Genomic DNA, 72,089 nt, shown 5'->3' on the forward strand with positions numbered 1-72,089 from the left:
TCACAACACTCTAGGTGAACAGCTTCTGCTATCAGAGTTAGCACAGATCTCTCTCAGGACTGAGCAATAATAGTTAGCTGAACTAACTGAGAAACTTCTTTGCTCCTCTCTGGGCAAATTATTAATAAACCTAGAAGAAAAATTGAGGAAAACGTAAAGATACACACCTTTCCTACATATTTCGCCAGGCTTTCTGAAGCACTAAATCAATTTACAGCAGTGTGTAAATTTTCTGTACTAATCGATAATGCTTAAAAAAGTCAGCACTTTTTAGTGCTTAAGAAACCCAAAAGAATAGACTTGTCGTAGAAAGCTGAACTTCGCAATTATAGCCATCTCAAGGAAAAAATCACGTTTTGTTAGTTCCAAACAATTCTATTTACGAAATAATGTAATTAGGAGCAACTGAAAATTAGATATTGTATAGTACGCTATTATGTGTAATGACTAACCAAGGCATTCACTGCACTGGGCGTTTTAGATAGATGCATGGCAAGTTTACAATCAGTATGTCAGGAAGTCCATGCTGTTAAAGACACAGATTCATCATTTACTAGGGTTCCAAATATACACAAATGAGGCTTACATTACAATGTCCACCTGCAGAAGCCATATAAATTTTCCTCCATAATACTCAAATATAAATGCACACTAAGTCAATTCCTATGGCCTCTAAAATGCCAGAAGAATTGGCATGAACTTTCAGGGTTAAGCAGCAACCGTCAAGGGCTGCTTTTCTTCTTCAGTTTCGATGCTCACTTGGGTTTTGACCATGGCTCAAACACCGAACCATATAGTATCTATTTCAGCCTGCTTAGTTAACACTATTAATTGACCACTGTACTGTAGTTAACCACTATGGAGTGAATTCATCTTCCTTCTGCAAAAATATTACGGCAATTGATATCATCTCCCAGTCTAAAGCACCAAGTCTTGTGCATACAACTTGTCAGCTTCAAAATCATCTGAGCTAGATTTAGTTCTTGATCTTGTTAGTAAATACGCAGACTTGCTCTACCTTTCCCTTACAGGTTACAGGAAGACACGTCCTCATGTGCTTGAGATCTAATACGGAGCTCTAGATACAGCAATGGACGAATTTCTGCACTTACAATATGAATTGCCAAGTTTCAGTTTTAGGAAACATATTTTAGGAATGAAAACTTCAGAACAATAATCTCTCACTGAATAGCTCTTTCAATCTATAACAATAACAATTTTGTTTATGAACTTCAGTCTAAACCTCACCTCATGGGTGACATTATTTTCTATATACTTCCTTAGAAAGGACTTTTCCACATCACTTATTAGGTCACAAGGTAACATACACAATGTAAAAGTTCACATAAGAGATTTTAGTATTTATTCTTAAGGATAAAGTTAGGATGACTGAATTTTGCTGGGAAGGAACACAAGTTCATTCAAGTGAAACATTCAAATAAAAGCAGGTTCTGCAACCAAACAGAAGGAAAGGTAGAAAAGTCTGATGTAAGAATCGAAGGCAGTCCTGGTCTCTGCACACTCTCTTCTAGTTACCACCGAATATTATTCTGATATATGTAGAAGACTGATTATTTTAGTGAAGTAATTAATCAAGTAATGACTACACTTGTGTGTTCAATTATAGTCTTTACGGTTGATTAATCTTTATAACACATGTCATTACTGGTTCTATTTTTTTTCTACCCAGGGCAAAGAAGGCCAATGTAAAAAACGAGAAGATAGCTGTAACAAACTTGTACACGTAGAAGGTATGGTAATAGACAATGTTAAGGACACATTTTTCAGTGTCAGAAATATTGGTTTGTTTACTGAAGCTGAAAAATAAAATGAACAATTGCTAAACATACAACTCCTATGCACTAGCACCAACTTGCCTATCTATGATTTTTCATCATTAGAAAGTAGACTCTTTAAGAGTCATAATGCCCCTAAGCTTTCCAGAAACAGTAGGGAAGGAAAGAAAGAACAAAGCTTTACATTTACTATCTGATTTTGCATTATCCGTTTTCATTTCAATGGCTCTGATTAAGGTAAGTGAGGTAATCTTAAGTCACATCACCTCCAGCAGCAAGTGTTCTCGGTTTTCATTTATAAACAGTATTGGGCTAAATCCATACTTTCTGAATCCGTATATGTGCTGCCACAAAAAAATGCTGTTGAGCCAACTGGCAAATTTCATGACTCAATTGTTTGAACTGAACAAACATGCCGTTTCATGAGAAAGGCGCTATGAGAGTAATGTTTTTTCCAGAAGAAATGCAAAGTGTCCGTTGTCTGCTCTCCTGGGAGCAGTATTAGCGCAAATTCTACAGACATTTCAAAAGCAACAACCACTTTTCAAAGCGACTAACTCAGCTTCATGGTCACATAAAACCACCTGTGATTAGTCTCCCCCTTATAAAACCACTGTACGAAAAATGATGACCATATCAAATGACTGTACAAAATGCTCCAAGGGACTAAGAGCAGATCTATTGGGGTAACTTCTGATGGGCGTATGCAACCATCTCTCCATTGAAGTTAACAACTTCCATGGTCTGAGGGTGCAACCGACAACTTTAATTTTTGAAGGATTTATACTAGCCAAACTAGTCGTAAGTTATTTATTCTACAGCACATGTCAAATGCTATCCAAATTACCATTGTCTATCTCAAAACCTACAAATTTAATGGTCAAGAAAAATATGCTTAGTTTTCACTTCTATTATACATTGTTTAATTACTGTATACAAAAGGTAGCTAGACAGAGTCATACCTATACCCAAACAAATTTATAAGTCATTGGTCAAAAAACTCACACCAATGCTTTTAAGAAGAAAAGTATGAACTATGTTTGGGTTTTTTTGTGTGACAGTAATATGTCAAGACTGTTTAAGGCTTTTCTGCATTGCCATTTGATTTTCAGAATATATTTGCTTTTCATATAGTTCACTGATGACAACCTGAGAATGATGCAAGAACACACAGTTTACATTAAAGTAATTAATTAATCTGTTGGTTTCTGAATGTAAATCCCAGAAAATACCTTTGGAGATATGTACTGAAACTCACCTTCTGAGACAATTCAAACAACTGAGTGCTTAATGGTGGCAAAAATGAGCATTTTTACTTAGAATTCTAGCAAGGCTGGCTGGAGGACAATAAGGTCATCTAAGACACAGAAGTGCAGTAAAACTTGGATATTACAGCAACATGTTTTGCAGTGACTCTACTAACTAAGATAAGAATACATGTATAAGTTGGCTTTGACTCAAGCATCTTATTTACATAGACTTGATGGAGAATAAGTACTTTTAAGACTCAGAAGTTATCACAAGAATTGATTTGGGCTAATTCCATTAGGAGTACATTAGGTAAACAAGTTCAGATCCAAAGGACAGCAAACCAAATTAACACAATCAGAGAGTGAAACAACAGCATCAATATCTCCAGGGACAGGCTGCACACAAATCTGCACAAGGATTCATTGCTTTGGGAGCATGAAGTTTTACGTATGCTGGGATTGATTTCCTCAGTCCTGTAAGTATTTACATATGCATTCAGCATTACACACATACAGCATGTACAGTTCCATTCATTTTAAAAAGACCGAGGATGACTAGCCACATGCTTATGAAATATTTACAAATCAAATGCCAAATCAAAATGCACTACCAAGCACCAAAACAGTTTGGCATTTAATTTTGGTTCTAATAAGCCACAATGAAATCTCAGCTGAAATCTCCAAATCAGCTCAGGTGACTTTAGGTCAGTAGCATGCAATACGATGAAGCTTTACGTTGTGTCTGATGGCTACACAAATTGTGTGAACCTTGAGGTAGCTTGTAGTGAAAGATGCAGCAGCTTCAGCTATTTCACATATATCAGTCTTGGCTGAAGGAAACTCGCTCTAACTGGCTACTGCCCAAGTTTCTTGCCTTTAGGGGAAAAGCGCCAGTTAATAGTGCTGCAGGAGTTGGACTAAGTTCTGCACCTTTTCTTTATCAACCAGTGGATTTTTGGATAGAGAAGAAAAGTAGCATGCAAACACCACCATTTTCACAAGTATGAAGGAAAAGGAGAAGCAAAAGAGAAGATTCCACTACCAACACAACCAAGATGGAAAAAAGGAGGGTAAGCTCAAGAAACTGAGATGCTACAGTCTTCTGTCACTGTCTTCTCCTACCTGCAACTGAACAGGTAAGGAGCCAGCTGATACAAGCTTTGTACTACTTTGGCTACTCCTTCCTTCCACTTACATGTACCTCTCCCAGTCGATGTGCAGTCTGCTTTCAGTATGTTAACTTAAGTTCTAATTTGTCTTATTGCAAGCTGGAGTCCAATTCATATATCTAGATAACTCAACTTGGCTAACGGCCTAGGGAATATGGGCTGAAATCTGCCAAAGTACAACCTATCCAGTACCATCACCCATCCATATTGCAGCCACAAATTTCACTGCCTTCTCAATACTTGCCTTTCCTTCCCCTTAACCCCCCAGGTCAGTAATAGGTGTATATAAGCTCTGGCATCTATTTAAGAGGTGGCAGATAACTGAAGAGCTTCAGATTTCCCAGCAGCTATAAAGCAACAAGTAATTAGACTGTAAGGGAAAAATAGTTGCTGCTTTTTTTAAACCCCTATCAGCCATACAATTTAAATACTTACCAGGTGCCCTCCCTTCTCACTACCAATTAAGAAAGAAGAAGAAAAAAAAAGGAAAAAAAAAATCATAGAATCATAGAATCATACAGGTTGGAAAAGACCTCTAAGATCATCGTGTCCAACCGTCAACCCAACACACCATGTCCACTAAACCATGTCCCTAAGGGCCTCATCTACACGTCTTTTAAATACCTCCAGGGATGGTGACTCAACCACTTCCCTGGGCAGCCTGTTCCAAGGCCTGACCACTCTTTCAGTAAAGAAATTTCTCCTAATGTCCAATCTAAACCTCCCTTGGTGCAACTTGAGGCCATTTCCTCTCGTCCTATCGCTGGTTACTTGGCAGAAGAGACCAACACCCACCTCGCTACAACCTCCTTTCAGGTAGTTGTAGAGCGCGATGAGGTCTCCCCTCAGCCTCCTCTTCTCCAGGCTAAACAACCCCAGTACCCTCAGCCACTCCTCATAAGATTTGTGCTCCAGGCCCTTCACCAGCTTCGTTGCCCTCCTCTGGACACGCTCCAGCACCTCCATGTCCTTCTTGTAGTGAGGGGCCCAAAACACAGTATTTGAGGTGCGGCCTCACCAGTGCCGAGTACAGGGGCACGATCACCTCCCTACTCCAGCTGGCCACACTATTTCTGATACAGGCCAGGATGCCGTTGGCCTTCTTGGCCACCTGAGCACACTGCCGGCTCATGTTCAGCCGGCTATCAATCAGCACCCCCAGGTCCTTTTCCTCCGGGCAGCTTTCCAGCCACTCTTCCCCAAGCCTGTAGCGTTGCCTGGGGTTGTTGTGGCCAAAGTGCAGGACCTGGCACTTGGCCTTGTTGAACCTCATACAGTTGGCCTCGGCCCATCGATCCAGCCTGTCCAGGTCCCTCTGCAGAGCCTTCCTACCCTCGAGCAGATCAACACTCCCACCCAACTTGGTGTCGTCTGCAAACTTACTGAGGGAGCACTCAATCCCCTCGTCCAGATCGTTGATAAAGATATTGAACAAGACCGGCCCCAGTACTGAGCCCTGGGGAACACCGCTCGTGACTGGCCGCCAACTGGATTTAATTCCGTTGACCACAACTCTCTGGGCTCGGCCGTCCAGCCAGTTTTTTACCCAGCGAAGAGTGTACCTGTCTAGGCCGTGAGCCGCCAGCTTCTCTAGGAGAATGCTGTGGGAGACAGTGTCAAAGGCCTTACTGAAGTCCAAGTAGACCACATCCACTGCCTTTCCCTCATCCACGAGGCGGGTCACCTGGTCATAGAAGGAGATCAGGTTGGTCAAGCAGGACCTGCCTTCCATGAACCCGTGCTGGCTGGGCCTGATCCCCTGGTTGTCCCGGACATGACTCGTGAGCACCCTCAAAACCAACCGCTCCATGATCTTCCCCGGCACCGAGGTCAGGCTGACCGGCCTGTAGTTCCCCGGATCCTCCTTCCGGCCCTTCTTATAGATCGGCATCACATTGGCGAGCCTCCAGTCGTCCGGGACAACAATCAGTCACATAGGATTAAAATCACAATAAAGAATTAATATCTGCAAATATTCAAATAAAAACTAGGTAGTTTAGATTGTTATGACTCACCAGGTCACATTATTCATAGGAATTCAAAATTGTTTGGTGATTTCATGATGACAATTGTGATTCTTGAAAGTTTTACTAATAATGTTACAAAACAACCTTTGCCACTCTCCAGAGCACGCTTGTTAGACAGGAAGTAAATAAAATCGCTGTTATATTTCATGGCACTATGCAATGAGACACATTATTGGAGGGTATAGGTATAGTCAATCAGTTGGAATACCCAAATTTGTACCTAAAAATTTTGACCCAATATTAGCTATCTTAATATTCTATAACCCTTCAAGTTGTGATTTGGCTGATTTTAATAAGCAAAGCAATGAAAAAAGACTGTCTCCCCATACCAACATTTCAGAAAGCTGTGCTATTTTTACATTTAAGATGCATTAGTAATTGCTATATGTGAACATTCCCTAAAAGAGAAAAAATTTTAAAAATAAAACAAACATTTGTCAATGGATGAACATTAAGTAAAGAAAGTTGCTCTCTTTCAATTGGAATTATGCAATTTTATATGGACAAGTTTATTTATTGAACAATGAAATTTTGGGTTGACTGGACATTGCTGGAATTGCTGAAGACCTTCAGAGTCTTCAGGGAATCCAGCCACTTCTGTACATCTTTACAATGTGACCCTGGCAGTTGCAACCCTGCTAAAGACAAAGACTTAACTTCTTCCCACCTAACCTTCCACAACAGCATTCCTCAAGGCACAATTTTTGGCTGTCTAGGTGAGTACAGACACTCATATCTTCATTTCACTTTTGCTCAACATTGGGCAGAGATGAGTCAGCTCCCACATTGATATAGCCTTATCACATAGTTACATTTAACATGGAATTGTGCCCAAGTGAATTAGGCTCACAGAGAAGTCACACTTCCTTAGGATAGCTCAGAGAGAGGGCTGAATGAACTTATAACCTGTCTGTGCCTTTATTTGTAGACGTACACGTGGAGCCTGGTCCACGCTGTAATAATGAACACTGATGGATGAGCCAAGTACATTCTTCCACTAGCAAGGGTGAATGAGATGTCATGCCTCCTCCCCATCACATGAATTAATCGTCTGCAAATGCACAGAAGAGCTGACTGACATCTGCAAGGTCTTTTAGTCTAATGCTTCACTCAAACACAGGAGCACATCAAGTACAATATGCCCGAAGTACAAAGGCCCAAAGCTTCCCTGAAAGCTATGCTTTAGCATCTGTCAGCTTAGAGACCAGGGGATTCTGTCTTCCCCAAACTTGCATCTCCTGCAAAAACACACTGCTGGTCTGTCTGCCAAGTCAGTAGAGTGCTTGACAATGAACATTTCAAGCGACAATTATTTTCAGCTCAGGAAGCTGCTAGTAAGCCAAACAGTAAGTTTACAAGCTGAAAAGACATAATAAAAAATGAGCAGGCATTCACCAAAGCAGAATTATAGGCCCCAAAATTGAAGCATGTTCCTGTCATAACCTGTAAACACTAATGGCTGAATCCACCCTGAGATTTACAATGTATTGTATTTACTATCGGAAAAAAAAGATAACTTTAAAGTATTAGGTTAGAAAAGTTACTTCTTTAAAGTGACACCCTGGTGTTGATAAGTGTTCTCCACCTGTGACTGCAAAATTGTGTTTATTCAGCTTACCAGTCAAAATTAATATTGTTCTCAGACCTACAGGATCAGTGAAGCTTATGGAGAGGAAAACAAACAAACGAACAAACAAAAAAAACCCAGTACCCTTCTGCTTCATAAATTATAAACAACAACAGCCTGATAATGAAAAACAGTACGATCATGGACTTCTTCGTGTTTGCAATTTCAAAATGACAATAGATAGAGCCAAAAAGACAGTAGAGTTTGATTTTCATAAACTAGCCTGACCCTCCAGGGCTAAGAACAGCAGAAAACAAATGAAAAATAATTTGTAGTTTTGCTGGTAAACTAAGCATGACAAGGAAATAGTATAGGATGAATGTAACCTCAAAATGTTACCTCTATCTATACATCCATTTGAATGCATCATTTTCTTCTATAAAGAAGAAAGTCTTCGCCAGCCTCTGTCTGGCAAACTAGATATCAAATTGCTACAATTTTGAAGAATGCTTCCTTCATACTCAGCATTTTCTCTGCAATATAACTTTAGTTTTAATTACAGGTTATGCCATTGTACAAACAAATATTACTATTTGTCAATATTTAAATTGTTGAGATTTCCTTTCAGCAATAATGCAACATTCTTTTATACAATCAGGATTCATTAATATTTGTTAAAAATGTCCAAAAAAATCACAGTTGTTTGACTTGTCAGATAGTAATATACCATGAAAAAGAAAACAAGCAAAAACCAAACCAAGAAATTAACTACACAGAGCAATTTTACTATACTAACTAGAAATAAAATGGCATTCACTAAACAGAGGATGTTGATTTCTTTGCTAGCGAAGGTGCCTTAAAATATGAGCTCAATTACTTTTGCAGTGTGCAGATTAAGGTTTTATCTATATTGCTTCTTAGGGTTAACTTGGAGGTCATCCTCAACCAGCATTCTTTGCTTTCCCCCCCATCTGTACTGTACTTCAGAGCCTATATCTATATCTTTCATATGATACTCTCGTATTTCCCCAGTGTGACACACTGCAGTGTGCAGACTCCTTGCACGTTGCAAAACACAGCCCTTCCCAAAAAGCCTGTTTGGTCTTCCATGTTTGCCTATGCCTATGGATAACAAAGAGGAAAGAGGGTACAGAGGAACAGAAAACAAACTGAGGGTCTGGAGCAATGGTGGCAGACATCTTATGCTGAAGACTACACAATAAGAGCACATTTCAAACAAGGGGGCTGTGCAAGGAACTGGGGTTGATCTCATGCCCAGAATTTTACCCTAACTTCTACGCTCCAGGTAGACAGCATGCATGAGTTTGCTTACCTCTGGGAGATGAGCATATAGGTTTAAAACATAAAGACACTGATAGCTTCATTCTGGAGGATGAGTTCTTAGGCGCTTCTGAAGTCAACAACAAAACTGGCTTTGACTTCATTTGCATGAATAAGAGCACCAGAGACATTTGCCATAGGAGCAGTAATATGCATATAAGCATATGGATGCTCATATTCCTAACTTCTGAGATTTTTATAGCTGATAGTTTCTTAAGTAAACAGTAAAAGCATCTAGTTACTGTCTGAATTTGTTAATTTTTTTTTTCCTAATGTTTCTAGGTAAAGAAAACCCTAGAAGTGCTGGAATGTCTAAGTTTTTCAGCATACACTAAATATTCTAGCAAATAAGAAGCTGCCCAGTTTTACAAAATATACTGTTTGGCTCACCATCCCTCAGCCCCCAAGCTGTTTTTAAAACAAAGCCTAGTAAATTGATATGCTACTGATACGTACACCCAAGGAACTACACGGGTGTTTTACCTGTTGAGCACTACTGTTACGTGCACCTGGTGAGGTAAATACACATTGTTGAATTTGCAGACATTTGGTCTGCAGACATTCAGTACAGGATGAGTCCCCAAGCCTGTCCACTGTCATACCCTCCTAGAATCTTTTCCAGTTTCCTTACTCCTTCCTGTCTCATACTGCAAAACTTCAGCACCTCCTTTTACTTCTCTGCCATAGTGTCCTTGATGTCATGATACCAAGTTCTGGTACTGCAGCTAAAGCTACCATATTTTGAGTCCTGCCATTTATTTACCGAAGTGTGTTCACACAAGCATACACATATATCTTTTCTTCACACATATCTTTTCTTCCCACTGGCTCAATTAAATCTCTTCATTGCATTTTAGCAAATTTGTATTTCTTGCACCTTTTGAACATAGGAAAGAAGCTCCAAAGAACAACAAAAAACAACCTAAGGTATTAAAAGCTTCAGAAACATTCCTAAAAATTTACTCAGACTAGAATGGGCAGTCACAGCATACTGCAGTACACTTACGTAAACTGCTTGCTCCTTTAAATACCTGCCAATTCTATATGAGATATGAGCATCTCAGTGTCAGCAGTATTTCTTGATATTCCTTTATATTTACCGTTGGAAATACCATGAATAATGCAAATAACAAGGTCATCTCACTGAAAATGCCGAGTTATTTAAGGTCTACCACGGTAATCCTCTTCTTCCAGAAAGAAGATTTTGTCATTATTAGTGTCAACCATAGGTCACTTGAATATAAGACTTCATCAATGTCAATTAAACTCTATGACCTTCAGTAAAACAGTAGAATCAAAGTTACTTCAAATGCTAACAAATAAAATTCCTTTCATCATTTAAACACTAGTTTTATCTAAAATTATTTTTTTCAGATAATAAATGTAATGGTCAATCCCATCAGAAAATTTCCTGATGTATTAAAGTATTAGACTTAAAATAACTGTAAATTATTTGCTGTAATTTTCCAAATTAGCAAAGATTAACCACAGGTATCTGTCCAATTAACCTCTAAATGATTATTTGAATGCATTATAGTAAAATATTTGATAATATGTATTTTCAGAATTTAAAATCATTTATGGTTTTACGAGCCGTGTTACTTAAGTCATACCAAATTTCAGGCTTCTTTGTATAAGACCTCAGTATAACTTCATACATGAAACAGATTTATGAAAACTAACTAATGTTTTGAGTTTTCAAGACCTCAGCACTTCCAGAGAAATATAAAGATATAAACATAAGAATGCATTGGCTGTATTAATGGAAATACTTAGTTAAGGCACATTATCTTACATGTAACTATATGTTTTGGTTGGTGTGAGAAACTAGTTTATAGCTATAAATATGAAATAGTAAGAGTAGGAGCTTTCTTACATTTAGAAACTATTGATCATATATTGCAGTACAATATATACATATGGTTTGTGAATTATATGGGAATATATGGCAATTGTGTTCAATTACATGGGAATAAACATTTCTTGACATTTCAATAGACAAGTAACTTAATTTCTGTCATAATATTCTACTGTTCTTAATAACTGGTTTTGCTTTCCAATTTGCAGAATACCAACAATGTTGTAGAAACACCACTTTCAAACATAAGTGCCCAGAGGAGATGCTCAAACCCTACAAGCTTCTAGTATCCAAATAAGGTTTGACTGATCTTTAGGGGCCATGAGTCCTTATGCCTTATTCAAGTTTCCCTTTTGAACAAGTCTTCTTACATTCAGATACATACTACACAATTTCTCTCTCTGTTATACGTGCTACCAATTAATTATGAAAAGCTACTGCCTTCTGTTCACGTAAAATATCCTGTTTTAAAGGGACTATACACAGCTATTTGAGCCTACAGCTTCTCCTCCCATTGTTTTCCCATCATTTTTTTCTTCAAGTTCCTACAATTCCCCATGTGTTTGTATTGAAGAGTAGGGATTAATTGGCTTTAGGAAAAAGAATTCTACATTACTTGAAACTTGCTTCACTCTGTAAATCAGCAGTAGACAGAAACCAAAAGCAGGGGTCCAGAATGCCTTTAACCTGTATTCCCAGTAAGGTGGGATTACTGCAAGCCAGGAGGAAACACTTCCCACAGGCACAAAACACTGCTTGAGGAAAGCTCAGAAGGCAGCAAGACATCCTCACTTGTGGTAGAGCAAAGAACATGTCCATCAGCTGTAAAAGGCAGCAGCTGTCAGATTGCAACAGCCACTAATGAAGGCTGAGTTCAGCTGGGGTTACTTCCATCTGGGTATTGCTGGCACTGAGAAAGGAAAGTGATACAGAGAATCCTGTATCTTGTCTTTTGCAAGCAGGGTAAAAACTGGATTTAGGCAACCAGTGCTGAGCCTGGATCTCAGTAGGGGATGCAGCATCGCTCAGAGCAGACTAAAGCGCAGGAAGCAGAATCTTGCCTCGCTGTCTCCCAGTGACTTCCATTTTTTGCTGAGATGAGGACTCACTGGGAGCTTTCATCTATGAGCTGTGAGATGAAGATGAAAGATACAGACAACTAGCTGTTCAGCAGCACCTTGCTATTGCTAGAAACCCTGGCTCCTAACGCTCACAAGTACTTTCTGACAGCACTCTGTCCCATGCGAGCAATGGACCTTACTTAGAAAAGGGTGGCAGAGATCCAGAACCCTCTATGTTCCTCCACTTCAAGAGTGGAGGTAGGTGAGAACAAGTAAGAGCAAGCTTATTAGTGGTCCTCTCTTGAACTACAAGTTTTAGAGTCATGATGTTGAAATGATGGTATGGTTAGGTGTGCATTATACTTTGCCAGGTGTGCAAGAGTTACAGATTCCATAGATTTTCAAGTCATAAGGGCTTGTGACCACCTAGTCTGATCTGCCATATAACAAAACCCATAGAACTTAATTCAGTTACCTGGTAATGCAAGACTGAGAGCCCACACCTGACAATCATGTATCTTCTAGATGAGAATTTGGTCTTGAATTACAGGTTTTAGAGATGAGAATGTTTGTAAGTCTATATTTGGAAGCCAGTTCCTACAACCAGATACCTTCCCTGATAAAAGTCAATACTTCACCTCTAATTTTAATGTATCTGTAAAGGCTTTTTTAAAAATATCTAGAATTATTTTTGTTCTCTTTTCTGAACTGTCTTTACATTTTTCTCGGTCCCTTTAAATTGGTTTAGAAGCCTTATTCTTCCACCTGGTATGTAAGCTGCAACCAAGGTTTACCTGTTCTCAGAGGAACAGGAAGGTGATGATATTCTTGAAATGCCCAAGATAGGATGAAAGACATGATCTGAGAAAGAAGTTGTTTCCAGTTATACTGACTTCTAAAAAGTTATTTCCAACAAAAAAGAGAAGGAAAAAAAAACCCAGACTTTTTTTTTTTAAGTTCTCAGCACTTCTGTTCAAGATAAGATGTGGATGTTATTTCCAACACGAAAAAATTGTTCACTGTTATGCTTTCAGTGTGCTCCTTCCTCATACACTGACATTTTCTCTTCACATCTCTCTGTTTCTAAATAAAACTTTACATGACAGTTAAAGACATAACATAGATAACAGCTGCAGCTGCAACTTACACTATAACAACAAGGCAGCTGAAGTTACCACACAAAAGGCACAGGCTCTTTCGTGAAACAATCTGGAGTGCAAATCTAATGACCAAAAGCAGGAGAAAACATGTGCTATCTTTATTTCCAGAAAGGACAGAAGGAACCTTTGATAGAAAAAGGCACTGAATGGCTGAAGCAAGGAAGCTGTTTAAATGCACCCTGTTTATCAGCATGGGATCTGACAATAGCACAGGTCACTATTGTGTCCGTTTACAAACAAAGCCCTGTCATTAATTTAATGCACAACAGGTGATCATTTAATTTGACCAATTAGGATAAACATGTACACACATGAACTATGAAGCTCACATATAAGAAAGCTTTGCTTTGGGATTAAACTTTTCCCAGACCAGTAGGAAAGAATGTTATCCTCTATACAGCTATAATAGGTTGCTGAAGGCTTGGCCAGCCATGGGAAGGGTTGTTAAAATAAGGATTTATTGACGAATAATGCAGATGTCTACCTCTAAGCTGGTCACCCTGGGCTTCCTTTATACTCACTAGAAAGAAGAAGTACTCCTACAAAGTGATTCATCTGAATGTAGATGTCTAAGATAAAGCAGATGAATCATTCCCTAAAAAGGCCTATCTTATTCTTTGATCACAAAGGGACCCAAAGGTATCCAAGAGACAGGTTTCTACCTGTTTCTACCATTCTACATGTCTAAACCAGGTGAGATGAATCTCACCTTGTCTGCCTGACAAGGTGAAAACTGTCCTTTTGTCATGACTCAGGTATTAGCACCTACAAAAAGGGAATAAACAATTAATGACTAGGTTAATGAAAAGTTATATATAAGGAGGAGAGGGTTGAGTTTAGATGATACCGTGTTCCAAAGACTTATCTGGACTGTAAAGACAGCGTAAGACATGCTGAGTTTAGGATCTCCTCCCATGATCTAGCCAGAAAAGGTAAGGGTTGGATGAGAGCTGTGATCTTCAGCTAGGAATACTATGAAGCACTTGCCAGCTTGTTGGCCTAATCATACAGAAGCTTGTTAGCAGAATCAAGAGACCAGAAAAAATTAGAGATAAACTATGTGCTAGACAGACATAAGCAGGTATTTTCTTTTTTTTCTTTTCCTTCTCACCCATTCCTTGCATTCTTGTGGCATCTTCTGGATTTTGTAACTATGTACTTCTATTTGCTTTCAGCTTAATTTAGTTTGCATTAAGAAATATTTGGGGTAAGTAGCTGAATCCTAAGGTCATCTATTCCTTTGAATAGATCATTGGTGTTTGAAGTGACAATCCCCCAATATTTGTTTCCCAGGCTGCCTGAAGAGTTTTAAGTGTGTCTTTAACGAACTTGCACGGGCTAACTTGAGCGATGGTCTGCTTTCCTGTGACAAAGTCTTGGACAATTCAAAGATCCAGTGAAGTGACATGTAAACAAAAGATTAATTTTGAAGTGATATTTTTTGGTATAATTACTCTAAATTAATCGGCATGTTGAAGCTATATTCATACAGCCAGTTCTGAGTTCATGAAGAGTCACTGCTCACAGCATGGACAGCAGGTATTTGCCCATGGTAAGTATGTTCCTTCTGGACATTATGTATAATACCTTTGTTGTCATGGTACATAGTGACATATCAGGCAGAAGCTAGCCAGCCATTGCTGTCCCCCATATTACACTTCTGCAAATTGTGCATGGTCCCTTAGCTATATATATCTGACATGTTTCTACCAGGCAGATTTTGCAGTTTTGGCAGAAGTTTTTTGAAGTAGTAGTTTCAGCCAAAACTAGCTTTTCATTGCCAGCAACTGAATTTAAATGACATTAGAAAGGCAGAAGAGAAGTAGGTACTGTCTAGGACTGAAAAGAAGAGTCCTTCTTTTGGAAAAGTTTCATGCTATGCAGCACCACTCCTGAGCTCAAGAAACAAACCATAGCTAGCTGGAAAGGAATGCGCTGTCCTCCTAGAACCATCCATGGTGACTGCAGAATTACAAGTCAGAAAAGGTATTTTCCTGGAGATCAGAGCAAGACTCATTCCAGAGCTAAAAAAAAAATCTGTTTTCAAAGTTCGGAGTAAGAAGACTTATAGTTCCTGTGGTTAGAGATTCCCCCCCTTCCTCCCTTAGAAACTGAGTAGGAACTTCAAGGGCTGGAGAAGTGCAGCACCAACACTAAATTTGGACAGGATGGGGTCAAAGGAGACTAATTTCCATCTTCTGAGGACTTTGCTGCACAGTTGAAAGGAGCTGAGACATAAGGTACTACTGACAAACTATTGCTCCAAGAACGGTGCAGTTCCAGCAGAAGCACAGTGAGAAATGGTCAGCGTGGCTGAGAGATTAATTGACTCATGGAACAGTGAAAACAAAAACAACCTGGCTGCACGCTAGCATTCAACCATGGGGTGACATCCTGTCATCACTGATACAGCCAGACTCATGTGGTAAACAGTCCAAGCAGGCAAACCTTCTCACTGATGAAATCCAGCACAACGATACTGCTCTTGGTGGAAATATTTTAAATCCTAAACATAAAGCAATAGTCCATTATTTCCACACCATTCAATTCTTTAAGACAGAAGAATTGAGAGAGGAAAACCTGAGAGAATTAGAAGCAATTACTTTTAAATCCTTTAATATTTCATATTTCTTTTGAGTACAACTAACATGAGCTCAAGAAGAGAGAGATTTGTTAGTCAAACTATAAATTTCCAGCTACACTACAGGAGTACAGAAAAGGAAAATGAAAAAAATCTTCAAAGACAGTAGTTTTTAATACTTCTTTACATAGACAAATATTGTGTGGTTGGTATTCTTGTCAGAAGTATTTTATTTCTTTTAGTGTTTCTAGGGTTCAATAAAGAACAAACACAATATGCTTTACAAAACATGAAGATCTTCTATATAAGCTCTTACAGTGTGGCAGTTAAGCTACGTTAGAAGACACATTCTTTTATTCAGATTCTTTTCTCTTCCTCCCTACATTTTCATCACCAGAATATATTTGCCGTTACTACAGAATGTGTGAGATATATGCCAAAGATTTATCTAATCAAGAAACTGAAAAGGAATCAACAGAACACCAGAAACCACCACTTCTTTGAAGGAGGAGGATTATGCTGTAACTGTCATTTGTCATTTTACTCTTGATAAAAATATGTTTGGGGGTTTAACAGTCTTGAGCTTAAATGTATTCACTTTGCATTTTTAGTTTTAATTTCCTGAATGTTCTCTTGTAATGGGATTACCCTATTGCTTGTTTCCTAGGCAGATTTTTTGTCTGTTACCTAGCAAACCTATTATATTTCTTGCTTTTCATCCAAGACGTATTACCGTGTTTATTGCCTTTGCAAGAGAATGGCAATTCAGATTCTGAAATTGATAGGTTTGTGCACAGGTAATATCGCAGACCTTGCCCTCTGCTCTCCATCATCGTAAGCTTACTTTTCTTAGGGGATGGGAAGGAAATGGCTGTAAACATGGTGGCTTTTTCCCCTCCTCTTTACACTTCAAGGTTTGGATTCTCAAATAAATGTTAGGTTGGAGTATGGATAGAGTGGGTAAAAAATAGCAGTAGATTTTTACAGCACTCTTTGAGTGTGGCTTTGAAAAACAGTCGTATAATTCTACTGAGCTCATGGAAGTTTTACCTGCAGCTCGGCCGTATTTTTGTTCTTTCTAAGGCACAGTCTCTTCCAGGCTATGACCCCACACTCACTAATATCTGATCTATGCACCACTAACAACGTAGAAGTGCACATTCAGTCTAGTTCACACACATGGATGCTATTGCATTTCTGTCAAATTAACCACTGTACATGACAAAGAACTCATTCCGGCATTGTTTTATGATGGCTTCATGCCAGCTGTAAGAGAATAGGTGACATATTTTTCAGCATCAAATTAGAATGAAGCTGCTGGACAGTACCTGATTCTGCACAAAGTGTGTAAGTTTGACCTGGTTTCAGCTGCGATAGAGTCAACTTTCCTTCTGGTGGCTGGGGGGTGCTGTGTTTTGGGTTTGGTATGAGAGGAGTGTTGACGGCCCATTGATGTTTTGGTTGTTGCTGGGTGGTGCTTGCACTGGGGACTTTTCAGCCTCCCGTGCTCTGCCAGGTGCACGGGAAGCTGGGGGGGAAGCATAGCCAGGGCGGTTGACCCAGCTGGCCAATGGGGTATTCCACACCATGTGACGACATGTTCAGTATAAAAACTAGGGGGCGCTCTTGTGGTTCGGGACACATGGGGCGTCGGTCGGCGGGTGGTGAACAGTTGCATTGTGCATCGCCTGCTTTGTATATTGTTATTGTTATCATTGTTATTATTACTGTTCTATTTAGTTTTATTTCAATTATTAAACTGTTTTTATCTCAACCTGGGAGTTTTCCTACTTGTGCCCTCCCGATTCTCTCCCTCATCCTACTGGAGGGGTGGAGTGAGCAAGCAGCTGCCTGGTGGTTAGTTGCTGGCTGGGGTTAAACCACGACAAAGTTAAAGTAAATCCATCATCACTGGTTTTGTTTGGTTGGTTTTTTTGCACTGTTGAACCAATAGTTAGTTTACACTGGATCAGCCTTTAGCATCCCATGACTTCAGCTTATATGATCTGGAGCAGGAATCACGGAATCACAATCTCAGTCTCAAATGGAATAAGAAAAGGAGGGACTCATTCCTTCTTTCCTCTGCAGGATGGGAATGTATATTATTTTAATTATTTATCAGAGGAGCTTTGCAGTAAGTCCACTGGAATGCAATTTTTATTCTTTATCTAATAAGCAATTGTCAAGGAAATTAGTATATTAAAAGCCAATAAAAATCACAGCATCAGTATGAGGATATCGTCGTCTTAGAGTTCCCAAACATGACTCCCAGACTTCTGTAGAGAAAAAAATCTGCCCATGCTAATTTACTTGGCTGGAATGTAGAAGTCTAATGACCTTGCAATGAGAGCCTGAGAAGGAAATAGAGATTGTAGAAAGCGGCACAGATGACATTAGGATTTATTGATTCATCCTGAATACTTCTTCTGGAACAAAAGTCCCCTATATACTTCCTCAACAGTCAATCCAGGCATGAAAGACCTGTAAAATACTTCTCTCATCTGCAGTTTTGGCAAAGCATAACAGAAATTGGTGTTTGCTAGAAAAGGTAGTAATTTTAATATACTTTATATATAATATCTTTATACGTGTGTATGTGTTACAGCAGATATATGATGCACTCCATTTGCATGCACATCTTTGACTATACATAGGTATATTACAAACATTAAGATTTCATACTGTGCAAGTTGCTGCTTTTAATCCCTGCCAAATATACGTTAACATGGAATACTGCTGCATTTATATACTGATTTCTGTCTGAGGATGTCAAATCAAACTGAAAAGCCTGGGTAAAAATTGTTCCTCTTATTTTCTACATGGGAAAAATGTGATCAAATAGACTAAATTACCTGGTCTCAGCCTGTATTCTCTATGCTTAAAGGGCTCCGTGGCATAAGCGCAGCATAGCTAATAGATGCTGTTCACGAACAGAGAAGGGCTGGTGGGAGATGTGGTGGTCGGAGGCCGGCTTGGGCTTAGCAACCATGAAATGGTAGAATTTTCGATACTTGGTGAAGTAAAGAGGGGGGCCAGCAAAACCGCTACCGTGGACTTCCGGCGGGCGGACTTTGGCCTGCTCAGGACATTGGTCGAGAGGGTCCCTTGGGAGACAGTCCTGAAGGGCAAAGGGGTCCAGGTTAAAGGCGCAGGAGCGGGCTGTCCCCATGTGCCGCAAGAAGAACAGGCGGGGAAGGCAACCGGCCTGGCTGAACGGGGAGCTCTGGCTGGGACTCAGGGAAAAAAGGAGAGTTTATCACTTGTGGAGGAAGGGTCAGGCAACTCAGGAAGAGTACAGGGATCGCGTTAGGTCGTGCAGAGAGGAAATTAGAAAGGCAAAAGCCCGGCTAGAACTCAACCTGGCCACTGTCGTGAGAGACAACAAAAAATGCTTTTATAAGTATGTTAATGACAAAAGGAGAGCCAAGGAGAATCTCCATCCTCTATTGGATGCTGGGGGGAACGTTGCCACCAAGGACGAGGAAAAGGCTGAGGTACTCAACGCCTTCTTTGCCTCAGTCTTTAGTAGTCAGAGTGGTTATCCTCAGGGTACTCAGCCCCCTGAGCTGGAAGACAGGGACGACGAGCAGGATAAACCCCCCATAATTCAAGAGGATGAAGTTCATGACCTGCTATGCCACCTGGACGTTCACAAGTCTATGGGGCCGGATGGGATCCACCCGAGAGTACTGAGGGAGCTGGCGGAGGAGGTTGCCGAGCCGCTCTCCATCATTTACCAGCAGTCCTGGTTAACTGGGGAGGTCCCGGACGACTGGAGGCTCGCCAATGTGACTCCCATCTAGAAGAAGGGCCGGAGGGAGGATCCGGGGAATTACAGACCGGTCAGCCTGATCTCAGTGCCGGGGAAGATCATGGAGCGGTTGGTTTTGAGGGTGCTCACGAGCCATGTCCGGGACAACCAGGGGATCAGGCCCAGCCAGCACGGGTTCATGGAAGGCAGGTCCTGCTTGACCAACCTGATCTCCTTCTATGACCAGGTGACCCGCCTCGTGGATGAGGGAAAGGCAGTGGATGTGGTCTACTTGGACTTCAGTAAGGCCTTTGACACTGTCTCCCACAGCATTCTCCTAGAGAAGCTGGCGGCTCACGGCCTAGACAGGTACACTCTTCGCTGGGTAAAAAACTGGCTGGACGGCCGAGCCCAGAGAGTTGTGGTGAACGGAGTTAAATCCAGTTGGCGGCCGGTCACGAGCGGTGTTCCCAAGGGCTCAGTACTGGGGCCGGTCCTGTTCAATATATTCATCAATGATCTGGACGAGGGGATCGAGTGCTCCCTCAGTAAGTTTGCAGACGACACCAAGCTGGGCGGGAGTGTTGATCTGCTCGAGGGTAGGAAGGCTCTGCAGAGGGACCTGGACAGGCTGGATCGATGGGCCGAGGCCAACTGTATGAGATTCAACAAGGCCAAGTGCCGGGTCCTGCACTTCGGCCACAACAACCCCAGGCAACGCTACAGGCTTGGGGAAGAGTGGCTGGAAAGCTGCCCAGAGGAAAAGGACCTGGGGGTGCTGGTTGACAGCCGGCTGAACATGAGCCGGCAGTGTGCTCAGGTGGCCAAGAAGGCCAACGGCATCCTGGCCTGTATCAGAAATAGTGTGGCCAGCAGGAGTAGGGAGGTGATCATGCCCCTGTACTCGGCACTGGTGAGGCCGCACCTGGAATACTGTGTTCAGTTTTGGGCCCCTCACTACAAGAAGGACATGGAGGTGCTGGAGCGTGTCCAGAGGAGGAAGCTGGTGAAGGGCCTGGAGCACAAGTCTTATGAGGAGCGGCTGAGGGAACTGGGACTGTTTAGCCTGGAGAAGAGGAGGCTGAGGGGAGACCTCATCGCGCTCTACAACTACCTGAAAGGAGGTTGTAGCGAGGTGGGTGTTGGTCTCTTCTGCCAAGTAACTAGCGATAGGACAAGAGGAAATGGCCTCAAGTTGCGCCAAGGGAGGTTTAGATTGGACATTAGGAGAAATTTCTTTACTGAAAGAGTGGTCAGGCCTTGGAACAGGCTGCCCAGGGAAGTGGTGGAGTCACCATCCCTGGAGGTATTTAAAAGACGTGTAGATGAGGCCCTTAGGGACATGGTGTAGTGGGCATGGTGGTGTTGGGTTGACGGTTGGACACGATGATCTTAGAGGTCTTTTCCAACCTATATGATTCTATTCTATTCTATTTCTATGATCTGAAGTTCCAAGATAAAGATTGCAGTCATAAACTTTCTCCTCCACTGCACTAGAACCTTCCACCATAAAGATAAAGCTCACCTGTACCAAGACAAGACATTTACCGGGGAGATGGTTCAAGACCATGCAATAGTTTCTCCTAAGAAACAAGGGCCATCATAAACTCTACTGAATTCCATAACTGTAAAGAACCTTCTTCATGAGCCTTGAACTCACCTTAACAGTGTTTCCATTGGGGAAAAAAAAGGCCCTAATCACAATATCTTTCAAAATACTAAACTCACACTTCCCAAGGAATGAGGGTAGGAAAGAAAAACAATGCAGTACATATGGCAACCACAGATTGCATTGCTAATGGACTTTTAAAGCAACTCAGATCCTTTGGTGATAGAACTTGCCCAAAAAACAATCAGCAAACGAGGCAAAGCCAGGACTGCCAATTTTTGGTTTCCAAATTCACTACTATGACCATTTCAGGATGCTTATATATTGTCATGCTGTCCATGGGGATTCAGCACGAATTTACCGAGCCCCTCCAAAGGGACTGGCTCTGGATCTACTACACGAGCTGATTAGTGATATCTAGCCTCAGTGAGGCAGGGGCTCTTTACTTCCACTAAGTCTGAAACTACGCTCTAACTAGAGCACATCAGGAACATGTAACAGTAGTTTACTGCTTTATGTGTGTGTGAGAGAAAGACTAATTAGTAGAATATGCTCTTTCAGTCATCTGTATTTCTAATGGCAGACTTAGACTTCCAAGAGCAATACGTTGAGTGCAAGTGTCAAAGAATAGGCATGCTTCTTAATACAACACTGACGTTGTGATTTACTCTGTCTGCTGACGTTCATTATTAGACAGCCCGTACCAGCTATAGCATGAAATCAGAATATCTTTATTTTCACTACATATATGTAAACACAGAAAGCAAATGTCGCTGTTGCTAATGTTTTTTCTGTTTTTAAAAGCAGTTGTGCCGGCATATCCCTGATTCTGATATTATCTACAGAAAAATGATACAGTAATTATGCTTCACTTGTAAACCTATGCAACACAGCAGAAGAAACCAAATAGTAAACAAAGCGGATATAATTTGCAACCCAATTAACACTGGTACTCAGACTCTTAATTCACTTAAGCACACATTTAAATCAGATTTGTGGCTCCTGAGTGACTGAATGAATTGACTAGTCCTTACTTCCCTGCATCACTCTGATCTGAGAAAATGAAAACTTAAATTCAGTAAGATATTTATCTTCCTAGTTCCCATCCCATTTGACTCCCAAAAGTTAGGAGCCAAATAAGAACTAGTCTTTCTGTACCTGAATCTTAGGCACAGTCAGCAAAAGCAGTTGTATCTTAGCTGATCGTTACTATCCCCCTGATAAATTGTAAATGCTGATGTACGTGCTCCTGGTCCCCTTCAGTACAAAGTCAAATGCATTTGTTTTATCTGCTGCTGAAATTAACTTCTGACCACGCTCTTATATGCATGCTTTATTTTACACACTGAGTAATTCTACTGATCTGTATCAGCACTTCTGAGACAGGAAATGGCCTGAGAAACAAAACTGCCCTCAAATTTATCACATTTTCTTTCTTTCACTGCCTTTAAAGCCTTTCTTAAATAATTCAAGTGATATGACTCTTTAAATTAGGGATAATTACATTGATATACACACGTATTATCATAGCTATTTTCCAATGGGAAAGAGAAGAACGCAAATGGGAGGACGCAGTCCCAGTATGAATATGAATGACGATGCGTTTTGTAAACAATTGATTTATCAGAAGAACATGCGTACCGCACCAGGTGACACTAACAGGAAGACTACAATCCTGAGAGTCTCCTTCACTAGATCCATGTCTGAGCAATACCACTATAAAGCTGCTTTTTTTTTTTTCAGTGAGTATAATCATGTCCTTATTAGGCCTTGTATTGGCTTAAGAAAAAACAGATATGTACTGGTTTAAGAAGAAAAAAACCCCACACTCCAAATTGATTCAACCACTCCAAAACATGTGCCTCCCCCCTCAAACTGGTACTGTCTCCTTAAAAATGTACAAAACAAAACACTGAAAAGTTATTGTACAGGGAGTTGACATAATTCAATCATTAATTGCTTTCCAGAATTGGATTAAAGTATTTTCATCTGTCTTAAAACAAGCATGGCTTATTTCATTGTTGGTCATTCTAACTTTGTTAGCGCTCTGTGCCAACACTGATGTCATCTTAACAAATACTTTTTCCTGATAGAGAAATTTATCCAGCGACAAAAAAAAATTTGTCTGCTCAACAGAGAAAATACAACCATATACTCACAAATGCAGTATTTGGTTAAACTTGCAGTATGGTTTGGTGTCCATAACACTGAGTTCTTTTTTTTGTTCCTATCAAAGAGAGGCCCATTTGTCTATTCATAGAGAGGTTGCAAGATTAACAATGCAGCTTATTTTTCTGTTTCTGTATTTATCCAACACTTCCCCTTGTCATTAAGCCAGCTAATCGCTGCTGCCTTTCAGGGTGGTACATCACTGGTAATATCTAAAGCTTTTTTACTATTTCACAGATTATTTTTTGTTACATGAGGCCAACTACAGGATTGTTTATCATGGCAAAGGTACTTCAGATCATTTAATCGGAGGAATGCTGTAATATTTAGATAGATACTATCTTCTTGGAAATTCATCCTGTGTGCTTATTCTCATCTCATCATCTCAGGGTACTAAAAGAGCTGGCTGATGTTATTGCGGGACCTCTCTTCATTACTTTTCAATGGTCTTGGGAATCTGGAGAGGTCCCAGTTGACTGGAAGCTGGCAAATGTTGTCCCAATTTTCAAGAAGGGTAAGATGAAAGACCCTGGTAATTACAAGCTTGTCAGTCTCGCTTCAGTGCCTGGTAAAATTATGGAGAACGTTATTCTGGGAGTTATTGAAAAAACACTTAAGAGACAACACAGTCCTTGGTCATAGCCAGCATGGGTTCACGAGAGGAAAGTCTTCCTTAACCAGCTTTATTTCCTTTTACGACAAGGTCACCCATTTAGTTGACCAAGGGAAGCCAGTAGATGTGGTGGTTTTGGATTTTAGCAAAGCTTTTGATACTGTCTCTCACAGTATCCCTCTGGACAAAATGTCCAGCACACAGCTAGACAAGTCCATAATACATTGGGTGAGCAATTGGCTGATGGGTTGGGCTCAAAGAGTTAGAGTAAATGCAGTTACGTCAGGCTGGCAGCCAGTCACCAGTGGGGTTCCCCAGGGCTTGATTTTAGGGCCAGTGCTCTTTGAAGTTTTTACAAAGGATCTGGATGCAGGAATCAAATGTACATTAAGTAAGTTTGCCGATGATACTAATCTAGGAGGAGCTGTGGGCTCCCTCGACGGTAGAGAGGCCTTACAGAAAGATCTGGATAGACTAGAGAGCTGGGCAATCACCAACCGTATGAAGTTTAACAAGAGCAAGTGCCAGATTCTGCACCTGGGACAGGGTAATCCTTGTTATATGTACAAACTGGGGGACGAGAGGCTGGAGAGCAGCCCTGGGGAAAGAGATCTGGAGGTTTGGGTTGATGGCAAGTTGAATATGAGTCAACAGTGTGCCCTGGCAGCCAAAAGGGCCAACCGTGTCCTGGCATGCACCAAGCACAGCATAGCTAGCTGATCAATGGAGGTGATTGTCCCACTCTACACTGCACTGGTGTGGCCCCACCTCGAGTACTGTGTGCAGTTCTGGGCACCTCAATGTAAGAAGGACATCAAACTATTAGAGTGTGTCTGGAGGAGGGTGAGCAAGATGGTGAAAGATCTCGAGGGCAAGACTTATGAGGAGCAGCTGAGATCACTTGGTTTGTTCAGCTTCAAGAAGAGAAGGCTGAGGGGTCATCTCATCGCAGTCTACACCTTCCTCAAGGCGGGCAGCAGAGGGGGAGGTGCTGATCTCCTCCTTCTGGTGACCAGCGATAGGACACGAGGAAAAGGAATGAAGCTGGGTCAGGGGAAGTTCAGATTGGACATTAGGAAAAGGTTCTTCACTGAAAGGGTGAAGGCTGGAACAGGCTCCACAGGGAAGTGGCCATGGCACCAAGTCTGTCAGAGTGCAAGGAGCGTCTGGATGATGCTCTTAGTGATATGGTTTAGTGTTAGGTAGTCCTGCAAGGAGCAGGGAGTTGGACTCGATGATCCTTATGGGTCCCTTCCAGCTTGAGGTATTCTATGATTCTACAATCTGCAAATCTGTGAATCACTATTTGCTGATGCAATGCTTCTATGCCAAATTTTGTGTAAATTTGAACCAGAGGATATTTCTTCTTTTCTGGCAATATAGACACTTTATGCTGGTTTACCAACATATAACCTAGATTTTTCTTTTTTGTTTCAGATGAGATGCCTATTATGCTCTACTGAGCGTGCAATTTTAAAGTGTCTCTAAATGCTTGAAAATTAATTCAAAATGAGGGAATAACTGGAACAAGGCCAGTGGGACCACAGTTATGTCCGTTCTGTTACTAGTTTGCAACATGAATTGATGCAATTAACTGTTCCTTTTCCCTGGTCCCTATCTCTGCCTGTATGCTTCTTATTCTTCTTACATACCAGTCCTGGTATTACATGAAAATGTAACTTTCATTAAAAAATAAAGCCAAGTTTCTAATCCTTAAGTTCAAGGAGAGAAAAAAACTGAAAATATAATTCTACAGATATTCTATAAACCAGAATAGAAAAAAGGTAAACAAAAATGTTATGTTTGACACTAGTATTTTTAGATTACTATTTTTTTGGTTGGGGTTTTTTTTGAGCTTCTGAGTGACTCAGTATTTCCATTTAAGAAACTATGACTATTCTGAAGACACAATTTCCACCTTCGCTTACTGCAGCACGTACTTTAGACCATTTTTCCATTTTGTTTTCAGTCCTCCTGCTGTTGTTTCTGATAATCCCAAATGATTCAGCTTTATCTCACTAAATTCAAACTACTTTCGGTCTTCCACAATGCTCCCATTTTTTTGAGTGTTCTTCCAATCAGCAAAGCTGTTTGGAGAAAATGTCTTCATTTGCATTTATGGGACATAAAATGATGGAATATTTCTGTGTCTTAGTTTGATTCAGTCACCTCATACATTAATAACAGCAAAGTTAAGAAATTTCTGTGGTTATATTTTTTCCAAGGGATTCAGTGTATCTTGACTGTTTTCTTTTGCTTTTTAACAATAGTACTTTCACAGACCTAGGTTGGTTTGGATGTGTGTAAACACTTGTTTATAATAAAGAGCGGAGGAAATAGTAAAACATAGTCTAGTACATTTCAGAGTAGTTCTTCTATCATGACTTTTTTAGAGTGAAAAGATATTTCACCAGAGCTTTCTATTTGTTTAAAATATCCTTACTGGATTCATACTAAGCTCAGACAAGATTTACGCAGTTAAAACATTATTTTTGATTAACAAAGCTGAAATTTACATTTACATAAAGATATAATTCCGTGCTCTAATTTCCCATTAAGGAATACTTAGAATTGGTCCAGTATATTTATTTAACATTTTCTTTTAAATTCAGATTCTGATTTTTCTATTTCTTAATGAAAAGTCATAACTATTTCTGATGTGTCACTAGCATGTAACACTTGAACTGAAATAAGCTTTGCATTAAATTTCCATAAAGTAAAAAAGAAGTCAGTCAAGGACCTAGGTCTGCTAACATCATCAGAGTTTGAAGGACTAAATCCCTGTCTTGGTGGGCTGTTGGAGCTCAAATTTTAATGGAAACTTTCAGAATTTAAAAATGCGCTCAGTGCATTCATATTCACTGAAGCATTTAAGGTGTATAATTAATAGGGAGATATTTGGGAATGGCAGGATCCAAAGTTTTAATTTGGCACTTTTTAAATGAAAGCTAAGGTTACATATGCTGACTGTAGCTTTGGGTTACCCAAAGGTCAGCTGAGCATCAATAACTGACTATGTGCAATTTAACTCGCCTTCGCAAAGGCAAGGTAAGGCTTGGGGTGGCTGACCAATTTACTACTTGCAGTTTTCCCTCCCAGGCATGCTACAAAGATGGCTTTTTTGCTAACTGTTCAGCTTCTGAGCTGCCAGAGAATGCATCAGAGCATTTTAAGCCAAACAAACATAAGTTTTAGTTTACTTTAAATGTTGGCATGCAAAGGACAGCGATTTTTTTGCAAGCCAGTTCGAACCATGTGCAGCCAGACTGGTGAAGGCAACCACACGAGACCCAGCAATCCCCACCTGACATTGAGAGACTGCATTGTCTAAATACAGCGATCTCTGCTGCCATAACTATTTGTCCTACTTCTTCTTGATCTCAAATTTTTGTTTAGCCCCATCAGGCATAGTTTGGTCTTGATGTAGGGCACAGAAAACAGGCAAGTTTCAGATTCACAATGGATTTACTAGAGCTTAACAATCCGTTGCATGGTCCAAAAATGAGGCAAGGCTGAGTAACGCAAAAGTATTGTCACAAATAGTGCAATAGTACCAGCACCTAACATTGTTTAACTGTTTGGTAACCCATACATGCAGACCTGTGATACCACCATGAACACTGAAGTCAACATCAGTGTTTAATTGTGGACTATTAGAGGTTTTCTTCCACTTCTTTCCAAATTCTTCTGCAAGGTATTTCACCCTACCTGACCTTTCTCTTTTCTCCCATCCTATTCCTTCCATCATATTCTGTCCTTTGCCTTTCTTTTTCTCAAAGAGGACCACTTAGTAGAGGAATGTATGATTTCTCAGCATTTACATCTTTTCTCTTTCAGGCTGGCTTTAAGGCAAGCAGGTTCTTACAGATGTCACTGAGTCACAGGAGGTTTTCTTCTTTTTAAAGGTGAACTGAAGTAACATAATAGTTATTGCCATTGCACTGTTCATTCAGTTTATGTTGACTTGTTCAATTGTTTTTGAAAATTTGTCTTATTGCTCAGGGATATGCCATATAAAAGAGGGGCAGGTAATGAGTATCTTTTGATGCAGTATACTGAAATGCTCTGTTAGTTGATATTAGATTTCTTCTTGTTCAATTATAGGAATAAAATAAAATCCTGTTTACTTTACTTACAGAGTTTGAGAAGTCATTAAATGAACCTGGGTTTTCAGTGTTCTAAAGATAGCTTTTGGATAGTTTAAGTCTTTATTTAACTTGAATCTTAATTTTCTTTTTGCTTTTCAGAAAACTCATCATATCATTTTTATAGTAACTTTTCTGTTTAGAACAGCAGTCTAGGTCAATCTCATAAAATTATATTAAAACATAATGTCAAGTAGCTGAGTTTCTTTTGAGAAGACTTTGTTGAAAGAGGTACAGAACACAGAGTTTATAGAACTATAAAGAATCCAGCTGGCCATACTCAATGCAAAATGTAAAAATACATCTTCAAATTCAAAGTGTATATCTAACAGACAAATCCTTTAGGACAACCGAATTGGGATGCTTTTCTATTTTAAACATACTTTTATTATGACTTAATCAGAGCAATTTGCTTTCATAGTTACTGGAGCAGAGTTCTTTGGAAAACTGCAACTACTGTTCAATTATTTTTTGTCTGTCTGCATGACATTTTTCCATTTCATCAAGATTTTGACACAGGTCACTTAAAATCAATTGCAGAAATAGTTTTTAGCAACATGGTGCAGACGTTCATATGCTCATTTCCAACCTTTCCATTATTCTTCTATCTTTTAGATTGATTTAAAGTCAAATATGTTTATGTGTTTTATTGAATCAAGAGTTTAGTGGGAGTTGCTTGTGAAATAGAAGGCAGATTGAGAGCAAAGAGTTATCCATTCTGCTACTTCCAGCAAATGCAGCTAGGAATATTAATACTGGGTTTTTTTCAGGAGAAAACTACAGAAGGACTGAACAGATTATTGAATGGCAAATTAAGGTATCATGGCATCGTCAATCCAAATCTTGGAGGTGTACCCCAGAGCTGGTGGCCACACCTACATAAATCGTATGTAGCAAAAACAAAGCAATGTTTCACTTCCAAGAAATTACAAATTTCCACTTGAAGTATTACAATTTATCTATGAACCATTCAAAAATGTACGTTTATTATTGACTACTCATAACATGATAATGCCTAGAACGTCAAACCATGAACACAGTTTCCCTGCACGTGTTACAGAAAAATTGAATCACAGCAGAAAAGACAGCCTCTGCCACCAACAGCTCACTATTTTAATAAAAATGCTGAGGTTGATGGCAGCTCCTGAGCTACGTCGTCACAAGTACTCCACTCTAGGAAAATGGAAAGCAATTATTGCCCCAGATACATTTTGAATATAATTTTTCAGATCTTGATATTAGTCAGAAACTGCAGAAAATCCTAGTGCCTGATTTGTATCCCGTAAGTGAGTAGTTTATGACAACCAAAGCCAGCTTTTGAAAATAAGGAAGAGAAAAAATGCTTACAGAACCAGTGCAAATCATAGTCTCTTGAAAATGAAGTGCATTACGGCAGACATAAAAGAGCATGCTGTAGTAAGACAAGCTGTAATGAGTTCAGTGTGTTAGTATGTAAGTTATGAAAGATTTCTCTTCTTTAATACAACATTTTTCATTATCATTAGTCCTTGGGGTACACGCCAACCTTTCGCTGGTGAATGTAAATGACGGAAAGCCTCTAGGAAAGAAGGAATCACAGCTTTTTTCTTCTTGTTTTGAATTGTTGCATTACGCAGTTTTGCAAAGGGATAAGTCATTTGTATAACACTGATATCAAAGGCAGAGCTATACAGTTTCCTATGATACCACAAGCTGCAACCCCTACCAATTTTTGACTGAAAATTAAAATAATGCAAAATCAAATTTCTTTTCACAACAGCTACAGTCACACCTTCATAAATAATTGGATTTTTAAAAAAGAAGATTCAATATAGTTAAAGATTGTGATTTAAGGGTTGATGCAATAAAAATTACTCTTTGCAGATCTTATAAATGAAAAGGCAGATCAGAAAAACAGGGCTCTATTTTTCTCAGGAGCAGACATTTCAATTAATATATTCAACTAAAACTAATATTAGCAATAGAAAAGAAGAAACGTCACAGAAGATTTCTAAATCACCAGTGGCTCTGCACTGTTTGTCAATACTGTTCTGGCATTTTTGAAAAAGGAGCTCGTAAGGGTAAAACTACGACCTTAGAAACCACACTGTGTCCAAACATGGACCTAGTAGCCAAGCATCCAGCTCCATCTGCAAATATGTAACTGGTGTGGGAGGATGCTTTTGTGCCGAACAAACCCTTCCCTCAAGCAATTCATGATGATATGGTCAAGCTTCCTAACTCAGGATTTTCCTCACATGTATTGAAAGGATATTGCATCTAGCAAACAAATTTTGTTTCTATAAGCTTCAATTTATGTTGGAAAGGAAAAAAAAAAACACCACCACACAAAAAACTTTGACAGAAAAATTAGTAATATCACAGAAATAATTAACTGGAAAAATTGTTCTTCCTTTTTGTACAATTATTCCGAAGGAGAAAAGTATAAATTCTTACGAGTGAATCAGACTTTTTTTTTTAAAAAATAATTATTTGTAAGTTACCTTTAGGAGACACAATTGAAAAGGGTGAAAATAATTCTGTTTTCTTTTTTCCTTTTATTTTGAGAGAAGGACAAGGGTAAGCTACCAACTTAATGAAAATTTCATCACAACTTAGGAAAAAAAAAATTAGTTCTAATCTTGAAGCTATGGTATGCTTCATGAAACCATAATTTAGGAAATTACATTAGAATTAGCTGGAATCTGTTCTGAGTCAAAACCAAATTTGACTGCTAGATAAGATATCATTGTAAGCAATGTAAGCCATTAATTTTAACAATGGATTCTCATGACAGATTCCATTAAATTCTCCTAGAGAACTGGAATCTATTATACTTTATCTACCCTAAGAATATTTTCTTACAATCTTTACGATTGCCTCACTAATTCGTATCTATCCATGCTAACATTAGTAAACTTTTTTTTAATAAATCTGCAGAATTTGCATCTTTTGTGTCTTCAAATGCCTATCGAAAGCACTCAAATCAGAAAGATTTTTTGTAATCTCAGTTCTGTAGGCATAAACAGTCCCATTAAAGATAACAGGCTTTGTTAAAACTAATCCAGCACTGGATTGGATCTATGACTCAATTTTCTGTAATGTGAAATATACTCCCCCAACCTAACCATCTCCAAGAAAATAATCAGATATGACTTAACCCTTTTTGCCTGTATTTCTTTCTCTATGTTTTTTTTCTCCTAATTATCTTTCCAGGCCTTATTCCTTGTTTCCCAGTAAAAAAATAAAACAAAAGCAAATATACAATCAACAAAATAGTCAGTTGCCACTTTATTCCCTTTTACTTGTATGTTAAATGTTACTATTCCCTTGTCAGAATGACTTTTATCTAGCCCCAAAGTGCTGAAGCCTTGAGTGCTACCATGGGAAGTCAAGGAGAAATCATTAATATTTTCCTGGTTTCTGTCATTTTCTATAATTTAAAACATCAATTGATATTTTCACTGAGATGCTGAAAGCAGGATGTTTGAACAGTCCCAAGTTCTTACTGCAGACAACATTACCAGAAGACTGAAAGTTACTAAATTGCCCGGGAGCAGGAATCCCTGAGCTGCCCTGGCTTGTTGGTGGTTGAAAGAGTCTTCTCAAAGTATCAGTTTCGATTGGCCCTTTCCTTGCACTTTTTTCACACACTTTTCTTTTTTGGCCACTGTTAAGGGAAGGATCCTGGGCTAGAAGGACATTTGGTCTCAGTCAGTTTGGAGGTTCTTGTATTATATAGATGTTGCACAGCAGCTCATCACTTTTATGTAATGGCCCAGGCTTCCAAAAGGCCAGTAACAGTCCGACCTGCTGGCCTGATGGAAAACTTGCTGTTACTCTGCTATATCCAGGAAATACCCCGCTTTTTATGAAATTGTGGAGTATTTTGTACAGTGGATTCCCACTGACAGCAGTCTTGACTTTATTAACATGTCTGCCCCACAGACATCTGCACCACAGATCAGCCCATAACAAAACAGTGGGGGTGTGATCAGGAATCAGCAGCCAGAGTTCAGATGAAAGGGGCAGTTTGCATTTACTTAGACACTGGCAGGCTAGCAATAATTACATGTTGATCACAATGACAAGCTTTTCTCTGCAACTGTAAGACTGATTAACTTTTCACTCTCAAACAATCACAGAGGTTCTGATCTCATGACATCAGCCAATGCTTAATGGAAAAGGGGACAAAAAACACAGTGGTAGCAACAGGAAATACAGAAACAGAAAATTTAGGCTGGGTATTCAGTAGGATTACAGACACTGAAACCTGAAGAAGAAATTATTTGTCCTGCTGGCCTGACACAGTGAAAATTAAACAAGAGAAAAGATAGGTGTGTATACCAAAGAGGAAACTCCTTGACAAGCAGTAGTATAGGTGTGTTCATAGAGCTTTACCACCTTTTGATTATGCCATTGTAATCGGATTGTCTGATTACAGATGAAAGATACCACAACATTTATTTTCATTCTGTCAAACGAAGTAACACTTTAATACATGCAGACACATATACCCACACACTGTATTTAAATGCCTGCAATTTTATATTCTTTTCTGTTACCTTTTTAGAAAAAGGGATTTTTTTTTTTCTTTTACCTCAAACTCCTCAAACAGAAGCTTACTGACTGATCATCTTTCTTCTCTAATCTATCCACATTTAATAGTGCATCATTTACAGGAAGTTTTAGAACATTTTCAGTTGTGTAATAAAACTTTACTTGCCAGGCTACAGACAAAACGTATTCTTTCTTGAAAAAGATCCATGTGAATTCCGCTTGCCAGTTTTTAACTACTTCTGAGGTATAAACAGCACATTTGCCAGTAAACATAGTAGACTGAATCCCTAAGAGAACCTATTATAAGTGTATGCCACTCCAACAAAGAGAGAAACTAGACGGAGAGAGAAATCTGTAACTTTCATCAGCTGACCAGACCTACACTGAAGTCATAGTTAACATTAACAGCTGTCTAGCAAGAGACTTACTTGAATGTGGTGGTAGTATACTGGAAAAGCATTAATGGCTAGAACGAAGCAGGTCTCTCGCTGATTATCACTGAAGTGTCGAAATGGATGCGGCAGTTGAGCACAACTTTTTCACACGCACAACTGCTCCTACTTAAAAGCCCCTTTATTCAGAGGAACAGCTGGGCACAGTAGAAGGTACCACAGAAGCTGGCCACTGTGGTAGCCTCCAGAGCTGAGCCAGAGTCATACACCCTACCCAGGGAACTAGGTTCTTTACCAGAGCTACAAAGACAGCTTTTTTGGGCACAGTTAACATTAGAGAGTCCACCTGGGTATTTCTGAGAATAAATACTGTCACCTGTTTGCTCCTCTGCATGCCGTACATAGAAGATTTTGCACATGTACTTGACCAATAATCAGGACTGCACCAAACTTCATAACTGATTAATTTTATCAATTCCTCCTCCTAACAAACAAAGCCTACAAGAGCTCGCATCCGAGATAATTGTTTGGACTAAGAAAGAAGGATGATTGTGAACTCAGTTGGAAGCTAGGAAAGAAAACTTAAAACAAGCAAGAGTGAATGTAATTGGTGAAGTACATTTTAGGAAATTTGGCATTGAGTGGATACTCAAAATGAGTGTGTCCCAAACACTGAAAGGACATGGGAAAAAACCCAAACATCAGAAAAGTGTGATACTAGGAGAAGCTAAAAAGACGACTGCTCTAGTAAATTCAGTTATGCTGTGAACTACCTGATCACCTCTAACACATATAATCTCTTTTCTTCCAAGGAGTTGGAATTCTCTACAATATATTTGAAACCCAACTTTACACAGACAAAAGGATAACAACAAGGAAGTAAAGATACTTATTTCAGCATGAGTTAAAACTGTCCATTTTAGTAAAGGTTAACACCAAAACTTTGCCTTTAGATTTTACAAAGCTATAGTGTTTGAGTTCTTGCTACTTCTTAGGATTGTAGAAACTATCACCTTGTCTGAGGCTGTATGGAAATAATAGCAGAGAAAATAATACACACTTGGGTTATAATCTTTCTTTTGTAACTGGTACTGGTGCACAGTAAAACAGCATAACCTGAGTCCCTTTCAAAAGCACACAAAAGTCCATTTCAAGTCATCGTGAGTACTAAGAGGATGAAGGTACTGAGCAAACTCTGTCTGACATGGGTGTAGGCCTCATTATCAAACCTTCTATATCATTACAGCCAGAAACAAACCATACAGCAAGACTATTCTGCTCCCTTTATCATTTTTGTTTCTTTCTACTTTCCTGTCTCAATGGTGCATGCAATTTCCTTTCTTGTTATTGGTATGCAAATTCACCTGCTCCCAAAATAGTTCTCCTGAAAGACTGTTATTATGTTTGAAATGCAAGGTATGTACGCCCACTTGTCAACTGCGTGAACTAGCTGTGGCAATTATAAATTCCTCTGAAGGGCAACAAACATTTGCCATAAATGGAGACTGAATTAATTCAGGCATTTGCAAGATACAGATTGTGGTTAGCCTACCAGAAAAATTCATTCATCTGATATATACCACAAGCTTGCCATTCTCTTTTTCAGAGATGCTTCAAGACCCTTCGAATATGAACTCTTCTGGCAAACATCATCTGCCATACTCTCTCATGAGGATCCCACATGTCCTCTTTATTTTTTTTTTTTAATGTCCATCATCCCTCATATCTCATCCATCACATGACAAAAATGAGGGTTAGGACCTCCAGCCAGGAGACAAGAACATGCCAGCACACACACTTGTAAGACTTTCGCAACACAATCATTTGACAGCCTTATGCATGCCCCAGATGAGGGGAAAGGACGTTAGAGCTTAAAATCTGGTCACATGTGTACCCTGCTGCTTACATGAAGAGAAGGAGGGACCAGGACGCTTAAAAGTCTATGCAGCTCATAACCCAAATGTGAGCACCACTACGTTAGTTTTTAGGTATTTAGACACTCACAGTTCAGGGACAGATGGTTTCATAAAAAGTGAAAGGTGAAAGAGAGAAGTCCCAACTAAATAATTGTTGTCCAGTTATAGAGGAAATTCCGCTTCCATTAATATCAAGAAAGGTTCTGTCCATGTGAGCTACTGAACTGTTGCTGACTGCCTTCAGTTTCCAGCCGTTCTGGAAGGACTTCAGGATGGTCAACACCATGCAAAGATGAAAAACCTTATTAACACACTCTGGGCAAAGAATCCCATGGGGTACAAGGAGGTGCAGAGGAAAGAATTGTATTGAACTGACAAGACTGGATGCGTTAACTGTTTCAAGACGAAATCATATCTGATTTGTAATACATCCTACTGTATTACACGACCTCCACTGTCAGTGCAGTATAAGAACTCAGCTCTCAGGAGAAGATTGTGTCATATTGTGAACTGTGATGCTTTCCTCTTAGGCAGGCATCAAATGATCATTTCTGGTTTCCTCCTCTCCCGGACCCAGGTGATAAGCTTGTATTGGAAGAGCCAAGAAAGATGACACATTGAATAAACACATATGTACTTAGATCAAGGGAAGAATCCATTGCTGTGCATGGAACATGAGTGATAATGGAAAGGAACAGATATCCCGGAAAAAAATTTCACAGTTGTGGAAAACCTGTAATCGTTTTTCGTTGTGGTTCAATTTGGATGCAGAAGCAGACTGGCCCTGCTTTAGAGCTGCATAAACTTTGGCAGAGAGCTGTGGTGTTGTAACACTGTCCTTTGAATGTGTCCTGGTTTTGGCTGGGATAGAGTTAATTTTTTTCCTAGTAGCTGGTATAGTGCTGTGTTTTGGATTTAGTATGAGAATAATGTTGATAGCCACAACTAAAACATCAGTGTGTTAAGTAGTGCTTACGCTAGTCAAGGACTTTTCAGCTTCCCATTCTCTGTCAGGTGCACAAGAAGTTGGGAAGGAGCATAGCCAGAACAGCTAACCCAACTGGCCAACAGGGCATTCCATACCATATGATGTCATGGTCAGTATATAAACTAGGGGGAGTCGCCCAGGGAGCAATGATCGCTGCTTGGGGACTGGCTGGGCATCAGTCGGCGGGTGGTGAGCAACTGCATTGTGCATCACTCATTTTGTATATTCTATCATCAGTATTATTATTATTATTTTTCCTTCCTTTTCTGTTCTATTAAATTGTCTTTATCTCAATCCACGAATTCTACTTTTTTTTTTCCGATTCTCTCCCCCATCCCACCAGGAGCTGGGGGAGTGAGCAAGCAGCTGTGTGGTGTTTGGCTGCCTGCCGGGTTAAACCACAACAGTCCTTTTTGGCGCCCAACGTGAGGCACGAAGGGTTGACATAACAACAGATCTGACCAAAGCGTATTCAGGCAAATTTGTTATAAGCATTCATTATATTGGTTTAATAGTCACTGGTCACAATCTTGATTTATTGGCTCTCAAAGTTTTTGGGTTGGCTCTCAACATTGTGTTATGTAATACCTTACTTGCAGTATATGTTCCCTGTTCTGCTGTTTATCACCGCTCAGAGCTGGGTCAAGGTTATCATTTTGCTGCACTGTGTAACACTGTTTTATGAGATGATAAAATTATTGGTCGTGAGTCTAATCTGGTATTTGTACTCAGCACTGCCATCATCTCTGTACCTCAGGAGCCACCTCTCGGAAACTATTAATAATTACACTCTTCACCTTTTCTTCTCGGAGAACTAATCTACGGAGGAGACAGGGCGGACACTTTCCCTGACTCCTTCACCTTCCCTTTCGTATCTCCAGAAACTCCTCTTTCTTCTGTTCTCTTCATGCAGTCCTCCACAACAGTTCTTGAGAATTTTGAATATCCTTGGGATGTTCAAACAAGCATGTTCCTATTGCTATGTCTCCTGAATGTGGTTCAGGTCTTGTTTAGGGTTAAACAACTATTTAGGAATACCATCCAGAGATCAACCACGGTGACAGGCACTGTGGCTACTCAAACCCCCGCGACAGGCACTGCGGCTATTTCAACCCCCACGACAGGCACTGCAGCTACTCCACCCCCCCGGACAGGCACTGCAGCTGAACCAGAGAACCAAACCGTGCCAGTATCAGTCACCCCTATATACAAGAAGAAATACACAAGAAAATCAGCTCGTTTAGTAAGGGATGAAGATGAACCAGGGCCATCATGAGAACAGGAGAAGGAAGAGGCAGAACCCATAAATGAGATGATAACCACCTGATCGCTATCCCTGAGAGAGCTGCGAAATACGCTAAAAGATTTCAGTCATCATCCAGGCAAGCACATTGTTACCGGGCTGCTCCAATGCTGGGATAATGGGGCCAGAAGCCTGGAATTAGAGGGTAGGGAAGCCAAGCAGCTGGGATCCCTTTCTAGGGAAGAGGGCACTGACAAGGTGATTGAAAAAGGGGGACAAGCCCTCAGCCTCTGGAGGTGACTCCTGTCAGGTGTGAAGGAAAGGTATCCCTTCAAGGAAGATGTTATATGTCACCCAGGCAAGTGGACCATCATGGAGAGAGGTATCCAGTAGCTGAGGGAATTAGCCGTGCTGGAGATGATCTATAATGACCTGAGCAATGAGCTTACCAAGAGTTATCCAAGATTCCTACATAACACAACATTGAGAGCTGGGTTAAACCACAACAGAATGTTTCCTTAAATAGTTCATTTGATATTCTAGCTAATAGCTGGCAACAGACTGGAAATACTCACAAATACCTTTGCCTCGTAACAGTTGTAAAAAAAGGTCACCATCTTCACTATTAAAAAAAAAACACCAAAAAACAACAACAAAAAAAAACGAACAAAAAATCCCGCCTCACTCATTACTCAAATAGCCACTTCTAGCAGTAGTATGATATTAACCAAACTCCATAGCAAAAATAGGCAATAACCCTGAATCCTACTACTTGTTCCTCTGTTTCTAAGCGTGTGCACAGGTTGTGGATATCCAAATACTTGCAGAGGTAAATAGCACTTCCTCGTGTGATTAGCAGTAATACAGTCACCTAACCTGACAGGCACTGACTCCCAAAGCGCTATACATTCTTTACAATTGTCATCTGTACTTCTGGATGTGAACTGCAACAATCAAATGCTGATACCCTGAATAGAACTGGACAAAAAAGAAAGTTCATGAAAAATTAATTAGGCATACAGCCTTTGTTCAGACTAGCACAAAGACAAGACTGCCCATCTGCTTACTGTCATAGTCTAAAGTATGTGTCTGGAAACGCAAACAAGTCTATGGAACAGGTGAGTATACAGGTTGATTGAAAATATGGTCAATAAGTACAAACAGTTAAATTGTCAAACTGCTTAATACTGTGTTAAACAGTAAGTCATCAATCTTTCCACCTGCTAGGGCATCTAGCAAGAAATACTGGTATATCATAGGTTTGCGCAGTTACTGTGTTGTCCTTTTTCGAGCTACAGATACAAACAGCTCTGCCAAAGCTTCTAATTAGTAGTGTTCATGTTTGCAACAAGCACACATAAAACACCTATCACCTACATTAAAGTTTAAAAACATTTACTACAGATGCAAAGCTCATCAATTTCTTTAACCACCCCGAAAACACCTCTTACAAGTACTTTGGTATGCAACAGTTAGAAAATTAAGCTCTTGTGCTAATCAAAATTTTCTTAATCTTCATATTTGGGTGATCGTCATAATCAATCTACACAATCAAAAAATAATTGCTATACTCCTGTTTTTGGCTCAGTAAATGGAAATTGACCTAATTAATTCGGATTTTGAGTAGAATTTCTATAGCAAGTACTCCAGGTTTTTCTTATTGTGCTGTGATAAATACATCCATCTCAGTGCCCAATCTCTGCAATCATTTGACCAATGACTCCGGAACTTGGTTCTTGGTCTTTACTCATGGTCTTTGATCTACTTAAAACTTTGTTCAGTTTTTAACTTACTACATAATATGCACTGTGATTAAAAAAAAAAAATAGAAGAAAATAAAAGAAGGAAAAAAGGAAAGAAAAAGTAAAAAATAAAAAGAAGAAAGAAAAAGAAAAAAGGGAAAGAGGAAAGAAAAAAGAAATACCACTGTTTTGGGGAGATTATTGTTATAAAAAAGAACTCACTCTGACTTCTAAGTATACAGAGACTGCTCAAGTACATTTACCTTGACCATGACAAGGGCATTTTCTGAATGATGACTTCTGAAATGATCAGGGGCAGGGGAGTTGCTTAGTTTTGACAGTACCAGTATCTTCACAGAACAGAACTGGTTTCAATGTCTCTCTGTTTTTGCCTCAGTACATTACATTTTACCTAGTTATTCAACTGTCCCACAAAGAATTAAAAAAAAAGGCATGTTTTACCTTTCCTGTTTTTTGTTTTCTGAATATTTAAAACATCCCTGTTTGGGTTATAAATATTCATTTTCCCTTAAAAATCTTTAAAAGATCTTCAGATAGGAGTTGCTGTAGGAATCCAAAAAATTGCTATTAACAATTAAGCTATTTATTGTGGGAGAGAACTCCCACCATTTTAGTAACAGTATGAAGGAATGGGAAAAAGTATGAATCAGGAATGAATGGAAATAAAACAACGGAAAAATCACTTTAAAACCTTTTAAATTGTGTATCAGGTATAAGTTCATATTTACTATCCCAGTACCACGTGCAGTAATACTGCTGGTGGTATTTTGTTGGTATTATACTCTGGTATTTTGTTGTATAGTGCAAGTATTTTGGCAAGATTTTCTTCCACTGAATAGTATGCCCTGCCCTTACTAAATGTAAAGTAGGAGACTGGTACTTACTTATTTCAACAGCAGCAAGAAACTTTACAGTTGCTACAAATTCAGTTATGCTTTATACTACAGCAATAACAATTACAATTTGTGCACTCCTTCCCAAGAATTTCAAGAGATTGCTTGATCAAAGGGATTTGTTTTGTTTGTTTGGAGGATTTTTTTTTTTAATCCTATGTAATTAATTCTTAAACTAAGTCCTTGATGTAACTATGACCTTGGGAGCGGGGTTTTGGTTTAAGGAGTACTCCTACATATATTCAAACACCTGCATTACTGACGTAACTAATCTCATCATACAATTTTGCACAGGCATTGCATACCCAATAAATATAAGCTTTCCACTGATTTTAATGAAAAGTGGTCCAGTGGCACAGGCTAAAAGTTCTGTTTTGCTTGAAGTGATTATCCTTAGTTTAGCCCATGATTTATGCAAGAAAGGGATGAGAACTTATTTTAAACTTGTGCTGCGTTCCATATAATTTTATTTCATGTCTCTTCAAAGATGTTATTTTACCTTCAGTAATAGACTCCTAATGCAAAAAAATTATTATATGATACATATTACATATGTGATCTTTTGCAAAGTACTAATTTCCATAGTCTATCACAAACCTGCTTAGGGGTGATGGATGTATTTCCAGCTGAAAACAAGTGACTAGTAACAGAAGAAGTTACCAAATTAAGTCATGCAATGGTTTGAGGGGTTTCCTGGAAATGGATTTCAAAGGCAATGGGCTGAAACAATGAGTGATAGCAGTTGTGTGTATGTACATTTGCATGTATAGGAGGGAGTGCATGTATATTGACAATCAGAGAGAAGATGGAAAGCCAACAGGAAGTGAGAAATGTAATAACCTGGGGAGGCAGGCTTGGAAACCAGTCTCGTACATTTGCTCTGACCTGTGTTGGTGGAACTGATCACACAGAACTGCACCAAAAACCCCACGATATACCTAGCAAGATCCACTCTGACAAGGCTGCAAAGATCATTTAACACAAACCTGTCAAGTATACTGCATTCTGCAGACTCATACTGCTGAGTACCACCTTACAGATATACTTTGTACAACTGTGGCAGGTTGTGACAGCCTTCTCCTCTCTGGTATCTTCAAGCTAGTCACTACTGGTTACCCTCTTCTGTTACAGATGAGCTCACAGTATCTGCCCAGCTCCAACCATGGCATGAATGCGGGGTCACAGTGCTGCAGCTGGGCTACTGTGGAGGACTTAAAGTTCACAGATTCCTGCCTGCAGCACATATCCAACACGTCACATTAGCATTATGCAGCCCTTTCTTACCACATCTTCTGATGTGCCAGACACATACTGCCATTACATGTCCTGATGTGGATTCTCACCTGTCTGGTAGTAAGACAATTCAGAAGTCTGGTAGCTACAAGGGTCAGAAAGGCAGCAACTGAATAAAAGAATAATGTAAATGTAATTCAGTTGAAACTGCTACCAGAACTCTTAAGTTTAACAGTTCTTCTGCGTCTACAATACATCAGTTCTGGCTCTGTGTCTGTGATATAGCAGACAAAAGGCTTCACAAAAAAGGCTTAGGGTTGTTTTCTTTTTTAATTATTATTATTGTAAATGTTTAAAAAATAAAATAGCCTAAAGTAATTGCTCCTTGAGTCTGTCTGCAAAGTATGGGGTATGCAATACTATTAACCCGAAGTTAAAAGATAATAAGCGGACCCCAAGAATCAAGCAAATTAATAGAAAATTTTAAAAATAAACATGATCTCTTTTTACTTGTGTAGCCTGTCTGCTAGGCACTGATTTACAGTAATCTGTATTCAGACCTGCATCAGGTTTAGGTTCAGTTGCTATGGCTCCCTGCTTTAAGCTCTCCTTCCACATTCACCTCTCTCCCCCATAACCTTTTACGACAGATTTATTGTTAAAGAAATTAAATTTTGGTTTTCTGGAGGCTGAAGAATTGTCCAGTATTTAAAGCTCAGACAGGACTGTATGCAGAGAGGACAAGAGAACACACACTATGAGACCATTTGACAACCCTGGGTAAGCACTATACAGACCATTGCCCGAAGGGTACATACTGGCCCAATTTAGCTGTGGCTCCCATGCGGTGCGAGATGCATCTCCCTTCTCACCTTAGCTAAATCACTCTTGTGTTTAAACGTAACCACACTCCACCCCTCTGGCCTGAGGAGCGTTTGCCTCCCCCCGCTGTCCACTCCCACTGCTCCTGGGGAGTTTTGCCGTTGGCTTTAAAAAGCTGAAAATTTTACTTGATGATGTGTATTTCTTATGAGAGTTCTTGCAATAGTCAGATCTAAGAGAAGCAGTGAGATCAGCTAGCATTTAAATAAATATTGACAAAACTATTTGCCCATTGCTACCATTATGGTATATACCTACTGAATTTATTAGTTACAAAAGGTGCTCAGAAAATTTCATCCTTTCTATAAAATGTCAAAAGTTATCCACCAAGCCTAGCAGGGTATACTTTCACCTCTGTTGTGGAATTCTGTTTGTTGGTATAAAACCCATAAAAGAAATGGTAAGAGATATTGCACCTGATTCTCCATCCCATTACCTCTTTTTTAAAACCATAGAAATCAAAGGATAAAATAACTTAGAAGTAGCAGGATACCACAACAGCAACACTGTAATGGTGGAGTGATGTTGCAGCCTGCATTCACTGTGATTTAGGATACACCCTACAGATCTTTGGAAAAATTTATGGTAAAATAGGGGTTTTTTTTTCCATCCTACTGATAGTGATACACTAAATGGTAAGTTTAATCTACTCTCCCCTGGTAAATTTAATCTACTCTTTACCTGTTTCACTCTTGTTTTCTTAAGCCAACATTAATATACATATAGACATATGTATACATCTACCAGAGCTGCACCATATTTGTGAGAGTAAGGATATTGCACCTTTCACCTGTTTACAGCTAATAGAGTAAATAAAATGGGAGAAAAAGAAATTAAAGTGACTATGAATGCACATTTATCTACCTATCTTCCTTAATAAAACTTTCTCTACAATTTCTTCCAAGACACTTATCACCAGATGAGCACTTCACACATTTTGCTCATACTGTCTACAAAAGACCTCTCGCAATGTTGAATCTCACCAACATGATGTACTGTAATGACATTCTCTCAATAAAAATAATTGATTTTATTTTACGAAGCTATACTTTTTTTTTTTTAATAGATTTAAAAGCATATCTTATGCGTAAAGGACAAAGTTTCCTATCCAGATCATCTCAGTACAGAACTATGAGTCTTTGCTATGCTACGGTTTGATTAATTTGTTAGGGAAAAAACCTCAACTCATTTAATTCAGCTTATGGTTACAAAGTAGTCCCTACTCGCATGTAGCTGCATCACAATATAGAATAAGTCACTATTGCCATCTGCAGCAACTGGCATAAATTTTGTTAGCTAGAAGGTCGAACCACATTGCTCATCTTGAGGCCATTTCTCTATTCCAGAATTAAGACATCTTAGTAAATTCCTCTTGGAATTGCATTCTTTGTAATTTTTGGTAATTATTTTAATATAATAGCTGCTGGTACCTTAGAGGATGGGGTATTTGTTCTGTACAAATATTAATATAAACTGTGATGAAGTCCGATTTCATGCAGTTCAGTGTACTACAGTGGCATATGTGTGACATACATCAAAAATAGGAGGTTCAATTTAATGGATAATGAACACTCAAATCAAAATGGCCCATGGTTAGTAAGCACTGCAAAGTTGGCAGAATTACATATAGTATGCACGCAAATTAAATTTTACTCATTACTTGTATAGAGATATTAATACATCTTGAACTCTTAAGAAAATCTCACATACTTCCAAGAATCAACATTTCCTTTTTTGCATTACCCAGTACATGGTGTTTGACATCTTAATGCCTGATGTTGTTTCATTACTCTCAAAGCAGCAATAATATATTTTGGTTTCCTCATCCTCAATATTAATAATAGATAACTTGGATCACTTGGAGTTTAAAGATTGACCTCCGAAAGGGGTTGTGATATTTCTTGTGTTGACTGGATTTTAGCCAATATCCCTTTTCTAACACAGCTGCTTAGATCAGCAGCATCTGGATTTGTATAGCCGTGGACAAAGTTACACGCTAGAGCCTTTCTTTGCATCTCAAGTCATAATCTCTTGCTAAGAGTTTTCCAGGAATACAGAGCTGTCTTTGATACTAGCCTTTTCAGCTCTATCACGCATTTTATGATTTCGGTGTTCATGAAGCTGAAGGGATGCTCAACCTCCTCAGTACGCAGCACTGCCATTTCTAGTGTAAGACATAACTTTCCTTCAGAGGGAAGAAGGCGTAAGACAAATCCAAATCTGACACACCAGACTTCAGCAACTCAATTGCAGAAATATTTCATATTTTGTTTATGCTGTGCTAAAGAGTAACACTCTTAGCATAAAGTACATGTAGTTACTTGCAAAGAAACAAGATTTTCTTTGTCATTTGCTACTTTCAAATACAAATCAGACAATGAAGCAATGTTTTATTAAAAAAAAGTTAGCATTGTTTAACGTTTTAGAGCATCAAAGCATGGGAACACAGTATTTAACCAATTAGCATGGCTGATATTGCCACATACATATTGTTTTAAACACAGGAAGTTTAGAAAATAATATGGGAGATTTGGATTGAAAGTGTATTCATCAATTTTCTTTTTGGAAATTAAAATAAACTAAATCAAATTAAGACTACCTTGAATAAATAGTCTACTTACTGGAACAGTTCAATTTAAATAATCTACTTTGAAGGGTATTTAGAATTCCTTTCAGAGTTCACTTCTTACTTTCCATAACCATCAATGCCCTTTTAATAGCCATTTGTGGCTTAGTGATCACTTTCAGGTTCTATTTTATTATAGAAATTATACCGTGAAAGTCCTAATTGGTCCTCATTCAGTTCTAAAATTATCATCCAGAGTTAAAAATGTCCAGAAAATAATGTACCTTTGCTTAAAATGCATGTGGGCTTGTGAGAGAGAGGAGAATTTTTTTTTTTTTTTTTTTTTAAATTAGCTCCCTCATTTTTTTCCAGTTCCTTTTCTTTACATCTTTGTCTGATAGGGGTCTGGATGTGCTGCTTCTGGCTTTTCCATTAGTTCCTACAAGAACGTCATTCTAGACTAAAATATTGCATAAATGTGCACATTTGAGGCCTGCAATTAAAACATGGTTGCTCTTGCACTGGTGATTTGTCTGCTATATTACTATCCAGCTCAAACATTCAGAGTATTACTCAATGAGTACAGCCAACAGGAGTTAGAAGAGTAATGAATCTCTTACCTCTATAAACGTGTGATCCTGAACCCAGAAGGACAAAAGGACTTCTCCTTTATATTATTTGCATCAGTTCTTGTCCAAAATTATGATTTCAAAGGTTGAATTTCAAGCCCTACTCATTTAAAAGCCCGCAACATTTTCAGCTCTAATGGTTAGTTATATAATAATTAAAATTAACTGAACCTACAACTAAGACCTGAAAACTAATTCTTGAAATCAAATCTAAAAGTTTATGGACCTGAGTGAGCCATTTAGGACAGCTGAATACTCCAATACTGTCCTGTGTTCTTAGTTTTGGAAGTTGAACTAAATTACCTCAACTACAGAATGGACATCGTAAGGAACCAAGTGCTATAATTCCTGGATTAACATTACAAAGTTGGACCACTTTATTATGATTATTCAGTCTGACCTCTGCCACACATACCCCAACACAAGCAATAATCTGAGGTTGAACAATCTCTTAAAATCTCCTTGAAGCTGAAGTCTCTGCATTTCCCCTCCCACCCTGAAGAAGCTCCTCAGACAAACAGTGTTTATCAGTCTATTTCTAGGAATAGACTTGTTAAGAAAATAGTATTCTTCTTCTGTTATTTAACAACCATTGATGAACTATTTAGCTTTCTAGATAATATTTCCTTCCTTAAATTGTAATTATTAGTCTTCAAACAAGAAAACTATAAAGGAGGAGGAATATGAATAATGGAAATCCTCACTTCAAGGTAGACATTCCAACACCTTTCTGAATTGCTAAAGCATATCAAAGTTAGACAATACACCTGGAGTGTGCTCAATTTTGAATTATAGAATAAGGGCTGTAAACTCAAAAAACCACAAGCTAATATTGTAATTTTTACATTTTGAGGACACGTAGTTCAGATTTTTCATGACAGTATTACAATTGTTAAGTTTTACTTATAAAGTCAGTGATTATTGAAGAAGATAGCATAATGTTCCCACTTATCATTTTAATATCATTTGGTTAATTTTTATAATACATTTAGTAAAGATATCACAGGAGAAGAGTTTTTCACAAAAATCATTCTGTCAAAACTCTTTCTGGGGAGCAGATTTCTAAGATTTTTGCAAAGAAAAAAGCTTCCAATCTTCCAAAAATCTCCACCATTTATAGAGTTAAATATCTTAAAGATTACTTTCTTGCCAACAATTTCCCTTAAAAGAAAATACTAATTGTAAAGTAACATTTTATACTGCACTTTGATATATGCTAATTCTATGTTTTCTTCATAGTGTTTTCAAATGAGCTGTTTAACAAAGAGACAATTTCTCTGGGCAGAACAACAGCGGTTTAAGGTACTACTGTCCCTCAACTGAGCCACAGAAGTAACTTAACACATCTGACTTTCAAATGAACTGGACTAGAAGTCCTCAAATTATTTCAGTTTTGCATAGAACAACTTCCAGAAAAGAAGAGGTACCTGGGGAGACCACATCTTCACTCATTAAAGATACACACATAATAATTCATTTCCCCAAATTTTCACCAAAATCAACCTGTTGCCTTATTTTTCAAAGAACAGCTCAAATATATGCTTTTCCTATTTTTTAGAAGATTTTTTTCTGTTCCACTGATGGACATAAAGTAGAAAACAAGGAAAGAGCCACAGGCAATCATTTTATGCATAACATCATTTGTCATAAGTCCAAAGTAAAATAATATCTATAGAATTACAAAGTATACATCAATAATGATTGGAAGAGCCGGATTTTTCCTAAACTTTATAGGAGAGAGAACATAAAGCAATAGCTTTGCAGAGTGGCTGTTATTTTCTCACTTTTTTTTACTTTTTTGCAGTGTGTGTGAAGGTCCCAGTTCAGTAGGTCACTGTTGTCCAACAGAAAGCCTGACAGGATGGAAGACTGAGCCTCAATTCAAAAATATTTGACTGCAACTGCCTACTATAGTTTGACCTTGTTATATCACCTTTTTCTTTTTTTTCCATCTGAATTTTCTGATTTTTTTCATTTTTCAGAACAAATACCTGATCTTAAATGAGCCTGCAGATCAGCCTTTTCTTTTTTCTTTTCTCCTTTTTTCCAGAAGTCCCAAAGCAGCACAATATTACTTTTGACCTAGAACAAGAGTAAAAGAGGTTACTCACAAATAATGGTGTATGCATCGGTGCTTAGAATACTGTGTCTCTTGCTGTCCTATAAAATTTTATTAAGCATGGTGAATGACATATTTGAATGGCCACTGTGGGATGAATACCTTATGTTTCAGCCATGATGTGAAACTCTTTCGTTTAATTTGGGGGTGGTGTCCTAGTATGCCATTTAATCTCATGGAGCATTTCCAAACTGAATCCTTTAAAGAAAGGTGAGGGATCACACCACAGGACAAATGTTAGAACTGGTGCTGTCTGGTAAGCCTGACAAGTGAGCAAAACTTTCTGGAGAGAGGAGAAGAAAGCAGTGACCATCACTTATGAAAGATACACTTAACTAAATAAAAGGTTGGACAAACGTTATGTGATTAAAACTAAAATATACTCATACACAATGAATCAATTAATATTATTTTCTTCTTTAATAGAATAATTCTATTAGACATAAACTTGTAAGCCACCAATAAAAACTCTATTGTGCAAATGCATCAAGATCTGCCTTCCAAGCTGCTGAGGTCCTGAAAATGTACTTTCAACTTAACGCAATTTGAAATTAGTATATTGATTTCGTATTTCTTTTGTTAGAGTGTTTGTGCTGGGTTGACCTTGGCCAGCTGCCAGACACTCCCACCCAGTCACTCCCTCGCTCCCGCCTCCTCATCAGGGCAAGGGGAGAAAGTAAGATGGAAAAGCTCATGGGTCGAGATAAAAACACGGAGATCACATACCAATTATCTCAGGGGAAAACCAGACTCATCTTCGGGAAAATTAACGTAACTTATTGCCAATTAAAATAGGTTCAGACAGTGAGAAACAAAGACAAAGTTAAAACGACACCTTACCCCCTTCCTCCCAGGCTCACCTTCACTCCTTCATTGCCGACTCCTCTGCCTGCCTCCCCTCCACCCCGAGGCGCGCATGGGAGTGGGAGGTTGCGGTCAGTCCATACCAGCTCCTCTCCGCCGCCCCTGCCCTCTCTCGCTGTTCCCCTGCCCAGCGTGGGCTCTCCAGAGGCCGCAGCTCCCTCAGGAGATACCCACCTGCTGCGGCGGGGGCTCTCCAGGGGAATCTCTGCGGGGGGGCGGCTGGAGCCCCTCCTCCCGCTCTCCCCTCGGGGCTCGCAGGGCTGTTTCTCACACTTTCCCCCTCACCGCCGGGCAGCCTTCTGCCCTTTCTGAGCTGCGCTTTCCCCGAGGCGCCCGCCAGTGGCTGAGGGGCTCGGCTGTGCCCTGCGCGGGGCCGCTGGAGCCGGCTGGAACCGGCTGCGTCCGGCACGGGGCGGCCCCGGCCTTTCCTCACAGACCCACAGATGCAGCAGACCCCCCAGCAGCGCTTGCAGGCGGTACAGTATTAGTTCGATCAGAATTGTTTCAAAAAGTTGGGTTGGGAGTACATACACACACTCATAAACATATATATTGGTTGAAAATACGTTATTGGTTCAAATTTTCAGGAAATACGGACTATACGATTATTGATTGTTGGGAAATTAGAGTCGTTTTCAACATCCTGAATGTTCAAAACACTCATAAAATTTTACATAGGCTTTATTCGAGAAGCCTCATATGCAAAAAGCCACTTTTGCCATGCTAGCAGGTAAACACCTGAGCTTTCTCACCAAAGAGGTTTACTGTAGTGAAAATTGAAGAGATTTTTAAGGAAATTAGTTCAGAGATATCTTCCTTACCAGACAGCAGCATGGAGAGGATGGTCAGCCATTTTCTGTGTCAAGGGGAGCCTGTTTAGTGTCTGTCTTTGTATTCAGTCCCCAGTACCATTAGGGGCACACAGCCTCGTGTTTCTTTAGACTTTCTCAGCCACCACATACAAATTTTTGTTTCTTCATGAAGGTTATATTATTTTAAATCTGAAATAGTGGAAAAGTTCCACAGCAGTTGGAACTTCTCATATCTTTTTATCCAATAGTTGCTTAACCTATAATAAAATCGGTTATCTACAGGAATAGCTTGTTACTCAGTGGTGCTCGATACCAGCGTAAGTAAGAAAGACTGTAGAAAATGCAATGCATTTCATGACAACATCAGCAAACCCAGCGTACCTCTGAAATTGTAGCACAATTATTTTACAGAAACACTAAAATATGTATGAAGCAGATGAAGACATACTAAGCATGCTAAAATAGCTAGAGTTTGCTTTGTCTCAAGAGAGCCGACATAACAGCTTAAACCTGGCTTTACATTGCAGGTGGAAGAAGAGAACCTGTCTGCACAGCTCTGCACTGACCTAAGCAGAGGCATCAGAGGTCATAGAAATTCTTTGTCTTAATATTTGAATCTGGTCTGTATAGTCTGAAGACACAATGAAGGTAAGGCTGCTTACACACTATTTTCAGTTCTTTTTCAGCACAACAGATTTAATGACATAAGAATGAATTAACTGACAGTCTCTCTTCTCCGTACTCTGTTAATAGAAGATAATTCAAGTTGCACCTGAAAAATAGAACTGACCAGATTTATTGTTCCCTATGGAACCTTAATTCTGCTGCCCTGTATATCCATTCTGTCCACCGAATGAAGCTGAAGTCCCATGGACAGAATAGAAAATAAACATACTGCCAAGGACTCCTACAATTAAGACACGCTTCTTGATAACAGGGTGGTTGGCATATGCCTATACGAATCACCAGTAAGGATACCACCATACAATTAGCATACATCATACCCTAAACTTTGCTTTGAAAAGTTAATTAAAAAGTTTAATACTTTTGTATGTGAAATAGGTTGCACAGGTATAACCATTCAAACTTGCATTTCTATTGCATGTAATTTAATATTTGTTTTGAAATTTCTTACACACGTGCCCTTTTCCATACAGAACACACTCACAGGCGTGAAGGCCTCCAGTGTATTTGTGACCGGCTCAGACACTTAGAACAAGACACTTACTGGGGCTGGTTGAAGTGTCTGTCAGCCTCACTTTTACATAGCAGATCTTCATCAGGGTCAGGTTTCTGCACAATCTAGGATATCCACAGTTATATCACCCCACTCCCTACTACTCCACTCCCCCACAAGGGACTGTTTTTTTCCTTATTTATTGCTTTCTAACTTAGATGGTCAGCAGAAGCCACCTTGCTGGTTGTGCCACCCCATGCTAATCTCTTTGGCAGTTAGTGGGTGCTACTTGGGTCTCTATCACCTTCTGATCTCCCAAATGTGTTACAAGGATGAAAAACTGGTAACAGTTCAATTGTGCATGTATGTGCCTTTACAGCACATACCTGAACCATTAGAACAGGGCAGATGTAGTCCAGGGCTTTTAGGCACACAAATAATTGTGTGACAATTATTTTTTACCTTGTTTTCCCAGTGCATACCAGAATCATCAAATGAGTTAGAGCTGGGCAGATGTGAAGGTCTCGCTTAATTTAATGGTACTTTTGGGTAGGCTTCACCCCATGACCTGTGGCTACTTCCATCAAAAATAAAGGTGGCTTTGCTCATTTCCATTTTTACAGGCCATCAAAACCTCTGAATGCATTTCTAAAAAGAAAAAAAGGACTAGTCAGGACAGTTATAGGGCTAAAATATACCTGAAAAAAGTTTTATTAATATAGATACGGTTGGATCTTTGGACTTCTAGCCAAGGTGAGATTCAATCAAATCAACAACAGAAGAAGAGTGCTGGGTGTTACTATCCTGACTGATTGCTTTAAACTACTCACAAAAGGACAAGGGAGTCTTTTCAAACTATAGTAGTAAGTGAAGACCTGAGAATAAGGAATGCCCGATTGTAGTTGGAGGGGTGATTGCCACCAATTGTAGTTCTGAATGGCAGATCAAAGCCAAAGCAGAAACAACAATAGTATCATCTCACTCACAAAAGAAAAAATATTTTCCACTACTTGTTAGATTTTTAGCAAACAAACAAGAATTTACAATTACCAGGAAAAAAGAATTTTTAGAACTGTCTATGAGTTTAAATAAAATACCTTTATATATTTACAAAGATGATTTTAAAGGATGATTGCTGATCTGCTGAAGCCTGCTGGAGTCTACAAACTTAGTCATCAAGGTTTTCTCACTTTGAATTATAAGCCTTATAATTGTATATTCTGAACCCAGAAGAGCAAATCTAGATGGAACTAAGTCATTAACCTGAAGGATATGGCTGATTTTTCTAAACATCTATTAAAAAACATTATGAGTACTTGTTTATCTGCACTTCTGTAAGATCTCAGCATTGATTCTATTTATTTTTCTGCATCTAATTACTTTGCATAATGATATGTTTATACTACTGACAATCTCCTCTTCTAGAGTGGAATTATGCATACAGTATCCATGTAGATCTGATCAAAACTGAAGAGGGTAATACACATATTATTATAAGTAAAACTTTTTAAAGGGAAAAAAAAGCTTCATAAAGCATTTAAAAAACTCACCAGCTTTCAAGGAACAATGATCACATCTTTTGTGAGTTGGAAGTTCTTTTTGAATATTCATTTAAAATAGTGATGAAATCCTGACTGTCTTGTGGGAATTTTGCTATTCATCCCAATAGCATCAGAGATTCCTCCTGAATTCTTCAGCTGAGTTTATGTTGTCCTCTTTGTTCTAGAGACAACTCTGGAAATCTTGTGAAGACAAGATTCAAGTGAGATTTCCAGTGTCTTCAGATTGCATCCAGGCCCTTGTGTACGGTAAGGGTAACCTTTTCTGTGTTGTGCTGTTTCCTTTTGGTAAAGATACTATCAAATTAAAAAGAAATTATATAGTAGTGAAGTGAAGATAACAGGAAGGACAGTCAGTTCATTATATTCTTCTTAAGATCAAAAATGAAAATGAGGGAAGGTTCAGAACATTTAGATTTATGTCAGCTGGTTCTCACGTCCTTCATTTCATTAGTTGTCTGAAGCACTTTACTTTGTGATTTACAAATAATTTTCCTGATGTTCATGTTCTGTGGCAAAAGGTAATAGGCCTAGCCATCTCCTCTATATTCTGCTTTATTCCAGGATTTGGCTACAAACTCACACTACATTCTTTTTGCGTATAATCACATTTTTTTCTTCATTCCTTCTTCCTTTCTCTCACTAAAAGTATGTGCATTCTTCAAGGTGAGGAAATATCTTTCCCTTCATAACTGATGATGTAGTTCTGCTTTGAAATTAATTCTGGTTGCATATGATAATATCATTCCAAGTAAACTCTTGGAAATTGAGTGCAATTCAGTATTTTGGAAAATACAACAGTCATTTATTGTCTCTGGGATGAGCCTGGTATCTTTCTGCTCCCAAAGCACATGAATTCATTTTCAGATTGCTCTTAGACCAGTTCAACAGGTGGCTGACATGAATTGGCGTTACAAAGCAAAGAATGGAAAGATCATATCTGGAAATCATGACCGATCCTAACAAAAGTCAGTTGCGTAACTCAGAAATCAGTCCATCACACAGATAAGAATAGAGGAAGGAGAAGTAAAAGCTTTATTCAGACATGCAGAGGCTCCTTCCTCTGAGATACTTTTGTTCCTTCTGCCACTGCCCGTAACATCCAGGACTGCAACTGTTCTTATAGATGTTCTTTGTTGTGAATTTTGCTCAATACACCACACAAGGAACATATGCCATTATATGTTTATGTTATTCTGTTTCTGTCATGCAACATACATGTGTTTTCAAGAACAAAGACTGTTTGCAAATGAAAGTGCTGAACAAAAGGCTGGTTCCTGTTAATCAACTGAACAATAAGTTGGTCTTTAGGATTATCAGTGATTGCTTTCTGAATTTTATTTTGCAATGCAGGCCTGACAAAGCCTGATAGCACCTACTTTATTATTAAAAAGAAAAAAAAAGTATAAAAGGTATCTAAAAATAATAATTGCGGTTCTAAAATACATCATTGGGCATATCCACCATTTTTCCGTTCCTCCCCATTGATTTGTCAGGCAAGGGAAAATGATAATTGGTGATTTAACTACATTATAAGGCAGTTTATTTAAAGGAACAAAATACGTTTATTTTTGATCTATAAATTAAAATACTCATCTTTAATAGTTAATAGACTAATACTGAAGTTTGTCACTCAAACCTGTATTCTTTTTAGATCCACGAATTTTCTTCAGCTGCTTGTTAATTGTTAATGGGTTTTTCACAAAAAGTTAAAACAGTTTGCAGTTAAAATACTAATAACAGTGAAGATATTATGACAAAAAAGAAAACTAGGAGAAAACTGTAGTTTCTTTTAAATAATTATGATGAAATTTTACAGAAACTTTATATAGAAAAGCTAGTGTCTTTTGCATTCTAATGTGATTTAACTTTGGAAAGAACATGTCAGGAACTGTGACTAATAATTTGCTACAGATCTGTGACCTATATAACTGGGGGCAAAATTTATTTCAAATTTTTTTTTTTATAAATACATAACTGTGTAGTGTGGAATAACGTGGAGGCTGGAGTAGAATTTTTTCCCGTTTTTCTGTGGTTTTCATAACTTGTCATATGCAAAATTTTTAAAAAGACATTTTCATATTTGATTATGTATTGATGCTGATATAAATAATAATTAAAAAAAAATCATCAACACAAATCCGCACATCCATATTTCTGATGTTTTTTGGTTTTGTTTTCAAAAAACCTTCCAACTTCTTTGCTGTTTATTACTACACCAGAGCTTACAGTTTCATTTTACAGTAGTACGTAGGTTTATATTCTGTATATGTATTCCAAGATTTTTTGTTGTTTAACATGAAATTGAGTTTGAACTTAATCTATTCAGTATAAATTAATTTTGTCTGTGTAAGGGAATGGTAAATGTATATGTAAATGTTCTTGTACTGAATCCTTGCTGAGAAACTTGGTCTCCATTCTATATACTTAATGAATAGGCTGATTTTGGTTTCTGCATCACAGAAATATTCCATATGTTAAAGTATGAGGAGATGCTTTAATATATATGTCGCTCAGTGTAACAGTTACTATAGTTGTGTAACTCTCTACATGAATGAGAACTTTTTCGATTTCAATGTTTAGATGGTATTTAGCCAGCTTAAAAGAAGAACTGAGGCTGATCATGAAGAAGCGAACACAATTATCTAGCTGCGATAAGATAAAAGGAGACACTTGTTTTCATTCCTGATAGTCATTCCTTCATTTTCACATTTACTAGCACTCATTAATCATTTTTAATGTTTCTGTGAACAATATAAACATGAGTTGGCCTCATGTTCTGTGGAAAATGAACGGAAGTGCCAACCCAGTTTTAACACTTCAAAAGACATTAAACTATGGTATTAAATTTCTCCAAACATAGCTGAAGATTAACCATCTCTTCTTTGTGGCACATTTTAGACCATGCAAATTGAAGAAAACAATGGCCATAATACTCTATCAGTGGACATCAAAAATTAGTGCATATCTCTCATTTAATTGTTTTAAATGCTTACTTCCATAAATATATTCAGAGGACATATGGCCAGTTAAGTTCTGCCAAACTCATTCTACCATGCAATGTTTGACTTGCAGGAAGTCAAAACAATTATTTGTGCAGATAGAGATATACACAAAAACTGAAGCACAAATCTGCTATATAACGTACTTGGTAACATTTAATTGACTAAAAAAATTAGATTGGTACTCATGCAAAGGCTGATGTTTATTGCAGTGTCTCAGCACTTGGCAGCAGATAAATATACCCACACATCTGTTGCATTTTTCTTTCATTCTGTCCACATCTCTGGTTTTCAGTGCCATTACTGTAATTGAAGGGCATTAACTTACATACAAGAACTTAAATGTATATCAGTTATACAGTGGGAAATGATGTACTGTTAGCTGTCATGTTAAAATCTGTAAAAACACAACCTCGACAGAATCTTACAATTACCAGTGTGACAGCTAAGAAACCTAAGGACCGGTCTTCAGAAGTAGCATGCCTGAAAACAATTCCAAAAGCACACTCAAAAAGATTTTTGAAAGCCGTGTTCGTGATGTGATGTGGTTTATCAGTATCTGAGTGTCCTCAAATTCCGGACAGCTGTGTTTAAGTGTCACCTGGTTTATTTAATGCTTTAAAGCGCTGTCTCTATCAAGTGCTAGTAATGAGCTGCATTCTCTGTCTTTGCTAATGAGTTTGTACAATGAACAGATCTAGAATTAATGTGCCATGGATACTTTATGTATTTAAAGCTAATGGAAACTCAAAAGTGATGAAGCTCTCTTTCAGTTACTGATCTGCCAGGGAAAGGCAGATGGGCACTGTGTGAACATATTTGTTCACAACCAGACCAGGTGGTGAATCGTCCTAGGTCCACCCAGTGAGAAGATGTACCATGAAGGCATCCTTATCTATCAGTGGTGGAAACTTTGACAGACAAGTGTCCGTCAGCAAGGGAGACCTGTTACCTGGTTAGATCAATTAGCAGAGTTGTGGTTTTAGAAAATCTTCAAAGCAGTCTAACATCAGTAGCAACTTCAGTAACAAAAGAGTCTATAAAGAAAATCTTTACTCCAGCTCAGATTTCTGCTTCAAGGAAAGCAGTGATTAACAATGATACTTGTCAAGATGTTGGACCTGTGCTCCAAAACTATATGAACTATTCTGAGTTAACTTGGCTTCAGAATCTGTCGGGTGAACAAACACAGAAAACACCTTGAAGCAAAATCAGAGTGAAGCCTGCAGTATCAGAAATGTTCTATAAGGTGGCAATGCCAGTCCAAGAAGTTCTGGCTCTCCGTGTGCCAGCTGCTCATTCTCACACGCCTACAGCTGTTCATGGCACCTCACTGGGCCAATGCAGTGTCTGTGGGACTCCATTGTAAACGAAATCAGGAAAATTTTTATGATTAAAAGAAAAAAAAATCTGCAAAAAGAAGTTATTTTTACATGGGTCATCTAACTATCCAACTTACTTACAGCTTAAATACAAGTGTATAGACAATGCTAAGCAAATGAAGAGCTACATGCAAGAGCAAGAATGAGCTGAGAAGGTACTACCAAGAAGAGCATCCTGTTCAATGACCCCAAAAAGTAACTACGAAGCATACTATGGGTTTTGTTTTGCAATATATCTCTCCAAATATAATAACTAATTTCTTAAGGCTGTCATTTATGTATTCTAGATTAATTTTCACTTCCACTTTGTCTCGAAGGTTGTCTAATATTAAGAGGGATCTTAGTGTGGCAGGGAAGCTCAGTTTTCTCAGTTTTTTTGTCAGGGAAGTGTTATATCCACCAGATTGTAGCAATTTATATTTGCAGTGCCAAACACACAGCATACAGTCCCTGAGAGTTTTTAGCTGCTCCTCCGTGATTCTGATTACAGAGAGGATCTCCCAGTGACTTGCATTAGTCAGAAACTCTTCACTGTGTTGCACTATGTTCTTTAGGGCATGGACCTCAGATTTGGAATTGTGACAATCAGTCCTTCCATTCGTAGGATTTTCCTGTTCTTCCTTTTACCACCTTCCCAAATAGGTACACAAATTACAGAACAGAGAGGCTATTACAGCGCAGGAATAATTACTTCCAGGAAGCTGTTAGCCTTTGTGCTAGGATACCTGATACAGGCATAGGCAAATCCTCTTTCCCCAAAACCTCTGAAGATTTTTAAAATGAGTCCAAGAGGGCTGAAGTAGCTTCAGGAGTCTCTGAGCTTGGAGTTTATGAACTTCTAAAGCCTTGTGAACAAACAGTGCATGAAAGAGGGCCCAGTCAGAGAAAAGCTGGAGTTTGTACTAGGCGAGAACTCTGTACTTCTTTGATGAAGGAAGTCTGTATTTATGTTCTGAAAAATATGGATCTTTTTCTTTCTCTAAGGAGCTAGGTCATTATCAGAAAGATGGTTGTTTTTTTCTCTGAAGCGCAGTATTTTATTCCTGGTCAAACACTATGTGTAAGCAATGAGAGATGGTTCATTAGAGAAAAGCTAGAATACACTATTTGGGATTGATAGCTTATTTATTACATGGTGATTAATTGGAATAATTTTTACATCAAAATTTTAATTTACACTTCTCTAAAGCTGTTGATTTAAAGGTGACTTTAGCATTCCTCAGTTGACTATAGCTCCTTGCAAATAGTAAATCTGTTTTCTGTGACAGTAGGATAGCGTCTTTGTGTTTTTCATGAGTTAGCTTGTACACCAAACTCCTATAGAAATATATCTATAAAGACCATTCCCAGCGTGGTATTTCTCCAGCACTAACGGTAACCATATCGTTTGTATGGTATTGTAGACTCAAGTCTTGGGTAAAAGAATTAAGTCTTTTAACTTAAGTGGATGATTTTGTCAGATGTCACAAGTTCAGCCCTTGCTGGTGCTATCCTGTCAATATGAATAAGATGTGCTATAAACTATTTCTGTGTGTATGTGTGAATTGATGAAAGAATAACAATATTGTGCTCAGCGTCATGGTGCATACCATGACTAAGAGCAAAATGAATGATTGCCTCAGAAGCTAGAGACCAAAAGAAGTTAAGTCTTATTTTACTCAGGATTTGAATGACAGAAATATAAAACATAATATAGAAACACTGGGCTGATCCCAAATCTTTGTAGTAGAGATATAGAGGTAGCCTACATAGTACAGATGTAGTGCTGACCATGAAAATAACTCTGTGATCTATAGTCATATGTCATTAACTGAATTCTGATGGTGGAGAAACAATTTGGCTAAAAAGTTTTGCCTCTTAGTAAGGTCCTGTACCTATGGCAAAAACTGTTTTGTTTTGGTTTAAGTTAAATACAGTCTGTAATACTTCAAATGTATGGAATATGTTTTGAATAATATCTAACCAAATAAGTTAATCTGACTTGAAGAAAGTACTATTTGCCCCATACAGACTTGAAAGAAGTAGAGTGCAAGACTATGAGGGATTATGTGGGATTGCTTCTTAAGGACCTGGTTTCTACTTGATATTATTTGTATTTTGCTACCAGTTAAAATTTCCACAAGCATTTACTTGTATATTACCTACATCTAAACTTTTTTCGGTATGAATTACTTTTTTGTATGGAATTGTGTCTAGTAGAGTAAGGCTATAAACCTGGCAGAGGTTTTATTTCTCTGAAATGCTTATGATTATTAACAATAATTTTTATGGGTATCAATTGACACTATGTATGTACTTTGCATAGAAGGAGATGATCTAAGCACATAAGGACCATGATAAACACTTAGTCTGACTCTTGGTAATAAGCATAAGCATAGCAGGTGAGCACAGATGATGTTTTTGGTGAATTTTCATGACAATGTGTACTTTGCATATGTAATGAGAATCCTAAGTTACTGTAGTTAACGAGCAAATATTACAGATATTATTTCTGGAAGTTATGGCAATGCGTAGGGATTCCTAGAGGTAACGTATTGGCATCATCAAACATAATCAAATATGTAATCTATACTTCGCACTGTACTACTCATTAACCTCCATGTTGTGGAACAATCAGTCTCTAGAAAAATAGGTTCTGATATATGGATGGTAGCTATAGATTTTTGCAAGGCCTCTAAGATGCAAATGGCTGCCAGATCTCAGGCAAATAAGATAATAAAGTATATGAAGAATGTACCTACTAAGACAACAATAAGCCCAGATGTCATGGGAATGTGTTTTTGTATAATGTTATTAAAAGATTTCTCTAATTCTTTTCAAATTACAAGGATGAATGAAACTAACCCATTGGATAAGATATCGGTTCTAACAATTGTTCCGAACTGTAATATATTATGAATGAAGGTATTTTCTACAGTGTTCAGTGAGAATTTCCACTTAATATAAACTAAGCAAACTAAGAGTTAGAAAAAAGACATGTTAAGCTTGTACTTATAAAATAAGGTTATGAAGTCAGAAAATATATAAAATTTGGGAAGAAAAAATACAAGAAAGGGTGTTTAAAATGGAAAAATTTTGAAAGCCTTAGTCAAACAGATCTTTGTTTTCAGCAGGGGTTTTGCTTGAATAGAAAGTGAGTAAGAAATAATCAGGGTTTCAAATTTAAATTATTGTAATTATTAACCACAAATATATAGATAGTGACTTCATTTTATCCAGCATTCTAATTTCTCAAGTGGTAATGGAGTGGCCCACTACGAAGTGAGTAAAATCTGATTGAGATATCAGGATTTGGCATGTTGACAGAAAATAAAGTGTTCAGATCTTACCATGCTAAAAGTGATACAAATATCTAGCCAGGTTTTCCCTGCCCTGAATGTAAGATTGTATATATGCAATATTGCAAAACAAGAACATTCTGCTTCTAAAATGGGCTATTTTGTATACTTCCAAATGAGCTATTTACAGCAGAAAGCAGTATGTAAATCATCTTTACCTTGCTGTACAAACTTCCATTTATTTTTAAATCAAAACATTCTTGGGAAACTGTTCTCAAAATGCAGAAAAGAGTATCAATTATGTTTCAGCTGCATTCTCAGGAGCATATTACTGAACAATATACTGTATGTTACAAAAAATTGATGAGGCAACATTAACATATACTGTCCAGAGATCAGAAACAGGAAAACACGTTTCTTCAATCGAAGAGGAAGCTTACTTTCTCTCTAAATTGATTTCAGAAGTATTTAAATTGGAGTTAAGAATTACTAGCAGTATTTCAGCTGTTCCAAACCTTAGAATATTCTATTTAGATAAGGTGGCTGAGCAAATTAAAACATAAAGGCTAAATTAATTCCAAATTCATGTAACAATCCCAGAGTCACTGAAAGTGCATTAGAATTAAGTTTAATGCCTACAGATCAAATGGGAAATAATTTGTGCATCAATTAATCAAAAGTGCATTTTAATGTTCTTCCATAGAACATCATGACTGACATCTGATAGAGACAAAGTTACGGATTTAGAAAGAATGGTCTTGGCAACATTTCAACAAGTGAAAGGTGTTTCCTCTCTCCACCATCCCTTCCTGAAGCTGCTATTATAATCTCTACTATAGGCACATCTGTCTTCCCAAAAAAGAATGTTTTCCTACATAATTTCAAGTAGAAATGCTCAAATGTGTTTCAACAATGCTCCCTCTGCCCTAGGGAGGAAGTGAAAAAAAAGCAGTATAAGCTGCTTGCCATCTGCTTGTAGCAACTTCCCCTGAATTTTAAAAACTGAGGACAAATATTTCCTTTTCACCAATTATATTTATTTATCATAGGGAAGTTTTGGAGGGGAAAGGGTATGAATGGGACAAAATAACTCCAAAATCTAAGCCTTGTAATGGTCTTTTCAGTTCCTATGTGGTCTGTGGAACCCATTCCCCAGTTCAGCAAAACAGCAAGTATGTTCACTTTAGATAGGCACTGACAGACCAGAAAACCCAGGGTGGAAGAGCCACCCAGGTATTTAGCCAGTTTTCTCAGTATGTTTTGCAGTTTCTGCTTGTTGTCAATTTGCCAAAGTTGTATCACTATCCAGTTGCCAAGCTAGCTGGTTTAAAGCCTATTTATTTAAAGTAAGCTGTTGTTACCCTTTTACATCCCTCAGGGTAGTGTTTGGATGGACTGTGCTGGAAATGCTGCTCGAGGCATATTTTTCCAGGTGTTTTATCATGGCTTCATGTGCTTCTGAACATTGACTAAAGGTACTTGTGGTCCCCAAATAAGGGAAGTAAGCTTATGTGTGTCCCTAACTGTGAGCACATACATAACAAAAATATTCTAATATGTGTTGTAATGCCCACAGGCACCATTGGTCAGGGGAGTAAGCTTGCCCTTGCCTTCGTTCTCCTTCTGCAGTAATTGAGTTTGAGGGACCAAATCCAAATGCTGTTAAAGTCAGTGGAAAAATTCCTGTTGTCTGCAGTGGTCACAAATGCTGAAGTGCTGTAATTCTTTAAGTGGTTTGTTCTGGTGGTGGTAATTAAACTTAATTTCCACTTTCTTTCAATTTATCTTTAGTTAAGTTTCTTCCCCCTATAAAAAGTGTCCAAACATGTAAAATGGAAGCAGCTGTGTTTTTATTAGAACTATAAAGTATGGTGTTAACCAATTAGTAAGAGTGGAAAAACAGAGCAATATTATAAATCTTATTCTGGCAAAGGAAAATGTGTTGTGAAGGTAGAAGAAAGATGGGAGAGTTGCAACTTGAGTTGGAACTAGAAGTAGGAACAATTGCAGATATCACTTTGGGATCCCAACCTCTTTAGATGTATTATCATAAAATACAGAGTATTTCTGCTCAGCAAGCAAAAAGGGAGAAAGTTCTCAATACTTTTAACAAGTTGAAACTGATGTATGTATGTCGTAATGTTATAGAATAAACAGGAGCGAAAAAGGTTGGCCCGTCATCTAAGACAAGCAATATGAAATACTTCATGTTCACAAGTAAGAGGTGAAAACGTAAATAACTCTTAGGCTTAGAGAGAAAAAATATATAGAACCATATCCTCAGATGTAGTATATTGATTTTGAAGGCAATGGAACTGTGTCTCTGAAGATCTGGCCAGGGAGTTAGATTCTTCTCATTTTACCCCATTATAAAAGATGAAAAACTGTTGAGAAAAATGATTTAACAAAGACAGAAAACTGGTGTAAAGAGAGAATCACTCCTAGAGACTTATGCTTTTCCTGGAGGCAATGCAGCGCTCAAGTATTTGTATTTGCATGAATAGTGTCAGTGACTGCAATAGGATTACAAGTGAATCAAGCCAATCAAGCCAAGCACGAATAAAACTATTTTCAAGATCAGAACCTAAATGGTAGTGTTCCCAAATGTTCTAAAGTAATTTTTAAAATGAATTGTGTTACAGATGAAGACCATAAAAATGACTGACAGTAAGTCCTTATTGTCATTACCATTATTAATAGTGCAGCAGGGAACGGATGGCAGCACAAGGAAGCAGGCAAAATGGTGTAATAATGTTCAGAGTTGAAATCCACTCACCTTGTTCTTCCAATATTTGCACAGATACCACTGCTATTTATGGAGATGTTTTCACTGTGGTAAACAGAGTTCTGTTGCTGACGTGTTTATGGGTTATGTGGAATGAAATAAACCAATAGAAGAGAATATTTTAAGAAATCACAGATGTCAAGGGATTGGTGCATTAAATGAGGATCAGGGCCTTTGAATGGGCCTGATAGGTAGCAATATATGGAAAACCACTGAAATAAACATTCATTTGGACTTGTATTGCTAGCAGAGAATACCAGATGTTAAAGATCTGATACTAGGTCTTATGCAGCCACTAGTAGTTTGAATTCTGACTACCAGTATGATGCTATATGCATATGTACATCAGGATGACTGTTATTGGAAGCAAGAATTTTTAATCTACAATGCTAGATCAACACGATTAGAATGTTCCTCAAGAATATATGAGTTTTGTCAAAAATGGAATTAAAGTTTTGAAAGCACTTAATTTAGGAAATAAACTCTGAATCAATTTTTTATTGAAGTGCAGAATTTTGATAAGGCCTGTAGGGTTTCTTTTTCTTCTAAAAATGTCTTTTCTCTAAGAGATTTCAGCTTTTCATTCTTATTCAGAACTGCTTACATCTACCTTAATTAAACAAATTAAAAATCAGAATTTGTTATGAGACAAAGATTCTTAGATTTAGCAGGATTCTGTTCCATAATACATGTTGATGAAAGTGGAAAATGTTACTAGAATCCTTCTGTTAAAAAGATTGCAGTAATTATATTAGTAATAATAATATACTGATGAGTATTTAAGAATAGAAGAAAGCAAAATCTTCTACAAATAATCACAAAGTACACTAGAAAATGATCATATTGTAAAAAAAAAATTATCTGAAAAGCGAACACATTGTTGCATTCAAATTTAAGCAAACCTACAAACACCAACTAACCATGCCAGTGTAAAAAACGTAAACTGCAAATTCAAACCTATTGCTACCATCGGTAAACCCACAGTTTCTCCACATGCACACCCCACAATGTGGTACATTTTGTCCCATGATCCACAGGCTTTTGCAGCTTGGGTGAATGAAACTAAAACAATGGCTGTGTACCAGAACATATTCATTCAGGAAACTGTTATAGGACTAGTCACAAGGAGGCATTACATTTTTCAAAGCAATCCCCCTTCTTTAATCTGTTAGTTCAGAGTCTCAAAGGAGAACTACAAAAAACCCTTGCAAAGCAAGCCTAAAATTTAAAATGTTTAGCTCGTCTGGAAACTAAAACTCATGAACCTGAAAGAGGTGTGGATTTTTTGGAACATGGGTGCTACCAGCTAGTGAAAAAAATGAGATTTTCTGTTTCTGCTTCAGGCCTGAAGAAAAGCTTGCATGCTCAGAATCTTGCCTGTTTCATTCAAATATGTCAATTCACATCACTAATGCTACCACTTTTCCCAGGTAACCTGGCCTTTTAAAAAATAGTATAGGATACACTTGTAAGAGTCAAATGGGATTTTTAATAAAAACGTTTTCAGTTCAGTGACAACTTAAAAATATTCCATTGAACACCATGATCTGGGATTTTTCTTACTAATGTGAGAACAATTCAGATCACAGCAGTCAGTAATTTCTTATGACTTTTTCATAAGAAAATACCAATTCATGAAAAACCTCCATTTCTGAGAAAAAAGTTAATTTTCAACACATCAGGTGTTGCATTCCAAAAATTAAATATGAATATTCTTCTCTGATTTTTTTTTGAGGGGAAAAGGTCCCAATTTTCATTTTCAGATCATTTTAAAATATAGACTTCTATATGATCAAATATTTTATAATAAAAACATCAAGATTAAAAAAAAAAAATTGATTGTCCCAAAATGAAGTCTATCTGTCTGCGCAAGATTATGTTCAAATGTTGGTAATTAAAGCCCCCAAGAATTAGTGTTGGACATGGAAACCGTTCTCTTGTATTTCAGACATGAATACGGCAACTTTTCCATAAATACTACCAAAAAAAAATCGGTGCTTCCACATATTCCTTGAAATAAAAGAATTTATAACATATACTGAATAGCTGAAAAGCATTACATTGTCTGTACAGCTATACTTGTCAACATCAGCTAAGAATAATTTTGAAGTGGAATTTGGGGAATACAGAGAAATAAGAAACTCCATGATGCAATTCATATCTTAAATAAGCTAAATCAATCTTTGATGAAACCTATTTCTCCCAGCTGACTGAATAAGAAAACTATTCCTAACTTGAGATCTTCAGTCAGTCACTGGTGTAAAACCATGTGATATATTTCCTCCTCACTCATATTTAGCCATCAGTTTTAGATTGCACCTGCTATTTGGAAGTGCAGGAATGTCACAATTTCTCTATGGACAAAAGCTTTTATTAATAACTAATCAAATCCCTCTCAAACGTATTCTAGGAGAGGAACAAAATTTAAGCTTCACCTGGTGACTGTAGACATGAACAATCAGACTGATTGACTTACCTTTTGGGAATCAGTTTTTGCTATTCAAGATCTAACACTGCTGCAAACGGACTAGTTAGATCAGAAGTAGAATGAACATGTTCAGAAAACATACTCTGATTACAAGAGCATGCAAATAATCAACTCAGCCAATCAACACTATAGCCAAGTAATTCCACCAGTGTATATACACACATGCACGCACATGCACACACACACACATTCCATCGTTCTGCAAGTTTATAGGTCTGATATGTAGGATGACATACTCTGTTCTGGAAAATAGTGAGATTTGGGAGTCACAATATATGAATAGCTGAATATTTGCCCTTAGCACAACAGTGTTATGGAAGATGCTCCTTTGTTTTATATGTCCAATTCATATAGGATTTAGAAATTTATATTATTCTTATATTTGATACTGAGAATGAAAGGAGTAAAATCATGATTTATCATGAGCATCTGTGGACTAAATATGTTTAACTTAACAGGAAAAGTTAAAGTATGTGACCATAACCTATTAGTTTCTTCCTGGGAATAGAAATGGGATAGCATTTGAGCCTGGCAGAGAAAAGTTGTAAGTCCAAGGGCTTGTTTTTTAGAGGAGGTAGCTAATTAGTGGAACAACTCACTAACATTTTTATGGGTTCTCCATTCCTAGACAAACCAGACTTTTCTTTTCCTTTTAAGATATATACTAGTTGGATGAAAATATCAATGCAGGGATATTGGCCTATACTTGGCCTGTACAAAAAGTCAGCCTACCTGAATACAGGTCCTTTCCAGATTTAAAATCTGTGAGTCTTTTATATGCCCAAATGTCTGTGGAATGTTTGTTCTATATGTAAATAAACATTCATGTGTAACTTATGACCTTTGTGTGCCAACGAGAGTTTTTATCATTTGTCATTTGTCAATTGCCATTTTATAGTCACTAAAACAATTTTTAGAAGTGTATTTCCTCTAGTCAAGGAGCAAAAATAGCACAAAATTACTCAGGTGATTGTCTAAGTGAAAAGTGAATATTAGGGATGAAACACATTTTCAGAAAAGAGGATTCAATAAGATCCAAGCAGCTGTAAATTAATTGTGTGCTTAATTTGTAATGAATAATTGCACATTCTGGAATGTAAAATGTTTATTATTTGCTCATCTGAAAACTTGTTTTAGACCTTGAACTTGGTTTTCAGAGAAGGAAGGTAGCATCTAAGACTAAGCTTAAGTTTAATTTTTTCCAAGTTAAAATAATTAAAGATTGTTTTCTACCTACAAATCTCCTCATTTAGCCACTAACTCCACAACCTCTGCAATTACTTATTCCTTTTCATAGTTGCTTCTTATGGTAAGATAGACAACAAAATTTCCTGAAGCTTACATGTACATTTTCTGTGAATACTTCATGTTATGCTTCATTTTGGTTGCTTGTGGTAAACACCTGCTGCATCTAATAGATACCAGTTTTATTCTTAAGAATGAAAAATCTTGTTCCAAGTTGTAGTACTACTCATGTTAACTGTCTCAAACCATCTAGCAACTAATTAATAAATATTTTATAAGAACTGTGACTATTACCACAAGAATTGTCAGGAAAATTAACGTGTTTTCAATAAGAAAAAGCCTGTCTTCCTGGCTGTCTTGTCAAACACTAAAACGATATACAATTTGTATCTGCAGAACTACTGTTATGTTGTCTGTACACTTGCATAGAGTGGAAGATATGTGTTACACTGCTAACACTTAAAAAAAGAAATCAAACTATTTACACTGTTGCTTGTTTGTGGTTAAGAGATAGGTAAAAGCTCAAGTTTAAGCATCAGAGAAGAAATCAGGATCAGTCATATAATGAGTATAGATAGGAAATCACACCTGAAATAGGGCAAGTGGCCAGATAATATATTTCCTGAGTATGAAATGATTATTTATTGAGCAAATCTGTTGACAGTCCTTATTTTTATCAGAACTAAGAAGAAAAAGAAAATTGGTACTGTGCCTTGACAAAAATGTATGAAGGGAAAAACTGTTTTGATTTTAAAGGACGTACCTAAAAAGGAAACAATGTTATTCACAGAGTCATAGTATGTTAGAGAAAGGTGTAAGATTGCCTGTTAGATTTTAGACACCTAACACGTTCAGTTAGAATTGAATCATTACGGTTTTCCTATACGTATCAGGTCTTAGGTTGTATATTTTAAATTATATGGTATAGATCTTTGCTTTAAAATGTACTTGTAACAAAATAAAATTACTTTTACATAATTCTATGAAATTAATTTTTAAATGATGGTTAGTTTTCCATATAAATCCAAATAAATTACTCTATGCTACAACTATTTTGTCACAACCAATAATCTTTCATATTTATTCTTAAATAGGTAAAAAAAAATCTAGTACCTGGAAAAGAGAAAGTAATATTAGATAGACCTGTTAAGCTGTCTGCTAGAAAGAAGTAACTGTCCTGTGTTACACCTGAAGAGAATTTGGCCCCGAATGCTACATTTGTACTTCTCTAGGTAGAGCTGGTCAGTCTGTGGGGAAATACACTGCCTTTATGGAAGCACTCTGCCGTATTTTCTGTCTCCATATATGCTTTGATGTAAATCAAAAAGATTTATAGCAATATACATTATTACCTCCTCTATAGTTCATATAAACAGAAACTGTTGGTCTATTGTCTAATCAGACTGCAAATAGTGTGCAGTCTTCTACTCAGAAATACTATCACTTTACCTGGAATTTCAGACATGTAAAAAATCCTTTTTATTTCTAATTGCTATTATTCAAAACTTTTCTCTTACAGAATATATATATCTCTATGCATATATATATATTACTATATGCATAGATGCGAGTATGAATTTGCTTCCAGAGTCGGATTAGTTTTAATTAGAAGTGAAGACCGTATTGTTCAAGGGAAAATGTGTTTGGTGTTGTTTGGCCAATATAACCTTTTCTTCTGTGGTCTACTACAAGCGTAATTACTTACTCTCTTTTTCCCTGCAGAGAGTATTAAATACCCACCGAATAATCTGACTTACAATGGAGCCAGTGTAGACAGTAAAAAGTAAATGAATGAGAGATTTTTTTATAAATAATGACTAGTAAATTATTTTTGTGACAACTAGACTGCTGGCTTCTGATCTTTAAGAATTTAAATACTTGTTAGCAAGTTTATTTTAAACCCTGGTCAAAGTGAAGGTTGAATGGCTAGACAAATATTTCTGTAGCATATGTCCCTCCAGATGGGCAAAAATTCTAACAAAAGAGACTGAAAATAAGTTTAGCCACGTTCTGATCAGACTCAAACCATATTTTGATCAGATCCTGCCATTAAACAAGTGATACACACACTTTTGCTCATGCTTTAAATTACCCTCTTCTAAGTGAAAAAGGAAAAGTATAATAACTGGAAATCTTCCATTTTTTAGTATTATGTTAATGTTAATCTACTTTAATTACTTCACTGCTCTTGAGAGATTTCCCATGCTCACTTGGGCGTATTCTGAAAAGGGATTGATCTGGGCATTTACCTCAGCCTATCCCCTGGTGACTCTGGAAAATCGGAAATGTAGTCTAAAAATGGGAAGCACAAGAGTGACTTTATCTACTAACCAGATTTTAATTATTGAAAGTTTTATATTAAGCCAGTTTTTTACGATTAATTCAAAGAAGTTGAAAAGACAGAATTTTCTAATTTTATCAGTACTTGATTGGATTTTGTCTTTATAAAATATGTGATAGGCAGTATAGTTCAGAGAAAACAGTGGCATTTAATCACAGTAGACGAAAGCAACATAATCTCTTGGAACAGGAAAGGACAAGTTGGAGCATGTTTTTAAATACCAACATCAGCATTATGTATAAATTATTACGAGTTAATTATCATACATACGTATAATTTTCCTTTGTGATAATATAATTTGCATTTTTCAAGAAATACTTATTAAATTAGATCTTCTCAATACCACTGTTGGCATATGAATTTCCTGCAAAAATATTCAGTTATGAATTATAATGGTGCTAATTTCAAATATTTCTACTAAAATTTTCGTCATAGCAAAAAATAATAATGTTACATTAATTTCTGATAACCTTTACTGACAATTGGATTGTACAAAAATTAATTTTGAGCCAGGGTTTATGAAGTTCATTTTTCACTTAACATTGTAAATCATCTTTCAAAGACAGTTAAGCCTTGACTTAAGTGCTTTGTTGCATGAAGGCCAAAACAAACAAACTTAAAAGGGGCAGATTTCTTTGTGTCGTGAGCGTAACATAGAACTAACATACAATATTTTTATTTTCAAAATTTTCATGTTTATGCATCGTGAGTCCATATTTATATTAGTAAGATCACTTTTATATTACAAACATGTTTTATGTAGCTACAATAAAAAATACGAGTTAGGTAACGCTACATGTTGTTTAAGTGTCTATGGGTGCAAAATTAAAATCAGTCTTTCAATGAGGAACACCAGCATGCAAAGGTATGACATATTCCCTAAGCTAGATACAGGTTGAGATGTAGTTGAGCTAACAAATTTATCTTCTTACTTCTCCGGACTTTCCAGGCAAGCAACTCTTACAAGAAATACTAACAAAACTTTATATAGCGATAAGGAAATTACCCCTCATGGAAGTATGATGGTTTCCATCAAGTGCTCAATACCTCAGACAATGCTATGTTAGTGTATACAATCTAAAGAAGTCTTTTAAAGTAAATTTACCTAAAGCAAAATCAGTAAGCTCGATCTTAAAGGTGGCTCCCTGAGACAAGGCTTCATGAGATTTGTGGAGAGTAGCGAATTAAAAGTAGGCAAACTTCTATCTACGCTGTAAGACACTGTAAGACTGAATCTGTTACCTCTTTGTCCTGGGACAGCCTGTCACCTGAAATGCTAAATGAACATGCTCCATCTGTGAGCCAAGACAGTGTCATTAAGAAGGCCTTGGAAAGTGTGTGCTTCCACAGTCCTTGGCTCTACATGAGCACTGCAATGCAGTGAAGGTACAGAAACAGAGAGGGTGTGTCAAGAAAACACACTGAGAAAAATAAAGCTATCTTTATGCACTTCTTGAGGAAAAGGGGAAAAATTTGCTTACAAAAATGGTGAGGGGGGAGGAAACAGGAGGTAAAAAAAAATGAGTGCCTTGTTAGTATTACCCGGCTTGCAGAGAAACTACTGCATTTAATGAGCAATCAGAATGTTCATTTAGTCTAGTGCCAAATCTTGTTTTCAAGGAGACATTTGTGCACTTAGATTGTTAATTAGCCACAGCACCCATAACCATCCCCTGCGTGTAGGATAAGGGGAACAGAATAATTTGAAGCACATCTAGAATTGTAAAATCCAAAATGAGACTTTGGAGGAGGGAAAGAACCTATGAAATAAAGGATTCATGTCCCTCTTTAGATGTATGTGGGCAAAACCTTTGACAGAAAGAATCTACACAGATACCAGCCTTTACCAAAACATGGTGAAAATGAAATCATATTCTTCTTATATTGTGTCTTGGAGTCGGATAATGGAACCATAGCCCATTGATTTTTTAAATTTTTTTAGGAGATGTTAATATCACAATTACTGTGGCAAGAAAAGCAGAAAGGCTGGAAATACGAGGCAATCAGGAGTGCATTTGATATGAGCTTAATATGTGAGGTTTGTGAGTATACAGTTACATTGTGAACGCCAGCAGGGGACAAAATATTAACATTTAACTGTAGGGCTTAAATTTGACAACAGGACACACAGACTATAATAAAAGAGTGCATATGCTCAGCTGTAGGTTCTATTTCTTTATAAATAAGACTTTACCTAATTTGAAGGAAGGTAAACTAAAATGTCCAATGCCTGAAGTTACACTCAGGGTATCCAGTTCCTTTGTGCTGATCAAACTGCAGTGCCTTAGATACCTAGCTGACCTTTTACAGAGGAAGTGAATACTAAGTTATACCAATTTTTCTCTTAAAGATATGTTTCGTACATTGAATACGTAATACTTTATAACAAAGAAAACAATATAAAACTTTTTTTTGTAAACTGAATTGCCACAGCTCATGTGGGAAATCAGTACAGAAGCATAATCAATAAGCAAGGTACCCTTGTGCCTGGTCCAAACAACATAATTAAGGTTGCATGTTCGTTCTTTCTCAGCTTCTTGTCTGGAAGAATGTTTATTGCATTCATGTTTCAGGAGTCTGCATGCAAGTCTGCAGGAACTAAGCATGCACTTCTGTTTCATTTTTCAATAGCTGCTGTCATGAGCATGGGACAAGAGGAAGGGTTCTCTTGGGTTACTCCTAATGGCCCCCCCATTGCATCACATGGCAAACAGCTAAACAATTCTGTGTATCTGTAAGTGAAGAAGCAGGGGCAGCAAGACATGCCCTATCATCCCAGTCTTTGACATGGCTAGCTAGAGTTGTTGGCATGATCCAAAGGAAGACGTTTTCTGTGAAAGTGAAGAAACTGGGGACAGGCGAGGCTAGTGAATGCTATAGCTGTTTTATTCCACCCATTGTGTTCTCTGCTAGTTATTGAAGGGATGAGGTGGCATCATGCTTTCATTACAGCTTTCTGCATTATCCTTTCATAATGTGAATCTGGCATGGGATGCCTGTGGGGTGCCAGGAGGCTCTTTTAGGCATATATCTTGCTGCTGATGTACTAAGGGAGTCAGACCAGTAAATGAGAAGACTGGGCACTGTGTCTGGGCCACACAAAATGCTGTGGAAGGGTCAGCTCATGCTGTCTGGACCAGGCTTGTCCAGCAAAGTTTCCCCCTAGCTTTTCCACTGGGCTTTGTTCTCAGCACACTCCTGAGTGCATTTCATGCTGAAAGCAGTGAGGCTGGTCAGGAAATTTGGCATCAAAGGATTGGACAGAAGCACTGTGACAGCATTATGTACTTAGAGACTACAGAAGTGTGTAAAGTGCTGGTGCCCAGGTGCTGGCAGGGGGGCCTGCAGGGGTCTCTGTGAGGAGAGGCTGGGACTGCCCCATTCTGGACACAGCCAGTTCCAGACAGCTCCAGCAGACCCACTGCAGGACACTGCTGAATCTATTTCAATTGATAGTAAATAAAGTTAATTTTCCCCAAGTTAAATCTCTTTTGCCTGCAATACTAGGTGGTAAGCAATGTCCCTGTCTTTATATCAACCCATGAGGTTTTTCATCCTATTTTCTGCCCCTGTCCTGCTAAGGAGGAAGATTGAGTGAGTGGCTGGGTGGACATTTGGCTGTTTGCCAAAGCTAGCCCACCACAGGAAGTCTTCCTGTCTAATGTTAGACAACATACCTACTTACCGCTGTAAACAAATTCGCTGGGTGGGGTTTACATGGCTGTGTTCAGAGCCTGAGTGTTCTAGGCAAAGTCATAACCTTTAGCAGCAACATCAACTTTTTCCAGAAGAACATATTTAAAAATCCAAACTAAATTTAAAAGAAATAGTGATACCAGTAGAGCAAGGAAAGAATTCTGAATAGGAGATATGGAGGATCCAAAAGAATTTAAAGA

General features: G+C 38.0%; 1 long non-coding RNA gene across 1 annotated transcript; it reads right to left on the reverse strand.

Annotated features, from left to right (window-relative positions):
• Positions 1-47,075: 47,075 nt before the first annotated feature.
• LOC142078269 (uncharacterized) lies at positions 47,076-48,565 on the reverse strand. Its single transcript, XR_012672167.1, has 2 exons — positions 48,121-48,565; positions 47,076-47,223 (listed from the first exon to the last, which is right to left on the reverse strand). It is a non-coding gene; the product is annotated as an uncharacterized LOC142078269 (long non-coding RNA).
• Positions 48,566-72,089: the final 23,524 nt, after the last annotated feature.

The sequence above is a fragment of the Calonectris borealis genome, chromosome 2, assembly GCF_964195595.1.
Source record: "Calonectris borealis chromosome 2, bCalBor7.hap1.2, whole genome shotgun sequence".
Taxonomy (NCBI): Eukaryota; Metazoa; Chordata; class Aves; order Procellariiformes; family Procellariidae; genus Calonectris; species Calonectris borealis.